The 70892-nt window shown below is 45.0% G+C and overlaps 5 protein-coding genes, 1 long non-coding RNA gene and 1 other non-coding gene across 7 annotated transcripts; 3 read left to right on the top strand and 4 right to left on the bottom strand.

Moving 5' to 3' along the window:
* Positions 1-22885: 22885 nt before the first annotated feature.
* LOC124662500 lies at positions 22886-28851 on the top strand. Its single transcript, XM_047200329.1, has 6 exons — positions 22886-23028; positions 23356-23755; positions 24749-25096; positions 25195-26002; positions 26095-26386; positions 28220-28851. The coding sequence occupies exons 5-6, from the start codon at positions 26341-26343 to the stop codon at positions 28849-28851; spliced, it is 678 nt and encodes a 225-aa protein (XP_047056285.1). The 5' UTR covers positions 22886-23028; positions 23356-23755; positions 24749-25096; positions 25195-26002; positions 26095-26340.
* A 1-nt stretch (position 28852) lies between these two features.
* LOC124662499 (increased DNA methylation 1-like) lies at positions 28853-32165 on the top strand. Its single transcript, XM_047200328.1, has 6 exons — positions 28853-30092; positions 30189-30262; positions 30415-30665; positions 30758-30844; positions 31384-31483; positions 31605-32165. The coding sequence occupies exons 1-6, from the start codon at positions 28994-28996 to the stop codon at positions 32163-32165; spliced, it is 2172 nt and encodes a 723-aa protein (XP_047056284.1). The 5' UTR covers positions 28853-28993.
* Positions 32166-35617: 3452 nt separating this feature from the next.
* On the bottom strand, positions 35618-42540 carry LOC124665761. Its single transcript, XR_006990679.1, has 4 exons — positions 42387-42540; positions 36084-36329; positions 35772-36021; positions 35618-35702 (listed from the first exon to the last, which is right to left on the bottom strand). It is a non-coding gene; the product is annotated as an uncharacterized LOC124665761 (long non-coding RNA).
* On the top strand, positions 36073-41702 carry LOC124665760 (potassium transporter 5-like). The gene is made up of 9 exons (XM_047203141.1): positions 36073-36257; positions 36647-36869; positions 38221-38469; positions 38793-38843; positions 38938-39198; positions 39348-39400; positions 39651-39765; positions 39856-40110; positions 40329-41702. The coding sequence occupies exons 1-9, from the start codon at positions 36093-36095 to the stop codon at positions 41306-41308; spliced, it is 2352 nt and encodes a 783-aa protein (XP_047059097.1). The 5' UTR covers positions 36073-36092; the 3' UTR covers positions 41309-41702.
* Positions 42541-43795: 1255 nt separating the features above from the next.
* LOC124662498 (DNA (cytosine-5)-methyltransferase CMT1-like) lies at positions 43796-47448 on the bottom strand. Its single transcript, XM_047200327.1, has 16 exons — positions 47349-47448; positions 46874-47082; positions 46721-46786; positions 46406-46630; positions 46219-46277; positions 46079-46145; positions 45674-46003; positions 45525-45593; positions 45366-45452; positions 45177-45264; positions 44860-44978; positions 44677-44781; positions 44552-44595; positions 44412-44481; positions 44218-44321; positions 43796-44098 (listed from the first exon to the last, which is right to left on the bottom strand). Exons 1-16 carry the CDS (start codon positions 47446-47448, stop codon positions 43900-43902), a joined length of 1941 nt encoding a protein of 646 aa, XP_047056283.1. The 3' UTR covers positions 43796-43899.
* Positions 47449-55932: 8484 nt separating this feature from the next.
* Positions 55933-56037, bottom strand: LOC124668729. Its single transcript, XR_006991822.1, has one exon. It is a non-coding gene; the product is annotated as a small nucleolar RNA R71 (small nucleolar RNA).
* Positions 56038-61085: 5048 nt separating this feature from the next.
* Positions 61086-62066, bottom strand: LOC124659805. The gene has a single exon (XM_047197611.1). The coding sequence runs from the start codon at positions 62009-62011 to the stop codon at positions 61340-61342; it is 672 nt and encodes a 223-aa protein (XP_047053567.1). The 5' UTR covers positions 62012-62066; the 3' UTR covers positions 61086-61339.
* Between the last annotated feature and the right edge of the window lie 8826 nt (positions 62067-70892).

Here is a 70892-nt window from a genome sequence, read left to right as displayed (position 1 = left end):
GTATATACAAAGGGCGTCATGGATATTGCAGTGTGGTGCTTGAAGCTGTGGCAGATTATGACCTCTAGATTTGGCATTCTTTCTTTGGCATGGCCGGATCACACAATGGCATCAACGTGTTGCAGCAGTCTCCGGTGTTCAACAGACTAGTGGAAGGGCATGCTCCACCATGCAACTATGAGATCAATGGCCACCAATATACCAAAGGCTATTATCTAGCCGATGGTATATATCCAGAATGGGCCACTTTTGTCAAAACAATCTCGAATTCACCAGGTCAGAAGAATTCCCACTTTGCTACACGACAGGAGGCTTGCAGGAAGGATGTCGAGCGGGCATTTGGTGTGCTTCAAGCTCAATTTGCAATTGTTCGGTACCCTGCTCTAAGCTGGTCTCATGACCAAATGTGGGAGATGATGCAGGCTTGTATGATCATGCACAACATGATCATCGATGATCGCAAGAATCAGACCAGGTCACATGTTGGTCCCTATGAGTGTGAAGTCCCTCTTGCGGAGGTTGATCATGAGTTGTCTGCATATTTTTGCTGATTTCCTAGCCATGCATGCAGAGATCCGTGACAACAATGTTCACGATCAACTTAAAGCTGATCTCGTTGAGCATTTGTGGACGATCAAAGGAAATGCCACGGCACATTGATCTAGCGCTATTTATTTGTTGTTTTATTATTCATTGTATTTTAATTTAAAAACAATCTTCGCAAACATATTTATTTATATACTATATTTAATAAATGATTGTGTTTTCAAAAACCCTTATTTAATGTTTGGGGGCGGCGTTTTGGGGACGCGACTGGGGAGCGATGTCCCCCAAACGCGGCACGAACAAAACACGTCCCCCAAACGCTCGATCCGGCGCGGTTTGGGGGACGCGACTAGAGATACTCTAATCCCTGAAATCGACACCCTGACCAAAGCGAGGCGGTGTGCGGGTCCTGGTCATTCACTGATAAACCTCGATCCGCCTATCCGACCATCCACGTGGAAGGGGGTGGATCATTACCAAGATGTCCAACTAGGCCATTTGCGTTGGTTCATAGAGTCGTTAACATGTGCACAGTCACCTTCGGGAGTTGTCCGATATCACTTAAGTGAAAGATCTAGACCGTCTAATGAATACAACATCAAACTTTACGATGCAACATTTTCTATGTATGGTTTTAGCACCGCTTGCAACATTTTATTTCCTATGAGTAGTACAAGTTGCGAAGAAGTGTCGCAACATGTCGAACACGGCCATGTAGCAAATAAATCAACATATGCAATAAATGCATTTTTTGGAAATCCGAGAAAATGGTGACCCCAACAAATGCAACATGGCAAACTAGGGTGCATATGCGAACATCATTGACAACAAACGCATAACACACTTGCAATGTTTTTTACCCACGAAACGTTGCCCTAGAGTCATTGCAAACTTACAACTATATGCATGCAACAAATGAACGTGTGCTTACCACATGTTTAAATATCGCGCGCAACACCAAAAGGACTTGGCTGATGTGCCTCTCCCATCAACAATGGGGGCTTGGAATCTCCATCAATTCAAACTTGTCGACCATGAGAGCATCTCCAGTCGCGTCCCCCAAAGTGATTTGGGGCGCGCCGGACAGAAAAAACGTTCCCAGCTACGTCCCCCAAAGCCGTTTTTTGTCCGGCACGGCCCGATACGGTGTCCGGTGCCCCGAGCCCGTCCCCGCTACACAGGGGACGCTCCGGGGACGCCGGACACACTGAAAAGCGAGGTGAGTGATACGTCTCCAACGTATCTATAATTTCTTATGTTCCATGTTTGTTTTATGACAATACCTACATGTTTTATACACATTATATGTCATTATTATGCATTTTCCGGAACTAACCTATTGACGAGATGCCGAAGGGCCGGTTCTTTGTTTTCTCGCTATTTTTGGTTTCAGAAATCCTAGTAAGGAAATATTCTCGGAATCGGACGAAATCAATGCCCAGCATCCTATTTTTCCACGAAGCTTCCAGAACACCCGAGAGCCGCCAGAGGGGAGCCCTGGGGGGACCACACATGTGGCCGGCGCGGCCTAGGCCCTGGCCGCGCTGCCCTGTTGTGTGGTGGCTCCGTACCCCCTCCGACTCCGCCTCTTCGCCTATTTAAAGGTCCCAGACCTAAAACTTCGATACGAAAAAGCCACGGTACGAGAAACCTTCCAGAGCCGCCGCCATCGCGAAGCTAAGATCTGGGGGACAGGAGTCTCTGTTCCGGCACGCCGCCGGGACGGAGAAGTGCCCCCGGAAGGCTTCTCCATCGACATCACCGCCATCTTCATCAACGCTGCTGTCTCCCATGAGGAGGGAGTAGTTCTCCATCGAGGCTAAGGGCTATACCGGTAGCTACGTGGTTAATCTCTCTCCTATGTACTTCAATACAATGATCTCATGAGCTGCCTTACATGATTGAGATTCATATGAGCTTTGTATCACTATTAGTCTATGTGCTACTCTTGTGATGTTATTAAAGTAGTCTATTCCTCCTTCACGGTGTAATGGTGACAGTGTGTGCATCGTGTAGTACTCGGCGTAGGCTATGATCATAATCTCTTGTAGGTTATGGAGTTAATTATTACTATGATAGTATTGATGTGATTTATTCCCCCTTCGTAGTGTAAAGGTGACAGTGTGTATGCTATGTTAGTACTCGGTTTAAATTGCAAAGATCTATTATGCTCTAAAGGTTATTTAAATATGAATGTCGAATGTTGTGGAGCTTGTTAACTCCGGCATTGAGGTGCTCTTGTAGCCCTACACAACGAATGGTGTTCATTATCAAACAAGAGTATATGTATCACAAAGGAAGAGAACTTATTTATTATGTGATCAATGTTGAGAGTGTCCACTAGTGAAAGTATGATCCCTAGGCCTTGTTTCCAAATACTGCAATCATCGCTTGTTTCTTGTTTCTCGCATCTTTACTTCTGCAATATTACTACCATCAACTGCACGCCGGCAAGCACTTTTCTGGCGCCGTTACTACTGCTCATATTCATTCATACCACTTGTATTTCACTATCTCTTCGCCGAACTAGTGCACCTATACATACGACAAGTGTATTAGGTGTGTTGGGGACACAAGAGACTTCTTGTATCGTGATTGCGGGGTTGCTTGAGAGGGATATCTTTGACCTCTTCCTCCCCGAGTTCGATAAACCTTGGGTGATCCACTTAAGGGAAACTTGCTTGCTTGTTCTACAAACCTCTGCTCTTGGAGGCCCAACATCGTCTACAAGAATAGAAGCACCCGTAGACATCAAGCACTTTTCACGGCGCCGTTGCCGGGGAGGAAAGGTAAGAGGCACTCATACTCCGGTCCCAGGTAACTAAGTACTTTTTTGTTGCCGTTGTGTGTGTGCTCGAAGCTATTTCCTTTAGATCCTGCAATTGCATCTTTTTATTTCTTGTTTACACTAGTAAGGCATAATGGAAAACAACAAAAATATGAGAGATCTTTATGAACTTTATCTTGAATTAGGACATGATGTGTTTGAAGAGAGAATTAAAAAAACCCATGGAACTTTATATGCATGCTAATGGGAATGTTATTAATATGAATGCTTTGAACACCATTGTTGCTAGTGCTATGGAAAATTCTAAGCTTGGGGAAGCTGGTTTTGATGAGTATGACATTTTTAGTCCCCCAAGCATTGAGGAGAAAATTTTCTTTGATGATACTTTGCCTCCTATTTATGATGATTATAATGATAGTGGTCTTTTGGTGCCACCTACTATGGAGGATAAAGTTTATTATGATTATACTATGCCTCCTTGATACGTCTCAAACGTATCTATAATTTCTTATGTTCCATGCTAGTTTTATGACAATACCTACATGTTTTGTTAACACTTTATATCGTTTTGATGCATTTTCCGGAACTAACCTATTGACGAGATGCCGAAGGGCCGATTCTTTGTTTTCTGCTTGTTTTTGGTTTCAGAAATCCTAGTAAGGAAATATTCTCGGAATCGGACGAAATCAATGCCCGACATCCTATTTTTCCACGAAGCTTCCGGAACACCCAAGAGCCGGCGAGAGGAGGGCCACATGGCCACCGGATGACGGGGTGGCGCGGCCGGGGCACTGGGCCGCGCCCCCTATTGTGTCACCGCCTCGTCGGCCCTCCCGACTCCGCCTCTTCGCCTATTTAAGCCTCCTCGACCTAAAACCTCGATACGGAAAAGCCACGGTACGAGAAACCTTCCCGAGCCGCCGCCATCGCGAAGCCAAGATGCGGGGGACGGGAGTCTCCGTTCCGGCACGCCGCCGGGACGGGGAAGTGCCCCCGGAAGGCTTCTCCATCAACACCACCGCCATCTTCATCAACGCTGCTTGTCTCCCATGAGGAGGGAGTAGTTCTCCATCGAGGCTAAGGGCTTTACCGGTAGCTATGTGGTTAATCTCTCTCCTATGTACTTCAATACAATGATCTCATGAGCTGCCTTACATGATTGAGATTCATATGAGTTTTGTATCACTATTAGTCTATGTGCTACTCTTGTGATGTTATTAAAGTAGTCTATTCCTCCTTCACGGTGTAATGGTGACGAGTGTGTGCATCGTGTAGTACTTGGCGTAGGTTATGATCATAATCTCTTATAGGTTATGGAGTTAATTATTACTATGATAGTATTGATGTGATTTATTCCCCCTTCATAGTGTAAAGGTGACAGTGTGTATGCTATGTTAGTACTCGGTTTAAATTGCAAAGATCTATTATGCTCTAAGGTTATTTAAATATGAACATCGAATGTTGTGGAGCTTGTTAACTCCGGCATTGAGGTGCTCTTGTAGCCCTACACAACGAATGGTGTTCATTATCAAACAAGAGTATATGTAGCACAAAGGAAGAGAACTTATTTATTTATGTGATCAATGTTGAGAGTGTCCACTAGTGAAAGTATGATCCCTAGGCCTTGTTTTCAAATACTGCAATCATCGCTTGTTTACTGTTTTACTGCATCTTTACTCCCGGCAATATTACTACCATCAACTGCACGCCAGCAAGCACTTTTCTGGCGTCGTTACTACTGCTCATATTCATTCATACTACTTGTATTTCACTATCTCTTCGCCGAACTAGTGCACCTATACATCTGACAAGTGTATTAGGTGTGTTGGGGACACAAGAGACTTCTTGTATCGTGATTGCAGGGTTGCTTGAGAGGGATATCTTTGTCCTCTTCCTCCCTGAGTTCGATAAACCTTGGGTGATCCACTTAAGGGAAACTTGCTGCTGTCCTACAAACCTCTGCTCTTGGAGGCCCAATAGTGTCTACAAGAATAGAAGCATCCGTAGACATCAAGCACTTTTCTGGCGCCGTTGCCGGGGAGGAAAGGTAAAAGGCACTCATACTCCGGTCCCAGGTAACTAAGTACTTTTCTGTTGCCGTTGTGTGTGTGCTCGAAGCTATTTCCTTTAGATCCTGCAATTGCATCTTTTTGTTTCTTGTTTACACTAGTTGGGCATAATGGAAAACAACAAAAATATGAGAGATCTTTATGAACTTTATCTTGAATTAGGACATGGTGTGTTTGAAGAGAGAATTAAAAAACCAATGGAACTTTATATGCATGCTAATGGGAATGTTATTAATATGAATGCTTTGAACACCATTGTTGCTAATGCTATGGAAAATTCTAAGCTTGGGGAGGTCGGTTTTGATGAAAATGATCTCTTTAGCCCTCCGGGTATTGAGGAGAAAGTTTATGTTGATTATGATATGCCTCCTATTTATGATGATTATAATGATAGTGGTCTTTTGGTGCCGCCTACTATGGAGGATAAAGCTTATTATGATTATACTATACCTCCTATATTTGATGATGAGAATAATAATGATAGCTACTTTGTTGAATTTGCTCCCACTATTACTAATAAAATTGATTATGCTTATGTGGAGAGTAATGATACTTTTATACATGTGAATAAGAATACTTTATGTGATAGTTACATTGTTGAGTTTGTTCATGAGGCCACTGGAAATTATTATGAGAGAGGAAAATATGGTTGTAGAAATTTTCATGTTACTAAAACACCTCTCTATATGATGAAATTTTTGAAGTTACACTGGTTTTATCTTTCTATGCTTGTTGCATTATGCTTCATGAATTTGTTTATTTACAAGATTCCTTTTTATAGGAAGTGGGTTAGGCTTAAATTTGTTTTGAATTTGCTTCTTGATGCTCTCTTTTGCTTCAACTCTTATTTCTTGGGAGTGCATCATTAAAACTGTTGAGCCCATCTTAATGGCTATAAAGAAAGCACTTCTTGGGAGATAACCCATGTTTTTATTTTACTATAGTACTTTTGTTGTATATTTGTGTCTTGGAAGTTGTTACTACTGTAGAAACCTCTCCTTATCTTTATTTTATTGCATTGTTGTGCCAAGTAAAGTCTTTGATAGTAATGTTGATACTAGATTTGGATTCTGCGCGAGAACAGATTTCTGTCTGTCACGAATTTCGATATGCCTCTCTGTAGGTAACTCAGAAAAATCTGCCAATTTACGTGCGTGATCCTCAGATATGTACGCAACTTTCATTCAATTTGGGCATTTTCATTTGAGCAAGTCTGGTGCCTCAATAAAATCCGTCTTTACGGACTGTTCGTTTTGACGGATTCTGCCTTTTATTTCGCATTGCCTCTTTTCTTTGTGTTGGATGGATTTCTTTGTTACATTACCTTCCAGTAGCTTTGAGCAATGTCCAGAAGTGTTAAGAATGATTGTGTCACCTCTGAACATGTGAAATTTTGATTATGCACTAACCCTCTAATGAGATTGTTTTGAGTTTGGTGTGGAGGAAGTTTTCAAGGGTCAAGAGAGGAGGATGATACAATATGATCAAGAAGAGTGAAAAGTCTAAGCTTGGGGATGCCCCCGTGGTTCATTCCTGCATATTTCAAGAAGACTCAAGCATCTAAGCTTGGGGATGCCCAAGGCATCCCCTTCTTCATCGATAACTTATCAGGTTTCTTCTCTTGAAACTATATTTTTATTCGGTCACATCTTATGTACTTTACTTGGAGCGTCTATTTGTTTTTGTTTGTTTGAATAAATTCATGCTTGTGTGGGAGAGAGACACGCTCCGTTGTTGCGTATGAACACATGTGTTCTTAGCTTTACTCTTAATGTTCATGGCGAAAGTTGGACTATTTCATTCATTGTTATATGGTTGGAAACGGAAAATGCTGCATGTGGTAAATGGTATAATGTCTTGAATAATGCGATACTTGGTAATTGTTGTGCTCATATAGATCATGTTTAAGCTCTTGCATCATGTACCTTGTACTCATTAATGAATAACTACCTAGAGCTTGTTAAAATTTGGTTTGCATGATTAGTTTCTCTGAGTCTAGATATTTTCTGGTTAAGGTGTTTGAACAACAAGGAGACGATGTAAAGTCTTATAATGCTTACAATATGTTCATATGTGAGCTTTGCTGCACCTTTTATACTTGAGTTTGCTTCAAACAACCTTGCTAGCCTAACCTTGTATTGAGAGGTATTCTTCTCGTGCATCCAAATCCTTGAGCCAAATACTATGCCATTTGTGTCCACCATACCTACCTACTACATGGTATTTCTCCGCCATTCCAAAGTACATTACTTAAGTGCTATCTTTAAAATTCTATTCTTTGTCTTTACAATATATAGCTCATGGGACAAAATAGCCTTAAAAACTATCGTGGTGAAGAATATGTACTTATGTGTCTTATTTCTTAATAAGTTGCTTGTTGAGCGGTAACCATGTTTCAGGGGACGCCATCAACTATTTTACCTTTGTTGAATATCATGTGAGTTGCTATGCATGTTCGTCTTGTACGAAGTAAGGGCGATTTTCATGATCAAATGGTTTGAGTATGCATCTTGTTAGAGAAGAACATTGGGCCGCTAACTAAAGCCATGATTCATGGTGGAAGTTTCGAGTGTGGACAATTAATCCTCAATCTCTTATGAGAATATTAAGCTGTTGTTGAATGCTTATGCATTAAAGAGGAGTCCATTATCTGTTGTCTATGTTGTCCCGGTATGGATATCTAAGTTGAGAATAATCAAAAGCGAGAAATCCAATGCGAGCTTTCTCCTTAGACCTTTGTACAGGCGGCATAGAGGTACCCCTTTGTGACACTTGGTTGAAACATATGCTATGCAATGATAATCCGTGTTAATCCAAGCTAATTAGGACAAGGTGCGAGCACTATTGGTATACTATGCATGAGGCTTGCAACTTATAGGACATCTTATACATAACACATATGCTTTATTACTACCGTTGACAAAATTGTTTCTTGTTTTCAAAATGAAAAGCTCTAGCACAAAAATAGTAATCCATGCTTCCCTCTGCGAAGGGCCATTCTTTTACTTATTGTTGAGTCAGTTTACCTATTCCTTCTATCTTAGAAGCAAACACTTGTGTCAACTGTGCATTGATTCTTACATGCATGTTTACCTATTGCACTTGTTATATTGATTTATGTTGACAACTATCCATGAGATATACATATTACAAGTTGAAAGCAATTGCTGAAACTTAATCATCCTTTGTGTTGCTTCAATGCCTTTACTTTGAACTTATTGCTTTATGAGTTAACTCTTATGCAAGACTTATTGATGCTTGTCTTGAAAGTATTATTCATGAAAAGTCTTTGCTATATGATTCATTTGTTTACTCATTATCTTCATCATTGCTTCGAATCGCTGCATTCATCTCATGTGCTTTACAATAGTATTGATCAAGATTATGATAGCATGTCACTTAAGAAATTATCTTTGTTATCGTTTACCTACTCGAGGGCGAGTAGGAACTAAGCTTGGGGATGCTTGATACGTCTCAAACGTATCTATAATTTCTTATGTTCCATGCTAGTTTTATGACAATACCTACATGTTTTGTTCACACTTTATATCGTTTTGATGCATTTTCCGGAACTAACCTATTGACGAGATGCCGAAGGGCCGAGTTCTTTGTTTTACTGCTGTTTTTGGTTTCAGAAATCCTAGTAAGGAAATATTCTCGGAATCGGACGAAATCAATGCCCGGCATTCTATTTTTCCACGAAGCATCCAGAACACCCGAGAGCCGGCGAGAGGAGGGCCACGGGGCCACCGGATGACGGGGTGGCGCGGCCGGGGCACTGGGCCGCGCCCCCTATTGTGTCACCGCCTCGTCGGCCCTCCGACTCCGCCTCTTCGCCTATTTAAGCCTCCTCGACCTAAAACCTCGATACGGAAAAGCCATGGTACGAGAAACCTTCCGAGCCACCGCCATCGCGAAGCCAAGATGCGGGGGACGGGAGTCTCCGTTCCGGCACGCCGCCGGGACGGGGAAGTGCCCCGGAAGGCTTCTCCATCGACACCACCGCCATCTTCATCAACGCTGCTTGTCTCCCATGAGGAGGGAGTAGTTCTCCATCGAGGCTAAGGGCTGTACCGGTAGCTATGTGGTTAATCTCTCTCCTATGTACTTCAATACAATGATCTCATGAGCTGCCTTACATGATTGAGATTCATATGAGTTTTGTATCACTATTAGTCTATGTGCTACTCTTGTGATGTTATTAAAGTAGTCTATTCCTCCTTCACGGTGTAATGGTGACGAGTGTGTGCATCGTGTAGTACTTGGCGTAGGTTATGATCATAATCTCTTATAGGTTATGGAGTTAATTATTACTATGATAGTATTGATGTGATTTATTCCCCCTTCATAGTGTAAAGGTGACAGTGTGTATGCTATGTTAGTACTCGGTTTAAATTGCAAAGATCTATTATGCTCTAAGGTTATTTAAATATGAACATCGAATGTTGTGGAGCTTGTTAACTCCGGCATTGAGGTGCTCTTGTAGCCCTACACAACGAATGGTGTTCATTATCAAACAAGAGTATATGTAGCACAAAGGAAGAGAACTTATTTATTTATGTGATCAATGTTGAGAGTGTTCACTAGTGAAAGTATGATCCCTAGGCCTTGTTTCCAAATACGCAATCATCGCTTGTTTACTTGTTTTCTCGCATCTTTACTCCCTGCAATATTACTACCATCAACGCACGCCTGACAAGCACTTTTACAGGCGCCGTTACTACTTGCTCATATTCATTCATACTACTTGTATTTCACTATCTCTTCGCCGAACTAGTGCACCTATACATCGACAAGTGTATTAGGTGTGTTGGGGACACAAGAGACTTCTTGTATCGTGATTGCAGGGTTGCTTGAGAGGGATATCTTTGTCCTCTTCCTCCCTGAGTTCGATAAACCTTGGGTGATCCACTTAAGGGAAACTTGCTGCTGTCCTAAAAACCTCTGCTCTTGGAGGCCCAACACTGTCTACAAGAATAGAAACACCCGTAGACATCACTCCTATATTTGATGATGAGAATAATAATGATAGCTACTTTGTTGAATTTGCTCCCACTACAATTAATAAGAATGACTATGCTTATGTTGGGAGTAGTAATTATTTTATGCATGAGACTCATGATAAGAATGCTTTATGTGATAGTTATATTGTTGAGTTTGTTCATGATGCCACTGGAAATTATTATGAGAGAGGAAAATATGGTTGTAGAAGTTTTCATGTTACTAAAACACCTATCTATATGCTGAAATTTTTGAAGTTACACTTGTTTTATCTTTCTATGCTTGTTGCATCATGCTTCATAATTTGTTTATTTACAAGATTCCTATGCATAGGAAGCATGTTAGACTTAAATGTGTTTTGAATTTGCTTCCTGATGCTCTCTTTTGCTTCAACTCCTATTTCTTGAGAGTGCATCATTAAAATTGCTGAGCCCATCTTAATGGCTATAAAGAAAGAACTTTTTGGGAGATAACCCATGTGTTTATTTTACTACAGTACTTTTGTTTTATATTTGAGTCTTGGAAGTTGTTTACTACTGTAGCAACCTCTCCTTATCTTTATTTTATTGCATTGTTGTGCCAAGTAAAGTCTTTGATAGTAAAGTGAATATTAGATTTGGATTCTCTGCGCGAAAGAGATTTCTTGCTCGTCACGAATTTGGGTATGATTCTCTCGTAGGTAACTCAGAAAAATCTGCCAATTTACGTGACTGATCCTCGAATATGTACGCAACTTTCATTCAATTTGAGCATTTTCATCTGAGCAAGTCTGGTGCCTCTTTAAAATTCATCTTTACGGACTGTTACTGTTTTGACAGATTCTGCCTTTTATTTCGCATTGCCTCTTTATTTGTGTTGGATGGATTTCTTTGTTCCATTACCTTCCAGTAGCTTTGAGCAATGTCCAGAATTATTAAGAATGATTGTGTCACCTCTGAATATGTGAATTTTTGGTTATGCACTAACCCTCTAATGAGTTTGTTTCGAGTTTGGTGTGGAGGAAGTTTTCAAGGGTCAAGAGAGGAGGATGATATACTATGATCAAGAAGAGTGAAAAGTCTAAGCTTGGGGATGCCCTCGTGGTTCATCCCTGCATATATTAAGAAGACCCAAGCGTCTAAACTTGGGGATGCCCAAGGCATCCCCTTCTTCATCGACAACTTATCAGGTCATTTCTCTTGAAACTATATTTTTATTCAGTCACATCATATGTACTTTACTTGGAGCGTCTGTGTGCTTTTATTTTTGTTTTGTGTTTGAATAAGATCGGATCCTACCATTCTTTGTTTGGGAGAGAGACACGCTCCGCTGTTTCGTATGAACAAATATGTTCTTAGCTTTATCTTTAATGTTCATTGCGAAAGTTGGACTATTTCATTCATTGTTATATGGTTGGAAACGGAAAATGCCGCATGTGGTAAATGGTTTAATGTCTTGAATAATGTGATACTTGGCAATTGTTGTGCTCATATAGATCATGTTTAAGCTCTTGCATCATGTACCTTGTACTCATTAATGAATAACTACATAGAGCTTGTTAAAATTTGGTTTGCATGATTGATCTCTAGAGTCTAGATATTTTACGGTTAAGGTGTTTGAACAACAAGGAGACAATGTAAAGTCTTATAATAGTTACAATATGTTCATATGTGAGCTTTGCTGCACCTTTCATACTTGAGTTTGCTTCAAACAACCTTGCTAGCCTAGCCTTGTATTGAGAGGAATTCTTCTCGTGCATCCAAATCCTTGAGCCAACCACTATGCCATTTGTGTCCACCATACCTACCTACCACATGGTATTTCTCCGCCATTCCAAAGTACATTACTTGAGTGCTACCTTTAAAATTCTATTCTTTGTCTTTACAATATATAGCTCATGGGACAAAATAGCCTTAAAAACTATTGTGGTGAAGAATATGTACTTATGTGTCTTATTTCTTAATAAGTTGCTTGTTGAGCGGTAACCATGTTTCTGGGGACGCCATCAACTTTTACCTTTGCTGAATATCATGTGAGTTGCTATGCATGTTCGTCTTGTCTGAAGGAAGGGAGATTTTTATGATCAAATGGTTTGAGTATGCATATTGTTAGAGAAGAACATTGGGCCGCTAACTAAAGCCATGATTCATGGTGGAAGTTTCAGTTTGGACAATTAATCCTCAATCTCTTATGAGAATTTTATACGTTGTTGAATGCTTATGCATTAAAGAGGAGTCCATTATACTGTTGTCTATGTTGTCCCGGTATGGATGTCTAAGTTGAGAATAATCAAAAGCGAGAAATCCAATGCGAGCTTTCTCCTTAGACCTTTGTACATGCGGCATAGAGGTACCCCTTTGTGACACTTGGTTGAAACATATGCTATGCAATGATAATCCGTGTTAATCCAAGCTAATTAGGACAAGGTGCGAGCACTATTAATATACTATGCATGAGGCTTGCAACTTATAAGACATCTTATACATAACACATATGCTTTATTAGTACCGTTGACAAAATTGTTTCTTGTTTTCAAAATGAAAAGCTCTAGAACAAATATAGTAATCCATGCTTCCCTCTGCGAAGGGCCATTCTTCTACTTTATTGTTGAGTCAGTTTACCTATTCCTTCTATCTTAGAAGCAAATACTTGTGTCAACTGTGCATTGATTCTCACATGTTTACCTATTGCACTTGTTATATTACTTTGTGTTGACAATTATCCATGAGATATACATGTTGAAGTTGAAAGCAACCGCTGAAACTTATATCTTCCTTTGTGTTGCTTCAATGCCTTTACTTTGAACTTATTGCTTTATGAGTAACTCTTATGCAAGTCTTATTGATGCTTGTCTTGAAAGTATTATTCATGAAAAGTCTTTGTTATATGATTCATTTGTTTACTCATTATCTTCATCATTGCTTCGAATCGCTGCATTCATCTCATATGCTTACAATAGTATTGATCAAGATTATGATAGCATGTCACTTAAGAAATTATCTTTGTTATCGTTTACCTACTCGAGGGCGAGTAGGAACTAAGCTTGGGGATGCTGATACGTCTCCAACGTATCGATAATTTCTTATGTTCCATGTTTGTTTTATGACAATACCTACATGTTTTATACACATTATATGTCATTATTATGCATTTTCCGGAACTAACCTATTGACGAGATGCCGAAGGGCCGGTTCTTTGTTCTGCTGTTTTTGGTTTCAGAAATCCTAGTAAGGAAATATTCTCGGAATCGGACGAAATCAATGCCCAGCATCCTATTTTTCCACGAAGCTTCCAGAACACCCGAGAGCCGCCAGAGGGGAGCCCTGGGGGGCCCACACATGTGGCCGGCGCGGCCCAGGCCCTGGCCGCGCCGCCCTATTGTGTGGTGGCTCCGTACCCCCTCCGACTCCGCCTCTTCGCCTATTTAAAGGTCCCTGACCTAAAACTTCGATACGAAAACGCCACGGTACGAGAAACCTTCCAGAGCTGCCGCCATCGCGAAGCCAAGATCTGGGGGACAGGAGTCTCTATTCCGGCACGCCGCCGGGACGGGGAAGTGCCCCCGGAAGGCTTCTCCATCGACATCACCGCCATCTTCATCAACGCTGTTGTCTCCCATGAGGAGGGAGTAGTTCTCCATCGAGGCTAAGGGCTGTACCGGTAGCTATGTGGTTAATCTCTCTCCTATGTACTTCAATACAATGATCTCATGAGCTGCCTTACATGATTGAGATTCATATGAGCTTTGTATCACTATTAGTCTATGTGCTACTCTTGTGATGTTATTAAAGTAGTCTATTCCTCCTTCACGGTGTAATGGTGACAGTGTGTGCATCGTGTAGTACTTGGCGTAGGCTATGATCATAATCTCTTGTAGGTTATGGAGTTAACTATGATAGTATTGATGTGATTTATTCCCCCTTCGTAGTGTAAAGGTGACAGTGTGTATGCTATGTTAGTACTCGGTTTAAATTGCAAAGATCTATTATGCTCTAAAGGTTACTTAAATATGAATGTCGAATGTTGTGGAGCTTGTTAACTCCGGCATTGAGGTGCTCTTGTAGCCCTACACAACGAATGGTGTTCATTATCAAACAAGAGTATATGTAGCACAAAGGAAGAGAACTTATTTATTATGTGATCAATGTTGAGAGTGTCCACTAGTGAAAGTATGATCCCTAGGCCTTGTTTCCAAATACGCAATCATCGCTTGTTTCTTGTTTTCTTGCATCTTTACTTCCTGCGGTATTACTACCATCAAGCTGCACGCCAGCAAGCACTTTTACGGCGCCGTTACTACTTGCTCATATTCATTCATACCACTTGTATTTCACTATCTCTTCGCCGAACTAGTGTACCTATACATCCGACAAGTGTATTAGGTGTGTTGGGGACACACGAGACTTCTTGTATCGTGATTGCAGGGGTTGCTTGAGAGGGATATCTTTGACCTCTTCCTCCCTGAGTTCGATAAACCTTGGGTGATCCACTTAAGGGAAACTTGCTGCTGTTCTACAAACCTCTGCTCTTGGAGGCCCAACACTGTCTACAAGAATAGAAGCACCCGTAGACATCAGTGAGGCGTGGCGGGACCGGCGCGTCAGCGGCACCGGAAAAATTCGTCCCCCTCTCCCGCCAAATCGCGCCTCTCCCGCCGTGCATTTCTGCCAACCCAACACATTTGACCTATCCCGCCGATTCATTTCTCCCTCCCCCCACCGTCGCTACACTATTCCTTCTGCCGCCACCCTCGCCCCATCCATGGCGCAGCCGACTGCCCCCAAAAATATGGCCAAGAAAGCGGCCAAGAAGCCGTCAGGCAATGAGACGAAAGGGGCAAAGGCGCCCTTCGCGAAGCCATGGAAGGCGCCGGCTCCGAAGAAGAAGCCGGAAGGATGGACCGATGGTCAGTGACATCAAGACTGTCTGCGCCAAAAGATTTCGACGGCGGAGCGGAAAGGACGCAGGGCGGCACAGCTGGAGAAGAAGGCGTTGGCAGCGCGCGCGCACCAGAAAATGCTGGCCGGGTGTATCGCTGCCACCAACGCGAGCCCATGGAGTACGACGGTGCCGGTGTACATTCCGGGAGTGTTGTCCCCGTCGACATCCGAGTTCTACAACGACGGCCCCTCCGCCACTCCCGGGTGCGTGACGCCAAACTTGTCGCTGCACTACCAGGATATGCTATCGCATGGCGGCTTCAACCTGAACGCCCTCTTCTACTCCCCGGCGTATGAGCCAGGACCCGGTCCGGAGGGTGCCCCGTTCAATGGCTGGAGGGGCCCGCTCGAATTCGACGGCGCCGGTGTTGAGGAGGATGAGGAGGAGGAGGGGGGAGGGGGTGGAGGACGACGAGATGACGAGCACAAAGAGGGCGGTGACAAAGAGGACAACGAGGGTGCCGGTGAGGATGCCGATGATCTCGTGGAGGTTGACGCGGACGACGTGAGGAGGAAGAAGAAGAAGAAGAAGGCGTCGGGCACACGAGGCCCCAAGTGGACGGTTCTGGAGGATCTATATCTGTGCGAGTCATGGTCGACGGTGAGCCATGACTCCATCATCGGCGCCAAATACGGGAAGTATTGAGCGAGGATCAAGGCCGAGTTCGATGAGCGCAAGCTGATCAACAATGACTACAACAAAGTGACAATGAAGAGGAGCGAAAAGGCAATATCGACGCGATGGGCCATCATCCAGGCGTCGGTGAACATGTTCCATGGGTACCATCACGACTTAGAGATCAGAGGCAACAACGGCGCCAGCATCAGCCAACTGGTACTCTTTCTTACATAATCTATATCGCCGACGTTTTGTTCGATAAAATGATTGCGCTTCCTTTGGTTAGTTTGACAAGACCATGGATTTGTACCGGAAGAACTCGGAAGGGCATAAGTCGTTCGCGCTGATGCATTGCTATAACAAGCTCAAAAAGAACCCCAAATGGCAGTCGACGCGTGTTTCGTTGTCGAAGGGGAAAGATGCCATTGACTGGATGCGCTGTTGGCAACATCGGCAGGGCGCCCTATCGGCAACAAGGCTGCCTTGGCCGACGCTGCGTCGTCCGAGAAGACGTAGGCGTCGCTCACGTAGTGCCTCGTCGAGGTCTCCTCGACCTTGCTCTCCCGCGATAAAAAGGCCGATGAAAGGTGGGCGGCGCTGCTCAAGAGGCAAGCGGAGAAGATGGAGCTGAAGAAACACAGGGACGACATGTCCCTGCTGAGAGCGTCGACAGAAGGAATGTCTCCCCGGACGCGGGCGGCGCACAACTTCTTCAAAGGTAAAACCCTCGACGACATCGAAGCCAAAATGACGGCGACAGACGCTGCGTCCGAGGCAGCGGCAGCGGCATCAACCCCAACCTCGGAGCAAGAGCCAGCAGACGCGTCTGCGACAACATCCGCTACTACACCTGTGTCGGTCTCTGCCTCGACGTCGGCGACGGAGCATGCACACCGGGCAGATCACAACGAGTTCATCGTGATCGACGGGCCTATGTCGACTCAGGATGCGCTGTAGGCGTCGACGTCGCCCAACCCCAACCCCTTCTTCTAATTCTTTCGTCAGCCTGTAATATGATCGCGCGCTCAGTACTTTGATCGCCGCTACTCTGATCGCGACAACTTCAGCGGGAACGATCTATTTTGAATGCAAATTATTTGAATTCCTCATTGTGGACGGTGTTTAGGGGACGCGACTGGGGAGCGACATCCCTAAACGCGGCATGAAAAAACTCGTCTCCCAAATACTTGATCCGACGCCGTTTCAGAGACGGTTTGAGGGACGCGACTGAAGATGGTCTGAATCCCACATTTTAGAGGCTCGCTTGGGCTAGATCGCGGAGAAAAGAGGAGATGAAGGAGGCAGCGGGTGGGTTAAGGCGTGGGCTTTCGATGGAGTGGTGGAGAGAGAGTGGATTTCAATTGAGTTCTTTTTTGGGCGGGGATAACCAGAAGTTGCCATCGACACCATTGGATGCAAGATCGTGCGACCTAGACCGCGTCTCCCCGTGGGGATAGAATCCTCACGTGCGCGCGATATAATCTTGGCTCTGGAAATTATTAGTCGCCCCCAAAGATATTCTTCACTCATCATAATTCGTTCAAGGCGCTCACGTCGCGAACCAGAGAAGAAAAGAAATCGAACCGAGCTACGTGCGCACGTACGACCGGCCGCCCGTCGCCGTCGCAGATGGCCGTGTCGTGTCGCAGAGTGGAATCAGACGAAAGCGGGCGGCGAGGAAAGTTCCCAGAAGCTGGTGCCTGCCTGCCTGCGGCGGGCGGCAAGCAAAGGCGACGCCGACGTCGACACACACACAGCTGATTGACAGCCCAGTCTCGTCTCTCGTGGCAGGCCACCTTGTTGTTGCTCTTGTGTGGCTCTTTGGTCTAGCGTCTCTCTCGCGCTTGTCTCCTCTGCTTGTTGCGCTCGGCTCCGTCTTGTTTCCGCAGCTTCGCTATCGCTCCTCTCCGGCTCCACTCGATCTGGCTAGTGGTGGTAGTACAGTCCAAAGGACCGTTTCCTTCCTTGTGTGCTTCTTGCACCTAGCGTTGGACGCTCCTGAGGTAGATCTAGCTTGTGAGTTGCGGCTAGCGCGCAAGTGACTGATCCTAGCTACTTGCAACAACGACATCTCCTGATCCATCTGAAACACCAGTTGTAATTATTTTCGTTCGTTTAGGTTAGCTCCGTAGATAGGAATGAGTACAGAGTACATCTGTACATCAGTACATGTCCTCTCTTTTCTGTCCACTCGGGACGGGGTAAATCCAGCGGCCACACCCATTTGGTCCGCGTTGACGGTTACCTCGTTTTTAAATTGTTTATCACCAAACAAACAACATAGTTCACGATCCGATGTAGTTCTCAACTGAACTAAAAACAAATAAATTGATAGGAGTTGACTACAAGTTTTTTTTCCTTAAGGTCACATATGCTTAATCAAATCAGACTGAAGTCAATCATGAGTGTGTGACGATCACGGCAGTATAGGGGAACTCTAAAAACGTTAATGGGCTAGGCTCCATCTCCACCAATTAACCCTTAAATTGCCACCCTTTCTCATGAAGGCTATCACCACACTTATCCACAATGATTATGTTCTGCGTGATTAGACAAGGAGTCATCAACCCCACATGGTTTGAGTGCTCCATATTCCACTAGGGTGCTGAACAATAGCCCATCCAAATTGAAGGACACCTAATTTCCGTTCCACATATTTCCTACAAGCCTCCTGTTCTTTAGCAAATTCTTTTTTTTCCTTCTGTTCTTTACGAGCACAAATTGTCTTCACAATTGTGAACCAGTCTTCATAATATCTTGTCATGCAGCAAACATCAAGAAACGACAATGCACCAATCCACATGACCGTTGTATTGCCTCTGGCAAGCAAAATGGTTGTTCTTCGACTCCCAATACATGCAATCTATGCTTCCAAATATCCCAAGAAACCCGCTGCATCGTTGATCGATAACAGTCGAACAATGTCGGTAACATTTGGCTCTCTCAGGTAAACATCGCCAAACACCGGAATCACGACTTTGCAGAACTTATACGTGTTGTCAAGGCTTGTGGTCTCGCTAATGCGCATGTAGCCATCAATAAGAGCACTGACAACACCATATAGACGCAAGCATGTGAATAGCCGAGTAACTTTTTTTTGTAAGAAGTGAAACTAAGCTTACCGACGACATCGGTATTCCATTCCAAGCACGAGCCGTGGTCCCTCGCGCCATCGAGAGTTTGCATGAAAAAATTTCTTGACATCACAAAGAAGCGCCAGAATATGTGCTCCGAGAAGAGTGAATTAGTACGACAGAAGTAGTCTTTGAAGAGACAGTTATGGCCGACTTCTCGTTTACGCTTGATATTGCCCCCGTGTGTCGTCGTCGAGCCCATGAACAGTGAAATCTATCTATCGTTGTGCTCGTGGATGAGGGCTGTCATGGCAATCATCACTTTGGTATCACCGTCAAAGTTATCGTTTAACGAGGTATCAACGACATTATTGTACAAAAACTCCGATGGAGTGTATGTGATCCATCTAAGTACAACATGAGAAAATGGTCATATAATTGTCACTCAATGTCCACACCTACGTAAATGACCGATAGGCCGAGTTCGTGCCTCAGTTCAGTCGCACAGATGGCCCATAGGCCAAGTTTGTACCACAAATTAAGTCGCGCAAATGGCAGATATGCCGAGTTTTTACCTCAAATTCGATCGTGCAGATGGCCGAACAGGTCTGGACACTCTGTTGGTGGGATGGGTCCGAGCCGATGGACGACGAAGTCGACCTGTTTACGTGGGGACGAGTGCGTGTAAGAACGCCAACAATAGGTCTGGCCTCCGATGAGCAACAACCGAAGCCGACGACAAAGAACGACGCGTGCAACGATGTCAGTGTGGTGTTGCGACGCAGAGGGAGGAAACGATTTTGGTGTGGAGTGACTTGTGTGCCATTGACGGCCTGGGAGAACAAGAGGGGAGCATGCGTAAACGCATGTCCGCGTGATCGCATTCCGAACCAAAATTTAGGTTGAAAATGGATTGGCATGTAAGTCTTAGACTACTCACAATGGGAGTATCATAGCTAGTATCATGCATCACATGCATGCAAAAAGTTGATGTGTCACATCAATAAATGAAGAAACAGATGGTAGTAGTATCAGGGAGTGATGTTTTGGCACATGGGAGCGTATGCTCCCTTTATTTTAAAATGCATGTTAGACACATTTTGAAATGTCAAAAAAATTGAAACAAAAATTTCGCGCGTACATCTTCAAGTGCTATGCGCTCACAAAGTCGTTTCATGAAAAATCGACTTGTCGTGTGGCGTGTGTAAAAAGGACAACATTCGGTGCTAAAACAATGACTTGTCACAAGATAAATTTTCTCTTTTTCACGTAGACTACAAAAACTATCAGTTTTTCGTGAAACTTGACGAACATACATATATTATGTACATGTACAAGTAAAAAAATTATTCAAATTTTTTAACACTTGAAAATATATTTTTATGGTAGAGGGATCATACGCACCTGGGAGCCGAATTGAATTTCTGGTAGTATCATAGGTAGATACTGTATCATAGCACGTAGAACTAAAAAAATTAATGTCAAACCAATCTTGTACACACTTTTGCATTGAGATTCTACAAATCACTAAATATAATTAACCTATGATACTACTACATGATACTAGTACTATGCATTGTGAAGATAGTATCACACACTAGTACCATATGCATGATACTACTATATGATACTCCCCATTGTGACTAGTCTTAATTCATGTCCGTAGGACCGATGGATCAGGTATTTTGCAGTCTTCCAATTCGCGCAAACCAATTCGAACAGTGTCGGTCCGTGTGGATTGGCCCGCTGATGCACCTAGGACAAGCATGACTCATTTTCACATATAAAAACAAATATCTCCGTAGCAGCACACATAGTTGCAGAACTACTTTACTTACTCCAATATAACTAGATTGTCGTTGTAGTTTATTTAGAAAACAAAGGATTGATGTCATTGCAGGTTGACCGAGCCAGCATGGGAATTGACTGGCTTTTGTCGCCGGCGAACAAAAGAAAGTCCTGAGTTTGTGCTCGCGTGCACTCCAGGGTTGGGTGCTGCTCCACCATCTGTCCCCGTCGATGCAGTCCCCAATTCCCTAATCCCGGGTTCCTGTCGCCATTACCTGCCTCGCCTTTTTCTTCTTCTCCACCATTTTTCCTTTTTCTAGCTGTATTCTATATAGACCAGAGACGAGTCCGGATTTTCCAACCAGATAGTAGATACTCCATCAGAGTTAAGCCTGGCATTGACAGATACACTAATTGACTGATGCTGCTCCTTAGCTAAACTAGTACCGCTGCACAAGGACAAGTCGTCCTCCTGCTATCCTATCCTTCTTTTCCCTTGGTATAGTAACTAGTCGTCCTCCTGCTCTGCAGCAGTAGTCCGATGCACGATCGGTCTCATGTTTGAAACCGTAGAAACAATACTAATGGTGAGGTTGAATAGTTCAAGCTGCCTGCAAATGTTCCGACTTTGACAGCTTGGTTGCCCCCTGGCATCCACATGGCCGTATCATCCTTGCCAAATCACTGAACTATTTATCATATGGGCTAGCTGCACAATCAGTTGAACATTAGCTGTTAGACCGAGCCTCGGATAATCCTTGACCGAGTCTTGGCTTTGACAGCACGCTTATATCAAATAATCTACAATTCTACATGCATATGCCACTCAGCTCACTACCTGCTTATCAAGAACAGGAACGCACGCACGAGTACAGCCGACAAGGTACAAGGCTCTACGCGTAGGCATAGCTAGCTGTATATGAGATGGCCGGAGGATTCCATTCATGATTCATGGAGGTATATATGGACGTATGGTCAAATAGAGTCAAACATAGCTGAGACGATGATCTAGCCATCGCTGATCACCTTTAACATGCTTGCGACATATTATTCCCTCTAATCTACTAGCAACCCAGCACCATGATCAGAATCGCCACGTGCATGGCAAAGAAGAACAATTGCACCGAAAGGGGAAACAATGGAATGAGAGGTTGCCTTCGGAAAGGAGGAACGAACAAAGCCGCCCACTTGTAAAGGGCAAGAAGACAACACACACACACACACATATATATGTCCTAATTCAGAATCCCACTACCCAATTGCAGCATAATTCCACTGGGGCCGCCGCTATATGTATATAGAACTAGACATAGCGCATATGTAATTCCCTGGCGCGGTGACGCGCTGATAGACAGGGACCTCCATGAACAAGAAGCATATCCTCATCTTGTATTTTTCTCGACCGAGTTTGGCCGTAATTTACGTGGTCGGGTCCGCTTGTGGAAAGCCAAAGATAGCTCTATTTCATAGAAAAATGGAAGAGCGAGGCCATCTATAGGTTCCTCTGATATGCACTAGTCCTCTTTCAGTGCATGCAAACTTTGGTTATGTGTTAGTGGAGACCCAATGATAGAGCTGGGAATGACAAGTTGCAACCATAATTTGGCAGCACTGATGTAGGTCAAGGGAAAAGGCCAGTACAGGTGTCGTCCTAATGTTCACAACTAAAATCCGGTCATCTAGCCGCAAAAAAAAAAAAAACCCGCAAAAAAAAGAATTCTGATGCCAGGAAAAAAAAAGACATCTATTAAAAGTTTCCATGCGTTGAGAAAAGAATTCTGGCCCAGGGCTCCATTAGCGTGCAGGCTGCTGAAGGAGTTAGGAGATTATAGATGCCACAGCTGACGGCCCAGTAATTACCCAACCGATGGGCTGTCCAAAATTTGTACAGCCTGCTGGGCCGGCCCACGCACCACCTCCGCCTGCGAGCTCCGGCCGCCACGCCGTGTTCGCCGACCTCTCCCTCTTCCGCCGCCGCCTGGACACCGCCTCCTCCGCCGCTCCACGTCCACGCCTCAGCACGAATCCCCTCGTCCCCATGTTGCCTCTCCGCAGGCGGCCGACGCCGCGCTGCCCTCCTCGTCCCGCCACCTGCATCTCCGTCTATCCGTGTCACCTTCCGCCGGACCGCGCCACCACGAATCATTCTTCTATCCCAGACGCCACCGTCGCCTGCCTCTCTTCTGTGCTGGCGCCAGGGCTCGGATGATGTCTTCGTGTCTCGGTAAGGGTCCTTGCCTCGAATATTTGTTTGCTGCGTGCTAGACTGGTAATCAAATCCATCAAACCTATTGCATGGTTCATTCGGTCCTGGTTGATGCTTATGCTAGTACTAGTGCAAACCTGTTATAGCTCAACAGAAAAAGTTAGCCAAACCCATGCGTCCAAAAATTAGGTCAAGTTCTTGCCAGTGAACCGGCAGCCCGTACACAGACTCGATACTTTACGTTTGCTTAAATTGATCATGCAGTTCTCAATTTTGAAACAATTGGTTGCTGCAAGGCAGGTAGTTCTTCGTGTCAGTGTGTAACAAATGTTTCGGTGACTGCAGAGCATCATGTTTTTACTGCGAGGACTGGTTTGTCTGCGAGACTCGTGCAAGCAGATGTTGTGAACACTCTTCGTAAAGCTGATTGGCAGCGAGCATCCATTATGCTATTGAATCTTCAGCAAACCAAGGAAGCATTAACTTCGCAAGATTTTTTTCTACATGTTGGAGTACTGTGCAGAAGCACCTGGTCCTTTGGTAAAATCTACTGCCGGATGCATATTTTACCGAAAGCATGGAGTTTGCTATAGTCATTTTGGGCAGTTCGTTTTTTTCCGGATCTTTTCCCATGTGTATAGTTTGCTATGGAGATGTTGGACATCGTTGAGAAGAAGGCCATGGATGTAAAGGCAATTACAGATCTGTCACTCGAGCACTCACTGAAGGAGGGTATTGCAATGAGGTACGCCATACTTCTCATGTCCTGAGTGCAAGTTTTTGTATTTTTAACTTGTTCTGCTGTTCAATCATGGAAAGAAACATGTGAAACTGCTTTAAGCAGAGCTTTTGTAGCAGTAACAATGCAGTGTACACTTGCACCGTCCAATTCACTGTATCGTCTGTGTAAACTATCCTACTATTCATGTCCAACTTACCGTTTCTTAACGATACTAGCTAGCTAGTAGGCAGTCAAAATTTCAATACCACTGTGTCTTCTTTGTATAAAACGAAGCTTCAACACTAGGCAAGGCCTGTTTTCCAGGTACTCGATAAATGGTTATACTATTTCATCCTTGGCCAAAATGATGAATCAGTTATTTTCTTTCGCGTGCCAGTGTCTCTAAGTTTTTGCATGGTTATGCCCACAAATATTTTCATGCTCACCCATGACATGCAGCCATTGTTTCACTTGTAGACCTTGACTTTGGCCATAATTTGGTTTCTGTACCTGAACTTCAAATTACCATCTAGAAGTAATCCTGATCGCTCACCATTGGCAACCATTGTTTTTATATGACCTGGTAGTGGTCTTCCCTTAGGCAACAGTGTTTTTTTTCCCTTCTGGTTTGCTGGTGACTATCTGATCTTTGTTTTCTGAATTAACAGTTGATTGCGTTAATTTGTAATTTGTATTCCCTTCTAGTCTATAACTGAAACTATCACTGAGATTCTGATGTTTTTATCGGTAACTGTTGCATGTTGATCTTAGTTTCTTTTACTTCTGGTCACATGTTTTTTCCTTTTCTGTAACTCATGTTTAGGGCGTCTCTTAGACATTGTTTTTCCGTTTCATGTTATGTTAAATTTCACATGTTTCTGGGGATAAATCAGCTCGTGCCACATATATGTTACATGCTATGCTGATTGAAATATGTTAAGATGTTCATCTGAACATAGTTTTAGATCGAATATTGCGCCAGCTTGCTTTTGATTTATGTATCTTTCCTGGTTGCAGTTTTGCAGAGAAATTTGTCTGCTAGGTATTATAGTCCAAGCATTATTACTATGAGGAAATTTCGTGAAGGCTTTCTCTACATTAGGTGACCTTGAATCTGCAGTGTATGGTCATATCTTGCAGCGTATGGTAGTCCTTGCTGGAGAAGGCACTGACCATCCGAGAGTGTCTTCCAAAAGGAGATGCCAATCAAAAAGATTAGACATTCCTGTACCTGCTTTCAATGGAGTGGAAGATCTCAAACTTGTATCAGACTATGATCTGCCATCGTCATTTCAAGGAAAGATGGGAACCGTTCCAGGTGGAAACTAAATCATCAAAACATAAGCAAGTCATTTATTTCTGCTGGTCTGTTCTGCATTCCAATTCCATAAGCCCAGTAGTATACTTGTAAACTCTTTTTTAATTATATTTATGAAACTTGTTTAATTTCAGTCTTATTCCAGGTGACAATCTTGCTGACAATTCTGGACTAGGCAGTGGGAGGGTGACAAAGACATTGAGTTTTGCACCAGTTGCAGTAAAGAACATCTTGCGATGGACTTTCAATGATATCTACATATGTGCGTGCAACTTGACAACTGCCAGTTGTCTGAGCAATTATTTCTAGAGGTAACACATATGTATGGTTTTGTTAGCTTAAGGTATATTTTGGTTTGCCATCTTTCTGCTAACTTATGCCTTCACCTAAGCACTTCCGTTAGTATGTTATATTTTAGGAAACTTTGCCAGCAGCCACAGTTATTTTCCAGCGTTTGCCAAAACACACCACCCTATTGTGCCTTTGCCAGGTATCATTGAAATGCTGTGGACTCCTTATAACCCAAAACAGAATGTTTCACTTTTCTCCGTGAAGTTACCAGTTCTGTCTTCGAAGCGTTTTCTTCTCCAGCAAACTCTAGAGACGAAGGGGAGGGTGCCGTGGTATCGAAGACAGATAAGCCGTAGAGGGTACCTCACGGTGGAGAGAGAGAGAGAGAGAGAGAGAGAGAGAGAGAGAGAGAGGTGTTACCCGGCGATCCACTGCGGTTACAGCGAGGTTGATTCTCTGCCCTAAAGGGGCTGTCCCTGGACCGACTTATAAAGGTGCTGGTCCTAGGGTTACAGTAAAGTCCTAACCGACTAAAGGCAGAGTCCTACACCGATACATGATTCGGGTGTACGGTCCAAGTCTGTGGGCTTCATCCGGATTCGGCTTGGGCTTCGTGAAGCCAGTTAGGCCTTTGTCTTGGACCCGGGCGGATGTGCTTTACGGTGGGTTCGCCAGCTTCACTCTTCGTGGGCCATCCTGGTTCATTAATATTTGGCCTTGTTATGACTCTAACCCTAAATTATATCCACAACAGAGGAACCCCCGCATCAACGAGAACCCTAGCGGGCGCCGTCCTCCATCTTGCTCGCCGCGGTTGCCGTTCTTCATCTCGCTGGCCGCGGGTGCCGTCCTCCGCTGCGGCCCCAACACCTTCTCTACGTTGTCTCTGTCCTGCGTCGCCGGCCAGGCCCCAACGGCGACCGGCGTGGCAAGGTGCCGCGCCGGCGCCACCCAGTGAGGAGCCTGGGCCCTGTAGCCTGCGTTCTCGTCCGCACTCACCATGTCGCGCTGGACCATGTCACCAGCGCCCTCCAGTTACATGAAAGGTATCTTCTATCTTGTTAAATATGGTTGTGCACAGTAATTATTTTCTGAAACCCTGAATATAATCATACAGTTATGATATACCTAGTTACCTACACTTGCATAAAAGTAAAATGTTGTATTGTCTGATATTATTTACAGATAATATAATTCTGATGTTAATTACTGTTATTACTTGCCTTGAAAGCTACCATGTCAAACTGGACTGTACCTGCTATATTGTGACTGCTAATCGCTATATTTAGTTACTCTCCATAAAACCTACTAGTACTATATTTATATTCTCGTGCTTTCCCGACTGAAGTGATGAAGAGAAGGGGTATTCAACCTTATGATGATACAGTGGTTGCTCTCTCAGTTGGCCATAGCAAAAGTTTAAAGTTGGGTCTGGCTGAGGACTTGTTGTGAGGAATTTCAGAACGAGTATATTCCTTCTTTAATGCTTTGCTTTCTGGTGCTGACATTATGGTAATGCGTTGATTTCTTTTGAGAAAACACAGAGGACCTTTGCGTTTCTTTTCATTGAATAGATAGAGTTTGTTACAATCCTCCTAATAGGTGGAAATTACAAAATAATGACAGTCGTTGCGCATTTTCCATATCATCCGTGGGGTTAGGAGGGTCGTTGAGGCGAGGCCCTTATGCAGGGGTTTGGGAGTGCATTGCCTGGCCATGAGTTGAGTCTTGACCCACCACTCGAAGAGGGACTCCTCCTGGTCTAGGGGTGTGTAGGTTAGCTGCGGCCACAATAAGATTTCATGCCAAATCTGCCTAGAGGCAGAGCATGTGACCACCAGGTGTGACATCGTTTCAGGAGCCTGACTACATAAGAGGCAGACTGAATGATGCTGCAGCCCGCAGCGGGCAAGACGATCAGCTGTCCAGCAGCGGTCTTGATCTGAGTGCCAGTGGAAGAATTTCACCTGTGGCGGCGCCCAATTTCTCCAGATTAGCTTCCAAGCCTTGCCTGCGATTGAACCCTGGAACGTCCGCAAGATCTTGTTTTTTCAGTTTATTCTGTTTTTTTTTTGCTTAAAAGGAAATAACTGTGGTGGACCTGAGATTCGAGACCACGACCTAATGCTACTTGACCTGATGTTGTTACTGCTGCGTTGCATAAACAGCCGTACTAATATACGCTAGAAATTTCTTTGTTTGGTGCTAGAATTTTTTGAATTCAATTTTCATTTGAATAAACTCGTATGAAAAATTCCCAAGATTTCCAAGATTTCGCGGTAACCGTATTTTCCGGTGTCCTCTGGTAAAAAAATGTCACCGAGAAAAAAAAACCTTGGTCACAAGTACAGTCGGTGACAAGTTTGGAGCGAGGTGAGCTCTGAACGCACTATCTGGAAGCTGGCAAAAAAACGTGTTCTCATTCCCCATACCAGCCATGAACTCAGTAGGTTTTGGAAGCTTTAACACAGGACACCTCATCACCGAGTGCATCTTGTTGCAAATATAACAGTAGTGATCCACCTTCCAATATTTGTTTGCATGTGTGTGTCTATGTTACAGTTCCAGCATCTAACTTTGGATTTATTTTTGTCATTGATACTGTCCCGGCAGAAGGCCGCGGCTAAATCACTTTGCCTGCTATTTTTTCGTTGGCAACTAATAATGTTCTTGCCAATGTTTTTTATGTATCTCTACTGCAAAATAGAGGAGAAAGCATTGATAAATTGTTTATGTTGGTGTGCAATGCTGGATTACAACCAATGCCTTCCGTGTTTCCATTTTAATTCGCTTCCTTAGTTAGCTTCCTTTTATTTAGCTGCCTCGTTAATTTGCAGAAGCAAATGCATTCTGTTAACTTGTTCTTGATCCTGCACCAGAAATCGTATCTGAAGATCCAGCAAGCAGCATGCCTCTATTCCCGGTGCTGGCAAGGTCTGAGAATGGCACCGCTGCCAACCAGTTCCACGTGCTCAACTCTAGCAGCGGCGGCTCTGTCAGACAGGCGAACGACGCCCCGAAGTTGGGCCGTTCGGCGCCGGTGCACGCCATGACCACTTACAGCCCTCCGGCCACCGGCTGGGCTTCAGCGACGGCAGTGGCCCTGCGTCCTCCGTTCGGAGCTGTGACGTCACCGATGCAACAGACGCCCCCGGCGCACCTGCTGCAGCAGCTCATGATCTTAGCGGGGTCTTCTTCGCGGGCGCCGTGGATGCAGAGCTACATGCAGGCAGGCCAGCCACCATCGTTATTCTCCCCTCCAGGAGAGCCTGTGGTATGCTCTGCTTCTCCACAGATACCGGCAGCTAGCTCTGGCGCCGTCCATGGCGCCATCTCCGCTGTACAGAGCGATGCCAGCGGCAGCCACTTCAATCCCATGGACATCGGTGCCGGCCGTGCCATCGCAGCCATACAAAGTGACGCCGGCGGAATTCACAGTAGTCCCTGGGGCACCGGCGCCGGTCGTGGCGCTGTCACAACTGTAAAGCGACGCTGGTGGAAACCACAGTAATTCCAGGGGCAACAGCGCCGGTCGTGGCACCAGCGCCATTGAAAAAAGCGACGCCGGCGGTAATCCCAGGGGCACTGTCGCCGGCTGCGGCAGACTGGCGAGCGCGCGGTCACTCGAGATCGCCCCTGTCAGTACCACTGCCATGCCACAGGCCGTGGGCGATGGAGACACCGCTGCGATGCAAGTTCTGGGCCCTGTGTTGGCCATGCCGACCACCGGAGCTGCTGCCAAAAGGAAGGCTGCAGTTCGATCGCCAAACGGCCGCCTACGGAAGCCACGCGCGCCCATGGTGAGCAGGGGCACTCCTGCGGGGCCTAAGAAGGTCCCCAACAAGAATGCCGTTGCCATCTCCGGCGAACCGGCAGGCACGCAAACTGGTGCCCAAGGCAATGAACTGCCGAAGGCTGTCTCCCCCGCGGCGCCGCTGACCAAAGGCAGGAAGAGGAAGAGCGTGGCCTCCGGCGCCGCACCCTCACTGGCATCAATGGCGCCGAGCAGCGCAGCCACCCAGTGCAGCCTTGTCACCAGGCGAAACAACAGAAGCAGCAGCACGGCGTCCACAGCGCGAGCAAAGAAGCACACCATCCTGACATGGCTGATGGACAGCGGTGTGCTCAAGGAGAAAGAGAAGATGTTCTACATGACGAGGCCGGAGCTTGCTGCTGCAGGCAACAACAGCAACTGCGGCACCGCAAAAGTCGTCACTGGCACGGTCACCCGGGCCGGCATTCACTGCAGCTGCTGCAACACCGCCATGCCGGTCCCAGCTTTCACCTCCCACATCGGCTTCAGTGACGAGACATCGCAGCCGCTAGCGTGGGAGCAGCTCCTGCTCACGTCCGGCAAGCGGCTGCTGTGGTATGTGCAAGAGGCGTGGAAGAAAGAGAGCATGAGGATATTCCCCGCGGAGGAGAAGGCGGTGCTGGAGCAGGACAGGGACAGTAGCGCGCAGGCGAAGAAGAAGCTGATTCTCAACGCCAGTCGATGCAGGAAATACGATCTCGCCGTCGAGGGGGTCAATGGCGGCGGGGACCAGAGTGACGATGCGTGCGGCGTGTGCGCGGACGGCGGGCAACTGCTGTGCTGTGACAGCTGCCCGTCGACGTTCCACCCGGAGTGCCTCGGCGTGCAGGTGCCTGAAGGCTCCTGGGTCTGCCACTACTGCCGGTGCTTTGTGTGTCTCGCCCGCGATGATGGCCATGACGGCGGCCTGTCCACGTGCCAGCAGTGCGCTCGCAAATGTAAGCAATCTATCCGTGGTGGTCGTGATCTTCGCTCGTACATGTTTCTGAAGAAAAACAAAGCTGATGGAAATTACTGCATTCACAACTCTGCAGATCACCAACAATGCTGCCCGTCCCTGTTAGCCGGGCACGAGATCAGCCCCTACTGCAGCAAAACCTGCAACAAGGTGAATGTAACATCTTACAATTATTCAATAACTTTCTTTTACTATACTGAATTCACTGATACTATTTTTAGAACTCCTGATCATGCTACTGCCACAGTGGCAATGACAGTGTGCCTTCTTCTTCTCAATGTCTCTTTGTGTGTTGATTCTAGATGGCTGCGAAGCTGGCTAATATATTGGGAGCTACAAATGCCGCCGGTGGAGAAGGCTTCTCATGGTCCCTACTGAAGATCCACAAGGACTCTACGCCTGGCTCCTCCTCAGATTCTTGCGCCGACATTGCCATACTCGAGTGCAACGGGAAGCTGGCGGTGGCGCTGGGCGTGCTGAACAAGTGCTTCAACCCCATGAAGGACAGGCGGACCGGCATGGACATGCTACACCAAGCTGTGTACAGCCTAGGGTGAGCTGAAATTCTTTCTCTCTGTCAGACAAATCAAGGTTTAGAGCTCTCTTCTGAATTTCAACACTGTTCTTTATGATGTCGTTGGGCAGATCGGAGTTCAAGCGGCTGAGCTACGAAGGATTCTACACCATGGTCCTGGAGAAGGACGCGGAGATCATCTCAGTGGCATTGGTCAGGTACGTATCGCATGGGTCAGAAACTCTGTTTTCATGAAGAACACAAATCTTCATGCTGTTTTGTTCACTGCATTGGATTATTGGATATGAATGGTGACGATATGGTTGAGATGGGCCTGCTGATGTATGGGTCTCTTTCCATCAATCGTTGGGCCTGGGTATATTTGTTGCTGTGGCATGAGAGGAGTCATCTTTTCAACCAACTATGTTCTACCATAAAAAAAAACCATCTTCTCATTTAAAAAAAAAAACTATAAATATGTTTCCCAACTGCGTTTCGTTTCAGTTGTTCAACAACCAAACATATAGAATGGCTAGTAATTATCTTGAGCATTATGTGCTATGTTTTGTAACTTTGGAGGGTGATGGAGTTTAATGTGAGTGGGCAATCGGACAGTGGGATTCAGACTAATCCTAGAGTTTTAAGCTACCAAAGTACAGGCAGCAGATTCAGAGTTACACATGAGAGAGTACTTATTTGTCTAGTACAGTACAGATGAGCACGCTAAGATACGTACATCTCTCAACTAAATTTGCAGGTTTCACGGCAGCAAATTGGCGGAGATGCCATTCGCGGGCACGCTGCCGCACTACCAGAGGCAGGGGATGATGCGCCGCCTTGTCAACGCCGTCGAGCAGGTGTTTTCAGAGACCGATCTGTACAGCCGGAAAGAGAGAGAAATCATTTTCACTTTGGTGGCTCAGAGATCACCTGCAAAGTTCTGTTCTTATCTCTGAACATTTCTCGTGTTGTTGCCAGGTGCTGTCGACGTTGGAGGTGGAGAACCTGCTGATTCCGGCGGTGCCCGAGGTGGTGGACACGTGGAAGCGTTCCTTCGGCTTCGCGCCCGTGGAACCGCGGCTGAGGGAGGAGACCAAACTGCTCAGCATGGTCATCGTCAACGGCACCACTCTCCTACAGAAACCCATCATCAACGCTGCTGCGTCATCCTCCTCGAAGCAGCAAAAACATGCCGAGGACCTGGGCCAGGCGGCACCAGTGGCGCCACCGATGAGCGAGGACGAGCTGGCGTTCCTGGAGATGGTCTGGCCGGTCTGCAGCTTCACCGACCTCGTTACCGGGATCGCCTATTCCCCACGCCCATTCTGTGCAGACCCGCTGGCCGCCGCCGTCAGGGCTCCCGTGGGCAGTGGTTGTAGCCTGGGGAGGAGCTCTGTTGATGGTGGCGCTGGGGGGCGGCCGCGGTCCTGGGGCAGCCAGGCGGCGGGCAGCTCTGGCGGCGGTTGCAGTAGCAGCGTGTCCAAGATCTACGCTGCGGCCGCGCGTGGCGGCAGCCTCCGGCTCGGCATCAACAAGTGATCGATCGTGCCGTACCTGCGCGACGACGACGAGATTTCAGAAGACTCTGTTGCGACTTTGGTTTTTTTAGAGCCGAACTTGCTGTGACTTTGATTCGGTCATTGTGTTCTGTCGGTGACGTGGACCTGCATGCTACACTGCTCTTTGGCGCTGGGTTGGTGTTTCCATATACTGTTCGATCGTGCAACAAAAGGACATGACTTGGTTACTCTGAAACTATGACAATAATCGATGTTTTACATGTACTTCGTATATTAAACGTAGGTAGAGTATATCGAGATCTAATTCAGCTCACAGGAGCATATGAATCTATTGTGAGAAACATTTCAAAATGCCAAAAAAAAAAAACCTGAACTAAAATTTGATGTAGGAGGTGGTGTTTTGGCTCATAGGTGCATATAAATCTATTATGAAAAATGCATAAAAACAAATTGTTAAAAAATTATGAAATAAAATTTCCATGTATATCCAGATATACTATGTTCGCACATAAATTTTCAGGAAAAGGAACATTTTATGTGGCTTGTGTGAAAACTAAAAAGATAAAAATTTGTCCCATGAGTAGTCATGTTGAGGCATGAAAGTTTGTCTTTTTCACCGGACACAAGAAGTGTTCGCTTTTCCAAAAATAAATTGGGTGCGAACATAGAATATGTAAGGCGATGGTGTTTTGGCTCATAGGCATATGAACACCACCTGCTACATAGAAGAGGATGTTGTTTTGGCCAATAGGTTCATATTCAGCTTTTATTTACAACATATGCACCTATTGATCCATAGAGAGTGGATTTGTTGCCACCCGGTGGCACTGCCCCCCGTGTGGCTGCCGTCGGATGACTAGCTGGAGATTCATTCTGCACTGTTAGCAGACCAACACGTTGGAGCTAAAACTTAATGAATCACGTTGAAAATTGAATTAGAACCTAATTATACGTTCATGTGGCAGAGAACAGCAGAGCCATGCAGCGTAAAACCCGGCGCTGGCTTGTGTAAAGTGAAGGAATAAATGAGCCAAACGTCTCTCTTAATTTCCAATGCGCGCACAGTGTTATAGTCAGCGTTGCAGCAGCTCTGCATGCATGCATCTTGGCCTGTGCAGCGCGAGGAGCTCCAGCTGCTGGTTTTTGATCGAGCATGGTGCTGGCCGCCCGCGAAATTGAAGAACTCGAGCACGAAACCACCGCCGGACACGCGGGCAGGCTGCACGTCACCCTTCGCGATCTTGCTGTAGCCCTCCGCGTTGCAGAGGCTCTCATCGTGGTGTTGGCAGCGGTGTCCGTCACTCATGGTGGCGAGCTGGTGGCGGTCAACACCAAAGCGGGCGGAGATGTCGCTATTTATGCCATGATCGATGGAGACACTAAGAGGAGTATATTCATATGCTAACGTCAGTGATGGCCATATCGCCGAAGCCGGCCTCCGCTGACGTGCAAAATGTAGAACTCGCCGCATTTGCCCTCTCGCCGGAGAGGCTCCCGCCGGAGTGTAGGAGCTTGCCGACTGCTGCTGAGAGAAATGCATGCATGAAGCGCTGCTGGTCTTCTCATTGTTGTGCATGCATTTTACATTTAATGCTTGTCTTCTGAAAAAAGGTGGTCAGTTCAGGTCGTGTATTCATCCACTTCAGTAAAATAGATAAAAAAAATGTTGATGGCCACTGTGCGCTCGGCAAAAACATCATGTGGATTAAAAGAGGCAAAAAGGCAACAAAAAAAAATGGTGCATGCATACAGTATACATTGATGGCTGACATGCACTCTGTCTCTTGTCTCTGCATGCGACTTTGACTAAGCAATTCACATCGAGAAAGCCTGCCATCAATCTGACCTTTTCTGCGTCTCACTGACCTAGGCTGCAGACCGTGCAGGTGGATTTGCAGATGGTGTACCTAATAAGAGCTTGAGAAGTGAAGCTAAAATGCATCCAGTCCGAATCTATATGATGGATCGGACGATAGCTAGAGGGGAGGCATTGCCACCGGGTGGCAACACCACATTTACCTTGATCCATAATAGGCGTCAAAGGTTTTAGTTCAAATTAGCTCATATTTAAAGTTTTAAATTAAATTCTGATACTAATTATAGATCAGATGGAGTATTTGGGGACGGAGTGAATACGTAGTATATGGCAAGGGAGTGGTTGCTGCCTGGGAGGCGATGGGTCAACATTCAAGGAGGGCGGTGGCATGCGCAGGAGGATAGGACCGGAACCCAAACAACGGCCATGACATCATACACACGCGACCATCAATCCATCATCATTGTACACATGACGAAACACCACAAACAATGAAACAAACACCACACGTCAAAGAAAGCATCGAGCATTCATTCATGGACCGTGTGTCTTGATGTGTTATCTTCAAAATGAAACAACACCCTGCTTATTCTACTCTGCATATTTTTATTCTGAAGTGGAGATGGAAGTCGAGAAAAAAGGTAATTTGACGGTGACAGAACGCAACAGCAGTAATATAATGGCGTTTACTAGTGTTCCCAGCCTAGTAATCTGCTGCCACGTTGCGGGAACCAGAAGAGACAAAACCTGGAATTTCTACAATCAGCCAAGCCAAGCCGCAATCGATGCGCAAAGTGTCCATCAGACGTACTACTACCTCCGAGAATCCGAGATCACGCGCGCATGGTCAAAAGAGCCTGGCAGCTTTAGCCAGGCAGCTGGCTCCTCCCCTCGGACGCCACCAGCAAGACCGTTCTTCACAAAGATCCTGCCGGCGTGCGCTATGGCGAGCAAGTGTATCCGGTCAAGTCGACGTTTGCAGCAACGCATCAGATTTCAGCGAAAGGGAGTTGAAACCACCGGGCTTGCAGCGGAATCAACAGCTCGCCTAGAACAGCTGCTCGAGTTGGAGACACGGCAACGAGGTCAATACTGTTGGCTGCCACTTTGGGCCATCAGTTATACACACTGTTCAAAGTTGTTGACGCTGATTGGATGGCCACTTGGACGCCTTCGTCGTCGTCGACGCGTGGCTTCTGGTAGAGACAGGCTACGCCCTACATGGGGTAGCCAAGTGAGGTCTAGAACATTAGACATACAGAGTGCAAGACAGAAATTATGTTAGGACAGATGATTTTTTGCTGAAACAAACGTTAGAACAGATAATAAGCAAGACAGAGCTTAATCTGCCCTGGGCAGAGAGAACTGTTACTGGTAGGGTTAAGTGGCAACTGAACTCTTCACCAACTACATGCCTACCTGGTGATCAAAGCTGCATCTATGAAATCTTTTTCTGAGGCATGATAATTACTACATGATACCCTATGAAATTATTTTCTGAGGCATGATAATTACTAGTACATGATACCCAGTAAAGAGCCTATATTCCAACCTTTAAACTATATTCAACATTGAAAAGACACGGGGAAGTGATTTCTTTCCCTTGTCAAGAAGTAAGCAGAAATAAGTTGGAACTGAAATACCATAGGCACTTACACTCACAAGTCCACATGTGACAATAGATGCAACTTTTGAAAAGCCAGCGTGCATTCCCCCTTAGCCACCTTCCTGGCTTATTTGCTGCAGAAATAGTTGGCGTTTACACTCACAGATGACAAGAATCAAGAGATGCTGGTGTAGAAAAGTCACCGTGTCTTCCCCTGTAGCCACCTTCCTTAGTTGTTGCAGATCACAGGATTCCCAATTGCTGCACTGAAAGAGGACTAGCATGCGCAAAGGGGATGATAACAATATTTGACTTCACCAGCATTCAGTGACAAGTCTGTTTGTTGCACGAGGATCCCATCCTCGTTCAGACTCCAGCACCACAATTTCAGATCACTTCGTTGCAAGAAAAGTAGTAACAACATGTTGTCATCCTTGGCCCCACCCCGTATGCCTATAAAAGCAAGTCATTATTAAACAACACAAGAGGTAGGACCGAGTAAGATATCCTCGTACCTCGAGAGGATGGCTGAGCCTCTGAAGACAAACGGCAATGGAGCTGCTGAAGGGGGTGCAGACTCTGGGTTTGCGTTGGAGAAGATGCAGTCACCGCCAAGGAGGCTGCAGAGGTTTGATTCGCTGCACACAGAAGCTGGGATGATTCCAGGCGGCCAAAGCCATGCAGCAAAGGTCTGTTCTTCGGTTCTTCCCCTACTGTTCCTCGATCAGACAGTAGTCTTCATTTCCATGCAAGCACAGAAACTGCATCGACATATTTCATTTCCTGTTAGGTTATGCACTTTCTCATACACCTGAACAATGATTTCTCACAGAAAGAAAAAGTATGCACTTAACATTCCAGACAGTAAAGTTTGTGAAGGAATAAGACTGGTAAATCTAATTAATGTACTATGACATCATCCCATCATCACAGATTTATGTGAAGTAACTAGGCATATCAGCTGCTTTATCATCTTATTAGGCTTGAATAACTAAATAATTCAGCATAATAGCCGCTTTCCTTAAGGTGAAAGGTAGTGTGATCTGACTGTGAATTTGTTCTTTTAACCGTAAAGCAGGTTGGCTGGGCCACCACACTAAGCTTGGCACTTCAGAGCCTAGGTGTGGTTTATGGGGACATGGGAACTTCTCCCCTCTATGTGTTCTCCAGCACCTTTACTGCCGGGATCAAGGACACAGATGACCTCCTTGGTGTGATGTCCCTGATTATCTACACAGTGGCTCTCCTTCCATTGATGAAATATTGTTTCATTGTCCTGAGAGCTAATGACAACGGTGATGGTAAGTAAATAGAGAAAATTCCTTATTTGACACTACCTTAAATTTGCCTTCCTTATTTGACACTGGAATTTTTTTCTTTCCAATTTGACATCTAAAGTTCATTTCTTTCCTTGAATGACACTCTAGTGCATTTTAAGTCCTAATGGTGTTAAATAGCAGCATACAAATACTCTATTGCCCCTGACAAATTATTTGACAAAAAATGTAGTGACATATTTAACCAAGCAACCGGCATTTTGGTACTAAAAACCGCACCTCTCTTAGTGATTATTTGGATACCGAGTATAAGAGTCGTGTTTTCAGAAAACAAGTTTGTAGAGGATTTAACCATGTCGTACACGTAAAAAAAACCATGTCGTAGGCCAGTCTCTCATCCTCGGACGCGGACACTCGCTGGTCCAGCGACCACGTCGAGCACATGTACAGCCGAGCCAGAGATAGATTTCGTATCCACGCGACCACGCCCAACCCTGGCTGTCGCAGCAACATGGCCCGACGCCCCGGCCGCTCCAGACCTGCACCTTTGGTGCCCTCCACAGCCAGGCAATGGCCGCCCTCCACTGTGCCTGTGTCGCCGTTCAGAGCGTTCCCCGCCTGCGCGGTGCCCGTGCTGCCAGACGAAACCATACACGCAACGACTTGCGCAGCCGTGCCTGGGCCGCCACCTGCAACGGCCATTTGATCCATGGCCCCTTTGGATCAAGCGATGCTGCCGCTAGGCTTGTGGAAGAGGACGGGAGCGAGAGGCTCTCCATATGTTTCGATCGGTTCCAGTTCGATTGGGTCAGTTTGGTTTGATCCGTTACAGAGGGGTATTCTAGTCTAAATGGGAAACAAGTGACGGAAGAACCTAACGCCACAAACGGTAGTGTCATTCTAGGAAAGAAATGAAGTTTAGATGTCAAATTGGGAAGAATTTTTTTTTCTAGTGTCAAATAAGGAAGACAAATTTAAGGTAGTGTCAAATAAGGAATTTTCTCAAGTAAATACCTTCCATTCATCTTCTCGGCGAAACTTCTTATATAATAACAGACAAAAAAAACTAAGAAGTAGAGAAAATTATGCTTTGTTAACAGCAGTGTTTCTGATAGAAGAATGTATACACAATTAATGGTTACGAAGGCCCATAGTAAACATGTAGAAATCAAAATAATCATCGTCCCACTGCATTCGTATAGACAGTATCTTATAGAGAGAGGCTAACAATGGTTGAAAGTGGGTTGTGAGTATTAAGCACCTGTTTCTAGATGGAAATCCAAAATATGTGTTAAGTACTTAGAGACCATAGAAGAGATAAAAAATATTTTGTTAACGTGTGAGTGACATGTCTTGTGAATTCACATCCTTGCAGGCGGAACATTTGCACTTTATTCCTTGATATCTCGCTATGCTAGGATTAGCTTGATACCTAATCAGCAGGCTGAAGATGCAACAGTCTCTCACTACAAGTTAGAGTCCCCCTCGAATCGTGTCAAGCGAGCTCATTGGATTAAGGAGAAGATGGAAAGCAGCCCAAACTTTAAGGTCATACTTTTCCTAGTGACAATTCTAGCGACATCAATGGTTATTGGTGACGGTGTGCTAACTCCATGTATTTCAGGTGAGCTTCCTTTCTTTTTTAGCTCATCTTCTCTGAGTATAAGATAACAAGCATGCAAAGCATAGTTAACACACACATTTTATGGACTACTTAAAGATACTTGAAACAAAACGTGTACTATTAAAGACATACTCATGCTAAATAGCTGTCATTTCTGACAAATGTCTCGGACGTATTTGCCATTTAGAATAGCAGTAAAGCAGCTTTATTGTGCTGCTAGACAAATGGAATGTCCAATTTGCCACTATAATAGATTTATAAGGATGATTTATTTCAGCTAGTTAAAATAAGATATTTATTTTGGTATTTTACCTATTTTGCAGTGCTTAGTGCAGTTGGGGGAATCAAAGAATCAGCAAAGTCCTTAACTCAAGGTATAACAATCATTAAGGCACATCTCAGTGTCAAGCAAAGGGTTACATCAAACTTCGCTAGCTAAAGTGATATTTTTATTTGACTCATCAACAGGACAGATAGCTGGCATCGCAATTGTCATTCTGATCGTCCTCTTTGCTGTTCAGCGATTTGGCACAGACAAAGTTGGTTACACATTTGGCCCAGTAATCTTGACATGGTTCATCTTAATTGCTGGTATTGGAATTTATAATTTGATCAAACATGACATCGGAACTCTAAAAGCATTCAATCCTAAATATATCGTGGAATATTTCCAAAGAAATGGGAAGGATGGCTGGATTTCGCTTGGAGGTGTTGTTTTGTGCATTACAGGTATATTGATCTCATGGGTTCATGATAGAACTTCGCACTAGATCTAATATCTATTTGATCACCTTAAGATGTTGATGGACCATTGTTGGAACAGAATAGATGTCCCTTTTCTATTTTTTAAAATGGATATTGTGTCTCTTGTGAAACAGGAACTGAAGCAATGTTTGCAGACCTTGGTCACTTCAATGTGAGAGCAATTCAGGTAATTAAGAAAATCATCCAAATACTTTGTTTTTTCATGTAATTTTATTTCGAATGAGTGCGCACAGAAGGCAGTAACTTGCAGAGACAAACTCTGTGCAGTTATGCTTATAGAAAATAATTAATGTCGAGTTAGATAAAACAGTATCACGAAAAACTACATTCTCAATTAATGATTTGTTCATAATTTTATTCATGCTTTTCACTTAACTTCATTTAGTCAACTAATATAAGATTCTATGGTCCTGCAGATTGGCTTTTCGGTAGTTCTGCTCCCATCAGTACTGCTGGCTTACATGGGGCAAGCTGCGTATCTTCGCATCTACCCTGAAAATGTTGCGGATACATTCTACAAATCAATCCCTGGTAAGATCGTAAAAGAATAAGCTAAGAAATGGCATGGGTTAGCCAGTGAAAGATTACCAATTAACAACAAACTCCTTATTTTTCTGTCAGGTCCATTATATTGGCCAACATTTGTGGTGGCTGTGGCTTCTGCTATAATTGCAAGCCAAGCTATGATATCTGGTGCATTTGCAATCATTGCTCAGTCCCAAATTCTTGGTTGCTTTCCACGGGTTCGTGTCACCCACACTTCAAAAAAGTTTCATGGGCAAGTCTACATTCCGGAGATCAACTACGCGTTAATGATTTTATGCGTAGGTGTGACAGCTATTTTCCAAACTACGGAAAAGATCGGCAATGCATATGGTAAGAAAAGACTCAACTCTAAAAACAAGTAGACAGCCCTTATACTACCAAGATATAAAGACAAGGAATAAATGACTCAATATCTGGAGATCATTCCTACTTAAGACAGAGATATATCATGCTTCTATTACTCTTTTAACAGCTCTTCATGCAATTTCTCTTGGTTCTCCGGTGACCCCTGTATCAGTTTGATATCCATACATTTTCATATTATGCAGGTATTGCTGTCGTCTTTGTGATGTTCATAACAACACTTCTAGTCACACTGGTAATGGCCATGATATGGAAGACAAGTCTTCTGTGGATTGCACTCTTTCCAATAATATTCGGTGGCGCAGAGCTCATGTACTTATCGTCAGCATTCTACAAATTTAAAGAAGGTGGCTACTTGCCACTAGGTTTTGCAGCAATTCTGATGCTTATAATGGGCACATGGCACTATGTTCATGTTCACCGATACAAATATGAGCTCAAGAACAAAGTGTCAAACAACTATGTGGCAGAGTTGGCAACAAGGCGTAGTCTCGCTAGGCTGCCAGGAATAGGTGTTCTGTACTCCGAGCTTGTGCAAGGAATCCCACCCATACTTCCTCATTTGGTAGAAAAAGTACCTTCTATCCATTCAGTTCTGGTGATTATCTCAATAAAGTACTTACCAATCAGCCATATAGAAACAAGTGAGCGGTTCCTCTTCAGATATGTGGAGCCAAGAGAATACAGGGTATTTCGATGTGTAGTGCGCTATGGCTACAACAATAAAGTAGAAGATCCAAGAGAGTTCGAGAGCTTGCTCATTGGGAACTTGAAGCAATTCATCCATGAAGAATCATTGTTCAGCCAAAGTAGTCCTTCCCTTGGAGGAGACGATAATTCAATCGAAGAGTCAGGAAATGCAATGGAGCCTTCTGTTGAAGTTCAAGATGCAAGATTACCGAAAAGTTTTATAGATGGAATCCATGCTGGTCCACCAAACGGGTGCATGGATGAGATAGAGTTGATTCAGAGAGGGATGGATGATGGTGTTGTCCATCTGCTAGGAGAAACTAATGTGGTGGCGGAGCAAAATGCCGGTTTAGTGAAGAAAATAATAGTTGACTACGCCTACAATTTCATTAGAAAGAACTTCAGGCAACCAGAGAAGATCACATGTGTCCCCCATAACAGACTGCTGAGGGTGGGAATGACATATGAGATCTAGAGAGATGCTCAAAAGAATGATCAAGTTGACAACATAATCAGTGTTTTCAGTATCAAGTGCAGAATGCATATGCAGAGGAAGGCGGTGACCACATAACGAGCCTCCCTGACTACTGAATATCAGAGGAGGGACAGACTTTACAAGTACAAGTGAGAACATCCAATGGTTATTTACCACATAATATTTTCATTAGGAAATTCTACCACGTAAGTGTGTATAGCAATAAGTATGCATAGCAGTTAGACTCCTTTGGGCAACTTCTTGCCATCCTTTGGTAAACTAAAAAAAACTTGGTATATACAGTTATCTTTGAGGTACAGTATACACAGTTGTACACAAATATTGTAACCTACTGGCAATATGCCAACGAAGAATAAATTATGACTTTGGGCAATCATCTCAAAGTGTGTATACAAAATGTTACAGCTTGTATGGGGACTGATTTTTTAAATAGCAAGCATTTACTATTTAAACCTACATGATTTTTTTAAGTAGCGTTTGATTCACATGAAAATCAAAGGAATTGTAACATGAGGTTTGAGTGGATGGAAATTTTCCTCCAAAACATAGCGCAATGCAATCCTATAGGAAAAATTCATATGCATTCCTAAGGATTCAATCCTACGAATCAAACGGTGCACATAGGAAAAATTCCTAAGGGTGAAAATCCTACAAAAATCCTATATGATTACTTTGAATCAAACAAGCCCAACACTTCGAACTTTTCTTTTCCTGAGACGAGCCAAAAGATTTACCAAACACGACAAGAAGGGGAAGAACTAATTATGTATATGAGCTATTCTACCAGTATCCTACTACCAACCAGGTGATTGTAACAAATAGTAGGTTGCAGGTGCGAATTCAACAAATGTGCAGAGGCTTGGTTTGAAGCAAGGAATTAGACGACGAAGTTATAACAGACTTGGTTTGAAATCAGGAATCAGAGCCAGCGAGAGACCGATGTAAGCAAGCACCAAGTTATAAATGAGCAGTGGCAGGCAAGGCATTCCATCAAACAGTTCAGAGGCATACAAAACGAAAAGCCAATCCTCTCAGTATAACGAGATCATACTCGTACCTATGCATTCCGCGTCGCTCGATCTACATGTTCAGCTTCCGCTTGCCACCAATCTGCAGCTCCAATCCTGCTAAGCAGCACGGCTCCCAACGATGCCTGTATCACCGTTCGTAGTTCAAGCAGAGAAAGGGGAGCGAATTAAGGACGGCGTATGAGAAGAGAGAGACCACCCGTAGATTAGGAGTGCCGGACCGGACGCGCCAGCGCCACCGCGAGGAATGAGCCACCAAGAGATGACGGCGACGAGCCACGGCCGCACCGATGAGCCACCAGCCGATCGCCTCCGGCTTGCATATCACGTCCGGGTTGGGATTGCCTTAGTTTTGGCTTACCCAACCGCCGGCCCAAGACCGGCCGCGCGGCAACGGCGATGACTGCTTCGACATAGCCCTGTTTGATCGGTTGCCTTGCTTCTGGCCCAGCTAACAAAGAGAGCTGCAAAGTCCATTTTGAATTGAAATTTACCTTCCACTTACTTTGTTCTTATTTGAAATGCCCGCCACGGCTCTCTATCTTATATGTAGTGTTATAAATATTACATGAATTCCTATTTTATGCCTAGTGTCCTAAATATTACTACCTAAATATTACTACATGTATGGATAATAAGCGTAACATAAAAAGTAAGCACATAATATTTAAAATATCTTAAGATCACATCACATAATTCAGTGTAATGAGTATAAAATGCAACGACCGACACATTATTTCTTATATTATATTTATAGTTGAATGCCTGTGCGTTGCCACGAAGCAACAAAGTTAGAAATAGAAATATTGATCTAAATAATATCATAATTCACAACATATGCTACAAGTGCGTCTTCCGATGGTATTGCGACAAATTTCACCTTATATTTGCTATAAACAACTTAGCGGAGGCATGAAAAACAGCGGATGAAGAGGCTCATAGCGTGGTAAAGTAAACCCCAATTCCCCGCAAAACCCCAATCCTGGTCTAATCATTAGAATGTTCACGCTAGGCTTTCAGATTAAGCTGGCCATGTTTGCTTGCATATTCCCCCTCCCTAGAAACAGCCACGCTTCATGGCTGGTTCTCCATCATCCCAGCTTCCCAGTACATGCTTCCTTTTGTATACTACCAGAGCACACATATACTGAAAAAATTAACCGGCCAATGCATTGTAAAACTCCAAGAGAGTTTTGACAGGCAAAATTAAATTATGCATCGAATTCAGTTTAATTCTTGTAGTTACAACAGTTCGGAACAAGAATCGAACTCCTTCTATTGGTTCATCTGTGATTCACTTTGCTCTCTTGAGCTCCTGCTTGACCAAGACATGCAATTATTTGGCAAAACTCACATATCTTCCAGCAGCAAAATTTCCTCAAAAAAGTTTCTGAAGGAATAGACAGGTATGCAATGGGGAGATACATAAGCTTTTAGTTATAAATTGATGAGTTGGAAAAATCAGTGGCCAGAATAAATGACAATGTTTTGACAGCTACCCATGCAAGTATATGACCAAAATCAACACACCCAGTCACAAACTTATTCTGCCTCCACTACTTTGCCTCCAGAAGTTCCTTCAGACAATCTTGCGAGTGTTGCTTGATCCATAGGAATAAAATTCCCTGGCAATTTGAACAGGGGATAGTCGCCATCAAATTCGCCCTGGTACGCCTGTCCAAGGGAATACCCCAGAGCTCGAGCAACAGGGACGGCTACCGCATTGCCAACTTGGATATATCTACATAGAGCATGCACATCACAAATAAATCAACATAATAAAGGAGTCCTAGAGGTTCAGAGCTACTTTGTCCTTACAAAAATCAAACAGTTATGGTGTCAAGTTAAAGATGAACTTACTTCTGTTTTATAGGGCCAGACAACCTGTAATAGTCTGGGAAGCCTTGTAGCCTCGCGTTTTCACGGATGGTCAGAACTCGGTGCTGGGTGGGATGCAAAACAATCTGCAAAATTCCATCCAAGCTCAATCAAAATAAAAGATATTGGCAAGTTATGAAATCATAAAAGCACCAGAAATTTTATTAACAGCTCACTTGGTTATGAGGCTCAGCTCTGGTGACAACAGTTGCAACAGTTTCATCCCACCACAGGCGTCCAAATGGTCTGCAAAGCAACACAACAAGGATTATCAATCGAATTTTACGAATAATACAAACCAATATTCGGTACTTACTTCAGTGACTTTCCCTTGATAAAGGTCATGGCATAGCTAGGCACCTACAAGAGAAGCAATGATGATTAAAACATGGGAAATATGTACATTACAGCTGATAAAAGCACGACAGATATAAGTAGTACCAAAGGCTTCCCAGAAGACAGAAGTACGCGAGGAATATCCGGATCGAACTCAACGGTATTGTTTTCCCCAACCCGGACACCTTTCAAATCACGGAAGTTGGCCCCCTGAAATACAATAATTGCTCACAAATTGTAGGACTGGGTAAAAAGAGAAAGGGCAACACATGTTCAGCCTTAGCTTACCTTTTTTACAGGAATCTGCTGCACTCTTTCATAATCGTCATTGTTTAATTGTAGGGGCTGATGATCAAATAGAAGACCTTCCTTGTGAGTAGCATCTCCAAGTGAGTAATCCTTCATGTCTTAAAATGAATAACAAAACAAGATAACTCAGAATGGCACCAAATAGCTCAGTATAATCAAGAAGTCACAAACTGATAATAAAATGGTGGAAACTATGGCATGATGACATCATTGAACCACCAACATTACTAAAAATATAAGAAAATCATGCAGGTATTAAATTTAAACACTCAACAGGTCATACTAGGTGGGTCTACCTTTACGGTTGAGCCGGATATAATGTTGGAATTCTGTTTTGGGTCTAATACGATGGTCCATCACATCATTAGGTTGATGGTTTCCAACCTGTAGAAAAGAATATAATTTATGAGGACAGAGAAAACAACTGATGTTCAGGCAGCACTCCACAAATAATTGAGTAGGGGAGGAAAACAGCCAGTGCAAACCTTCGGTAAATCGGATATAGCATCTCTAATGACGAGAGCTTCCTTCAAGTGTTTATCTTCAGTTTCATTATAGGCAACTAGACATTGCTGAAAATAGAGCATCATTTCAGTAAGATGTAATAATAACATAAACATGGTGTTAGTAATATGTTCTCATACCGAGAATGCATTTGGCACTACTCCTCGATTAATAACATCATGGGTGGGAAGCGGAAACTTTGGAAGTACCTACATTGCCAGATGAATCTTTCTTAGTAGTAGTGTTACAAGGTACAACAGAGCAAGGAGCATAGGAAAAAGAGAGATACCACTGAAGGAAGCGCTCCCCAGAGAAACACTCGCATCCTGAACTGTGGTAGCCCATAACATCCTGCAACCATCATACCAAGCCTAGCTTGGTAACTCATGGCAACAAGGCGACTCAATGCATAACGCCCGAGAAACCCATCTGCAAATTTCAGAATATCTACAACGTTCTCCATAAGAACATATTTGGGCCTCAGGTAGTTCACAATATCCATAAACACAATCAGTTGTTTGTTTCTTTCATCCATCAGCGGATCTTCATAATTTCTGAATCTGTTCAATCCACTGATGCCTTGGCAAGGAGGACCCCCACAGATGACATCCACACAGCCCTTTTGGAATTAGAAATACATTAATAGGTAGCACAAGAACGAGAACCCAAAAGGAACAAGGAGGGATATACGTACAGGCAAGGGTAAAATGGATTCCCTGTATCCACTCTCAACAAATTCTTTAATACGTTCAGGGGAATCACTGAAATGTTAACTAGGTTAAGGCACTATTGACAAAACAAAATAAAGAGGAACGCAATGAAACAGATACCAACCTAAGGCCATCACTTGGCTCCCAAGTATCACAACTAGGATCATATGTTTTCCACCGTACCTACAAAAATACACAATTGTTCTAAATTATCTAGTGTAAAATTAAACATACAAGAGAGGAATAAAAATAGCCCTGAAATCCAAAAGAATTACAGAAATATGTACTTTGAAAAATCAAGTCTGCAGTACCTTGAACCACAAGCCAGCCTTTCCAGTGCTATTTGGATCACCGTAGCAAATATCAACCAGTTTCTCTACTTCAAATGTACCCTCCGGGAGATTTTCATTTTCATCATCTTCATCATTGTTCGAAGTCCGTGGTAGAGAATTGCTATTGTGGACGTCATATTTCTTACAGAGGGCATCCCAGTGCCGAAGGAGGGAAAGGAAATCCTCAGCCTTCTCATTCCGTACCTACAAAGTAGATGTAAAATCATACAAGTCATCATGGCTGGTTAACAAAACAGGGAATGCAATTCAGTGTCAATTGTAGTTACTAGCTACCTGTGTGAACGTGTGGTTTTGCTTTAGACTGTTGCAAGCATTTGTGTTCATGTCTACAGCCCATTTCTGCAAAAGGTAATAATATTAAGATTGTCAGTTACAGTGCCTTCAGCGGCAGTGAAGGTCTTAAGACATCCTAAGCAGAAAACTTACTGTATTCAGTTTTAAGCCCGACCATGCAGCACCCAGGCATAGCCCAGTTGACATGGCACCACACCCAGAGTAAAGATCCAGCAGTGTTGCTGTTTCCATTTGTTCATCATGTGGTGCCGCAATGTCAGCAATTGGTTTTTTCTTAGAATAGTCAACATCGTCACAAGAAAGATCTGATGCTGCTTCACTGCCCATTGCACCACCATTTTCTACATGAGTTTAACTCGTCAAAATACATCAGGAGATATATCATGGTACACTATATCTATCAATTTTTAGTTTGCCGAATGTACTTCCCGGATGTATCATCAAAGTAATTATTGTATAGAGTCATTTTAAATTATGATCAGACCATCCAAGTATACTGTATATTTTTATTTTAATATAAGTTGCATACAAGAAACAAAAAAGACAAGCTTGACTGAGCACTTATGATGGTTGCAACACAGGGAAAATAATATCTACAGATGATTACCTGGTGGCATGTTCGCAAACGTGGAATATGCTACCGAATAAGACATGTCATAATACAAATCACACTTTGAGATTAGCTGAGCTTTAGCTTCGGGTGTCATCTGTAGTTGTTTAACAAAAAGCAAACATATAAAGATCAGCAGAAACATGACAAGCAGTATGTAGTACACATTCATGAACTTGAAAGAGAAAAAAAAAACAAAGCACTTACATTTGGGCTCACAAAAATGATATTTACTTTAGAGATAATTGACTCAATCATGTTATCATTCTTTTCCTCTGAAAGGAAAACACGCTTACGATCATGCTTATGATCATTAACCTCCAGCAATTTGGGTGAGATGACCTGCAAATTTGTTTTAGGCACATGCGGAATTGCCTTTAGAAAAAATAAGAAGACATGCGTGACACGCATACCGTATCTTCCACACGGAAGAACCAGCGACAAGTGAAGTGTGATCCATGATCGATTCCTTCAAACAACTCTGTGATCCGGCCAATGTAATTGTCCTCACCAGGAGCAGCCTGCAGTCACTCAGAATAACAATAACGTGATTGCCGTAGTTGGGTTAAAATAGAGCTAATCAGCAAGATAAATGCAGGATAGAAAACTAGAATATTTAGGAACTACACCCTAGCTTCATGGTGCATGCAAAGGAAACAATCAATAAGCAGTCTGCAAAGTATCCAAGACATTTCCTGAAGTGCTAAATATCACAGATCAGATTATTCACACATAATATGGAACAGTGCAAACTAACATTTGAACCAAAGATATATAACACAAGAAAAAAGGGTGTTCTATGTTGATAAAATGAAGAAGAAGCTACTTAATTAAAAATCTAAAGGACCCTCTAAATTAAGAATACATGGGCACAGTGTAAGTTAGTAATGCATGAAAAGATTAACAAAATTAACCCACTGGAGTAAAGTAGAAAGCCTGTTGGCATAATGCAAAAGGACAATTTAGTTCACGGTTTACGCACTTAATTTAGCGCGCATTGCATAGTACAGTATTGAATTTGTACAAGGAACCAGAACCTGGCTAGCATGCATGCACCTGAGCATATTCTACTATCACAAACTGAATGGATGGAAGTTAGCAGAAACAAAAAAGGAGGACACCAGCACTTGAGCAATCATATAGCATAACAAAAAAGTGCAACCCGAACTGAATTAATCATCTTCGTACACTACAGTCATGTAGACAACGGCAATCAGTAAATAGGCAGTACAGGTAAAAGCAGGCGATCGTGGTTGACCTTGACATAGACGTCATCGTCAAGATGGAGATTCGCCTCGTCCACACAAACTGTCGTGTAGTGTCGCAGGGCCCCAATTTGCTCCTCGGCATCAGACCTACAGAAACAGAGCTGAAATTAAGCACCGCGCGCACGCAAAGGAGCTCCGGCCCTTTACAGCACAACAACAAGGGCGCGCGGAGATTGCAACAAGTCATGCATATATACCTGTTAGCTTGTGAATCGGAGCCCTGCAATCAATCAAAGGTGCGAGATTTTTTTCAGTGACAATTTGCAAACATGAAAGAACATCTTGTCTAGTTCTCTACCACCTATATACGTACGTGCTGATCAGCGGCTGAGACAGCAGAGTACGTACCTTGGCGGTGTACCTCTCCGGCCACCGTTGCCGTGCCTCGCCATCTGGTATGGGCTCGCCGACGAAGTGGTCCTGGATGGCCTTCCTCTTGGTGCTCGGCCTCGCCACCCTCTTCTTCCTGGCGCCACGCGTCTCCGCGGACCCTTCTCCTCCCGCCTGGACCGCGGCGTCCTCCTCCTCCTCCTCTTCGCCCATCTGTAGATACTCCGCGTCCGGCTCCTCGGCGCAGATGTCGTCGTTGATGGCGCTGCCCGCGTTCCCCGCCGCCGGCGCCACCCCCGCCCCCACAGGCTGATCCGCGTCCTTGACCGCGCTCCCACGGGTAGCAGCTGCCGCCTCACCCTCCGCTTTGCGCTGGCGCTTGCCGCGCGAGCGCGACGCCCCGCGTTCGGGCTCGGCGTCGGCGTCGGCGTCGGCGTCGGCCGGTTTGGACCGCAGCCGCACCGAGCGCTTCGGCTCGGCTTCGGCGTCGGGGTCCACGTCGGCCGCTGTGCGCTGGCGCTTGCCGCGCGAGCGCGACGCCCCGCGTTGGAGCTGAGCGTCGGGGTCTGGGTCCGCGTTGGCGTTGGCCGGTGTGGAGCGCCTCGGCTCGGTCGCCGGGGAGGGCGTCACCGGCGACATGGGCGCGGTGAGGGGTGAGTGAGTGCTGGGGCTAGGGTTTTTGGGGAGGGTTTGGTGGAGACGAGATCGACGGAGGCGGAGAGGGAAAAAGGTGGAGGATTGAGGAGAGCGGCGGGCGCCTCCGCCTTGGATGCTTTGGAACGGGCGGGAACACGCGGAATGGCGAGCGTCTGGGCCCACCTGCAGTGGCTCGCCGTGCGTTCTCTCCGCGACCGGTCAAAGTGGGAAATATCTTTGGTGGGGAGGCTGTCAGGTGGGCCCAGAGCGCAGAAGGTGGTGCTGACGACGGCTGTTTTCAGCAAAACGCCGAAATTTTCTCCTTTGCTTTTCCAGTTGCCGTTCGTCTGTTTGTGTACGGGAAAAGAAAAGAGGATCAGCACTGAATATCAAGCGCGATTCACTCACTGCGGTGGTTTGAATTTTGAAACCGCGGTTGAGGATACCGGATACGTGTGTATACGTGTTTAGAGAAGATGGGGGTATTATTCCCTGAAACTCCCAACGGCTCTTTGAATTTTGTGAACACGTCTAATGCCTATGTGTTTCTGGGTGTGGGCATCCGCTATTCGATATTGCTCTCCTAGGGCACCACTCTTCCCACGCAGGTCTCCGTTGGCTCCCCTCTCACGACTTCCTAGTTATCGGCTGTGACTTGTGAGGGGTCCTTGGATCTCGCGCGAGTGGATCTGCATAGCTCAAGGCCGGGTTAGGGATTATGTAGGTTTCTCTTTTCAGCTGCTCGACAACAGTTCCTCCTTTGATGCGGTGTTCTACTCTATGGCCGGCAATGGATTCAGGCGGTACTTTGTTCAAGCCAGGATGGCATGGCAGCGGCGCCATCCTTGTGGTGGACTTGTGTCCTCCGGCCATGGGCGGGCCCAGAACTTTGTAAATGGGTATTCAAACTAAATAAAAAATACAAAGAAAATTGAAAAAAATGATGAGGCGGCTAGGATTCGAGCACAAGACGTGCATATGCAAGCCAACTACCTCTAGCCATCCTAACAACATACTACTCCTTTCAATTCGTAGACTGGATTCTATACGGTGTCATGATAATAAATAGTTGTATCATATGATTTGAAATTTTTGACAAATATTTTGGGTATTCACCTGCATACCCATGAATACAAACAGGCCCGCCCATGCCTCCGGCTCCACCGTTGCTGAGGAGTGCATGCAGATAGCTTGAAGATGACGAATCTTATGCTGGGTTCGTGGTTGGAGGCTGGTATGCCTAAGTTTCTTCCACCGACATCGTCGTGTGGGAGTGCCATATCTGGAGTTCAATGGCGTGTCTAGGGGTTCCGACCAAGGGGTTTGCCTTTGGTAAGCTACCTTAGAGGTCCATTCAAGCATGATTTATGGTAGCAGTATCACTAGGTGCTCCCGATCCTCAGAGCTAGGTATGGGAAGGTGAGGCATACGTGGTTGTTTTCCCGTCCAACCCACAAAGGTGAGGCTACCATGAGATGGATCTCACCGTGGTCACCCCCTTAAAAATGGCGGTTGTTTTCTCTCTTTCTTTCATATACTTTCCTCTTTACTAACCTCTTTCTGCTCAACATGTGACAACCTGCAGAGAAGACTCTGCAATCTGCAAGACAACACCCGAACATCCGGCCTCAGACCGAGCCTAGCTAGACTTATGGGGCAGTACGTTCAGGCTATCAGTTGGCCACACCCTAAAGCTTCGAATCACAGAAGGAGCCACATCGAGCTTGGGTGAAGACATAGGTGATTTGTCCACTTTCCCTTGAGTGGTCGCTATGATGGTGGTGCCGGAGGCAAGTGACTTGCGCTGGTATTTTCCTCAGGGGTTTCTTCTATCTGGATTGTAATTTTCCTTTTTAGTTGAGGGTCTTTTTTTTGCAAAAGATAGTGTTCTTCTATCTTCTTAGTTCATGTCAGTTTTTACATGGCTTGTAACTTAATCTTTATTCTATAAATGAGACATGTATTTTACCTGCTAAAAGAGGTGAGCATCCGCTAGTGATGGCCACTTATCTATCTACTCATCTCCTTGACTCCTTCGACAGAAAAAAAACCTATATGTTCATTTCCTTGACCCTGGTTCGCCCCAGTAAAAGAAATGAAAGGAACAAACCTGCCACAAATTTTTTGAAGAAATGGCACATAGGTCCTGCTCGACCGAAGCCGTGATTTCCCACACACCCAAACTTTCGCAGTTTCGCTGTCCCGGCCCGCAAAATCCTCGTGTCGTGCCTCTTCGACTCCCACATCCACTTCACCGCCGACGCCTCGTCTACAACCTTTTTTTTAGATAAATGGCACCAAGTGCCCGACTTTAAATTAATAAAGCCTTGACGTTTAGCAAGTTATACAAACCAGAGTTCACCAACCAAACCAACAACATGCAACTTTGCCAAACAGCGATAAAACTACTAAGCCTATACTAGGCAGCGAGGCAGGACGATGATGAAAAGGTCGAGGAGGTAGGCTCATTCCTCCGCTTTCGCCTTCAGTTTCTTGGCCTCATAGATGCGTAGAGCCCCTTAGAGTATCTCTAACAGAGCCCGTAAACGGGCCAAAACAGAAAAATAACCGCCAGTTTACGGGTTCGGGCTGAAATTTGGCGCCGATCAGTGACCGTAAAAGGGCCAAAACCAAAAAACTTTTTTCGGGCCGAGACTGAAAAATCAAAACGGCGTGTATTTGTAGGGGTCGATCGAGCGAACCGAACGCTCGATCCTTATCTAGGGCGCGCTGAAATTTCAACCGCTCGCTCGCTCCTTCCCCGCGCCACCACCACACTCCGCCGCCGCCGCCCCGCCCGATTCACCCGAGCCCCGCATCCCGGAGGTAGCGCAGGTCACCCCGCACCCCGCTCGCTGTTCCTATCTAATAATAACAAGCAAAATGCATATGCTTATCCTATCTAATAATAACAAGCAAAATGCCAAATTAGGGCTAAATCGCGTTTAAAGTCTCCTGTATGGGATATTTTGGTAGAAATTTCACTAAATGGGGTAATATGTGTCACAACTCACAAATGCACAACTACAAAGTAAAAAAAAAGTTGAAATTCACTCTTCATTTTGTGACACCACATCTAGACCAAATATTGTTTTCTTCTTATTCTTTCCCACAATAAATAAAAAAAAGTCTATGGCACCGATCTTGATAAGCTACAATTAGACGAGTGTGGCTTCCATGAGAGAGAGGATCATATTAGGGTTCAACCACTTAGCTATGTCTAGATTTTTTTCCCTCTTATATTAAGCCTATATATGCGTAAACGCATAGTCTTTCTTTTGCTCCGCTAGCTCGAGGATTAACAAATCGAGCCACCCACACAATTGGAAATGTTGCGTGACGGTGTCCCAACACCAAGGCAAGATTGCCCATGATTGATGATTCCTTCAGCAAGGTAGCACCGACAACGTATGTTGAGGGCAAGTCAGATTCCTGAAGGCACAACATGCATTAGCTGCGTGCATGCTCTAGTACTCTCTCGGAGTCGGAAATATGATTAAATTTTCCAATATCTTTGCAAGAACAACACTAAAACAGTAGATAAAGATGAGGGGTTGGATAAGATCGAGCGAGATGCATCCATTATTTGTGTCCGTACCATAAAGTTTGTGCTCTTGCTTTGCTCAGTAGTTGCATACTTTGCGATCTACTTTCTTTAGCTACTGCACACTCCTAACTAACCTTTGATTATGTGTGGTGTCTGACTGCACATTTTGTCCTGGATTAGGTCGCAATAATAGCTATTAGTATGTAGCATTGTGCATAGATGTGGGCATAGCTTTGCCAAAATCTTCATTAAGCTACGGCTGGCATGGGGTTTAACAAATCAGGGATGTTTGTTCATCATTGTCCGGCCCTATACTCTAACCGCTAGCTGCTGAGTGTTCACCAAACGACAGCACTGTGCTGTACTGCTGTCCGACTGAAACATATGGATTAGGGAGAACGTACGCGAAGGAACACTACCTCTCCGGCTCCACGAGACTTTTTTTTTTGAGAGCAACCACATATTTCATTAATCGAAAATCAAATTACATAAAGCAACATATGTGGAAACTAAAAGACAAACCGGGATAAAATGATTATCCTGAATTTGCAGATAAAATCCTAAAAGATCGAGAAATACAAAACGATCCTTAGAGTTTCCTGCAACCACCATAGCCAGCGGCCGCCGTCTAAATCCACCGCCGCCGAGACGAACGCAAGAAGAGACGCCGAGCCTCCACCATTGCAAGATCCAAAAAAGCACCATCGCCAAAGAGGCTTTGTGAGTCGATGAACAGGCCTGCTGCAAGCAGCGAGGCACATGTCGCTGTGGCACGTCGACCGGGGGACGTCCCCGTGTTGTCTTGGACCAAGATACGCCGCCTCCCATCGACGAAGTCGGAGAAGAACGACATATCCACCACCTCCGGACCAACATCTTCGCTCCAGAAGAACCACCTCGCCCCGGCCCCCAGCGTCGTCGTGGACAATGACAAACGCCAGTGACACGTCGAGAAACAGATCTCGCCAGATCTGAAGAACGGTGATAAGCATCATTTATATAGCATTTTTCCTATTACTTTTGTGGAATTTCCTTGTATTTGATAACAATATCTTGTCAAGTCTTGGTGCTATAAAGATAAATATGATCAATTGTACAATTTTACATGCTCTGAAAATATTTTGCAGATCGGTGCGCCAAGGCACATTTTATTTTCTGTTTTGGACAAGTTGTCTATGTGCCAATATATAGAAGGGCCTGAACGTGAAGGACAGAAGATTACAAGGATTGATATGAAGATAAAAGGACCACCTTGTGGAGAAAGAATGAAGAGTGGAGGGGCTGAGTGCAAAGTGTCAAATGGAATCGGGAGTTAAATCCCTAGTCTTTGCATCTAGCACGGCAGGCCTGGCACTTCTCTAACCCTATGCCCACCTCCTGCTCATCTCCGGCCGCCGCCGCGGCCAGGCCAAGCGTGGCGGCGAGCCACCGATCCACCTCCGCGCCGTCCTCTACCACTACACCATCGATCCGCCACAACAACGTTCCTGCATCACCGACCCCGCTGCTCGTCATCAACTTCGGCGTCGACGACGAAGACGGCCACGACCAGAGCAACTCCTTCCCCTGCGTCTCATGCTGCTCTACTACCTCTACTCTCCTGCTGTGATCAAGAGCGACCATAAGAACTCCATCTTCTACTCCTGTGCTGATCCTCGTCACCAACAACCTGAAGCCCACCCTTGGTTGACTCCAGCCGATTCATCTCTGTGCCTTTCTCTATTTTCTGAATTTCCTTTGAACTACTGCTCTGTGACGAACTGATTTGCTTAGTTCGAATATTTGTATTGCTGATGTATGAGTACTAGACGGTGACATGTAGCAATGTGTTCTTATATGTGTATACGTACTAGCTGAAGTTCAGTCTGTGTGCTCTGTGCTGTACTAGTGTAGAAGCATGTTTAGTTCCAGTTAATGTGTGTCTGTACTCGTAATGTTACTCTGTCCATGTATCTCAAACATGCTTCTATCCCTATCTTTGTTTAATGCTAGTGCTTATGTCTCTGAATAATAGTTGATCTGTTTTGTCAATTTGTAAAGCGAAAATACAAAAAAGATGTATCTAGTTTCAGTTTGTAAAACTTGTTCCCTGTCTTAGAATTTCAATTCACTTGCAATTTATATCTTTCGTGCAACCCAGCTTTAGCCGAAACTCGATAATCGTTGCCTAGTCCCTGTGGAAAGAACGACATCACTGTTTGTGAGGCATAATTCCGCTATATTTACAAGTGATCAAATTGGCGCCGTTGCCGGGGACTAGCGTCGAGCTATCGTGTGAGGTTAGAGACTAGGTTTAGTGTAGTTTCTTGTTTGTTTTTCTGTGGCATTTATTTCAGTGTTCTTCTTATATTTTCTCTTTGTTGCTTCGGCTTATTAGGATACTAACCCTCTCACCAAAGGTTGTTGTTTGTGAGTTTGTGTTGGACAGTTAACAAATGGCCTTGCTTCGTGATCTTTGGAATGGGCATAGTCATGGCATTATCACAGGGCCAATATGGCCATCTATTGAGGCAGATTCCTTTGAATTGAAGCCTGGTCTTATTGCATTAGTACAACAGCATCTGTTTAGAGGATTGCCGAGTGAAGACCCTCATGAACACATACAGATTATTCTTGAGTATTCCAACACAGTGAAGTACCATGGAGTATCTCAAGATGCCATTAGATGTAGGTTATTCACTTTCTCTCTTCGAGACGATGCTCGTGCTTGGTACCGCTGTTTACCATCAAGGTTATTCAGTTGGGATCAGATTTCACATGCATTCTTGGGTAGATACTTTCCAATTCACAAGCAGATTGCAGCTAGAGATCAGATTCTCAGTTTTGTTCAGAGACATGGAGAAGGTTTCTATGATGCTTGGGAGAGGTACAAGGATTTAATTAGGAGATGTCCTAATCATGGGCTTCAGAGATGGTTAGAGCTACAAATATTTTACAGAGGGTTGGGTCATGATGCACGTTCTTTTGTTGACATGGCAGCAGGTGGTTCAATTACAAACAAGACCCTTGATGATGCGTTTATGCACATCGAGACTATTGCCTTCCACCAATTTCAGTGGTATGGTGAGAAACCCAGCGTAGACTTGTTGACTTGCTGCTATGAGACTACTACTACACCTACTCAGCCAACTCCTACTCAAAATCTTAAATCAGATTCTTCATGTGACAAAATCGATCTTGCATGGGTCTTGTTTGATGATGATGATGCAATCGTAAGTGATACACACATGGCGGCTCCAATGGACATTAATGAGCAAGATTCAGTTGTTCTCCTGGATGATTCTTTGATGTGTGAGCCTATACTGCGAGTCAGCTGCTTTTGATGTTGAGGATCCACGTTTACTTGATATCGACGACATGTTGCTTGGAAACGGAAATGGAGAAGTTCACATTTGAGTATCTCGGCATCATCGATTCTTCTGCATTTGAGCCTGAGATGGAAATTCTCATGATTGATGATGATGAGGATGCTTCTGATGCCACTTCTGACATTGTTCCTCAAGAAACTTCTACCACTACACATCCCAAGACATATCTAATAAAGGTAGTCCTGGAACTCCTCAAACATCTCAGGTATGATTTTAAATTAGCTAACAAAGCATGCAACACCATTGATATTGCCTATGCAACATGTAGTTCATTGTTGAAATTTGTTCATGAAATATTTTATTGCTATGCTTCCATCATTGGGTATTCCATTGAGGATCTTGAGGGTGTGAGCCCTGTTACCCTTGCAAGTTGTTTGCTTGTGTGCTATTTCAGGTTACCAAATGTACTGAATCAGTTGCAAGATGAACACGTTCGAGTAGACATCCCATGGGACCCTGGTGGATGTATGGCATGGTGATGATGAGCAAAGTTCAAGAGGCATGAGGAGTAGAGCGGAGTGAGCATGAGGAGAAGAAGCAGGTTGTAGAATGATGTGAGTTGTTGCACATATGAGCCCGGTGAGCTGTGCTAATTCCTATCATTATTATTCCTTGCACATTTTCTACATCTCTCGTGTCCACAACAGTTACTTATAAAACATTCTTATTTGGCCAAAAATTCATAGATTGTGAACTGAGTCTGAAATCTGAATTGTAACATATATTCTCCATGACAATACAACACTTGTATGCCTGTCAAGCAAGTTATGCTGTTTACTGCTAATTAGATTTCTACCATTACTTTCTGGTAAATTTGAATGTTCCAGAATGAAACTTGTTGAGAGGATTTTGAAATTTTCTTCTTTGCTTGAGAGCCAACAAACACTGAACCTAGCTGAATATGTTATCCCTGGATATTATATCTGGACTGTGGGAATGTGTTGGTAGCTGTCATTCTGCTAGGAATTCACTAACTAATCCTGAACCAAATTGGGCCCATGTGATCTCTGGATTGGATGTGTGACTTTGGCTAGGGATTCTAACATGTTTTCTTCTAACTAATATTGTTTGCGCTAACTCAACTCCTGTGTTCAGCTGGGTGTTGTGTCCCTGGACAGAGCACTTGGACTGGGAGGTGGAGATTAACTTTCTAACACCTCTGAACTTAGCTGGGTCCATGTGATCCCTGGATCGGATGCCTGGACTATAGGAATGTGGACTAACCCATGCTTGTGACCCTGTAAATACCTATTGATACCTATTTGTTTTGTTTGGTGCTGGATAAATAAAAGGAAAATGGTTGTTACCTGATAAGAGCAAAGAGAAGAAAATTAAATCAGTGCCAAATTTGAGTGTGTTCACTAATAAAAGGAGGAATGGAAATTGTTTTTGAGTGATAATTTCATTTTGCCAGATTTGACTCATTTTCATTCTTTAACTTCTAACTAAAAGTTTTTGCATGTTGATTGCTGGGTTTTCTAGTAAAGTGGTAATTTCAGTTCCTGCCCGACAATAAATTATGCCTTATTCATATCTTACATTCAGTAATGTTTTGAATCCCATTTTCAGTAAACAGCAAAGCTTGGTTGGTAGTCATATCAGTTTCGCTAATGTCATTCTGAATCTTGTTTACTCTCTCAAGTTTGCATACTCAGTTTTCATTTACCTTTTACCTTTACTTGAGGACAAGCAAAGATTTAAGTGTGGGGGTATGATAAGCATCATTTATATAGCATTTTTCCTATTACTTTTGTGGAATTTCCTTGTATTTGATAACAATATCTTGTCAAGTCTTGGTGCTATAAAGATAAATATGATCAATTGTACAATTTTACATGCTCTGAAAATATTTTGCAGATCGGTGCGCTAAGGCACATTTTATTCTCTGTTTTGGACAAGTTGTCTATGTGCCAATATATAGAAGGGCCTGAACGTGAAGGACAGAAGATTACAAGGATTGATATGAAGATAAAAGGACCACCTTGTGGAGAAAGAATGAAGAGTGGAGGGGCTGAGTGCAAAGTGTCAAATGGAATCGGGAGTTAAATCCCTAGTCTTTGCATCTAGCACGGCAGGCCTGGCACTTCTCTAACCCTATCCCCACCTCCTGCTCATCTCCGGCCGCCGCCGCGGCCAGGCCAAGCGTGGCGGCGAGCCACCGATCCACCTCCGCGCCGTCCTCTACCACTACACCATCGATCCGCCACAACAACGTTCCTGCATCACCGACCCCGCTGCTCGTCATCAACTTCGGCGTCGACGACGAAGACGGCCACGACCAGAGCAACTCCTTCCCCTGCGTCTCATGCTGCTCTACTACCTCTACTCTCCTGCTGTGATCAAGAGCGACCATAAGAACTCCAGCTTCTACTCCTGTGCTAATCCTCGTCACCAACAACCTGAAGCCCACCCTTGGTTGACTCCAGCCGATTCATCTCTGTGCCTTTCTCTATTTTCTGAATTTCCTTTGAACTACTGCTCTGTGACGAACTGATTTGCTTAGTTCGAATATTTGTATTGCTGATGTATGAGTACTAGACGGTGACATGTAGCAATGTGTTCTTATATATACGTACTAGCTGAAGTTCAGTCTGTGTGCTCTGTGTTGTACTAGTGTAGAAGCATGTTTAGTTCCAGTTAATGTGTGTCTGTACTCGTAATGTTACTCTGTCCATGTATCTCAAACATGCTTCTATCCTTATCTTTGTTTAATGCTAGTGCTTATGTCTCTGAATAATAGTTGATCTGTTTTGTCAATTTGTAAAGCGAAAATACAAAAAAGATGTATCTAGTTTCAGTTTGTAAAACTTGTTCCCTGTCTTAGAATTTCAATTCACTTGCAATTTATATCTTTCGTGCAACCTAGCTTTAGCCGAAACTCGATAATCGTTGCCTAGTCCCTGTGGAAAGAACGACATCACTGTTTGTGAGGCATAATTCCGCTATATTTACAAGTGATCAAACGGCGAGAAGACCAAGCTGCCGACCTGAAAGATCGACAAGCACACTTTGCCAACAACTCCGAGACGCCGCCGTGAAGCTCCACGAGACTTGGGTGAACGCTATCCACAAAGTTTTCTTTTAGATGTCTCCACAAAGTTTTTTTTTGTGGGATGTATCCACAAATGTTTTAGTTACTGATCGAACACGCCTTTTCAACGGCGAGAATAAGATTTGCAGTTACGACATCGTCAGAATGACGTAAATATGGAAATGATTGTTGAATTATTTTACACAGATTCTTTTTTGACTCGTCTTGGCATTCCAACTTTTGATATCTCTAGGTCTTGTCACCAAAAACCTTTTCCAATTTGACGGAACATTCTCCTACTGGCACTTGAAAAAACTATCTTCAAGATCTTGTATTCTTGCTGTTTAGGTGAATCACTTGATCACTCATATTCATCGTTGTGCATCGACTGTAATTTTAAATTCGGTGTAGCACAATTACATTTGCGGAGATACATCTTATTACAAGTTTAGTATTTATCCTTCAGGGACGTGATTACGAATGTGGGATGAGACGTCGCCATCAATATCTTCTTTAGTAATTTGCCAAAAATGATTGCGCTCACGTTACTGTTTTTAGATTCACAAAATTCTATAAGTATCTTAATATTAAAAAAATACATCGTTGCAATGGAAAGCACTTGAATCCTACGTGTTTTTCTTGCAACAAAAGATTGTTCATTGCACCGCATAAAAAAAGCAAGGAATTGTTTTGGTGGAAAAATTCCTTTGAAATATTGCACAAGATATGAAGATTTTGTACATGACTCAATCCTACGGATCAAACGTCCCACATAGGACTAAATCCAATGCTTTCCAACCATCCAAATTCCTATGAATGTCCTTTGAATCAAACATGTACTTTTTCCAATTTAACGGAATATTCTGCTACTGGCACTTGAAAAAACTACTTTCAACATCTTGTTGTTTAGGTGAATCACTCGATCACTCATATACATCTCTGTCCACTGACTATAATTTTAAATTCGGTCTAGCACATTTACATTTGTGGAGGTACACCTTATTACAAGTTAGGTATTCTCCATCGATTGTAACGTCTAATTCGGGGGGGGGGGCATGATTATGAGTGTGGAATGAGACGTCGTTGTTAGTATCTTCTTTAGTAATTTGCCAAAAAAATGATTGCGCTCACGTTACTGTTTTTAGATTCACAAAATTCTATAAGTACCTAAATATAAAAAAATACACCGTTGCAATGGCAAGCACTTGAATCCTACGTGTTTTTCTTGCAGCACAAGATTGTTGATTGTGCCGCATAAAAAAGAAGGAATTATTTTCACTGGGGATGGAAAATTCCTTTGAAATATTTCACAAGATATGAAGATTTTGTACATGACTCAATCCTGCTGATCAAACGTCCCACATCGGACAAAATCCAAAGCTTCATAACCATCCAAATTCCTATGAATGTCCTCTGAATCAAACATGTACTTTTCACTTAGAAGATATGATGGGGAATAGGATCTCATAATTAGGAGGGAGATACATGGTATGATTAACCACACATGTGAAGGAATATACAATGCAAAGTAGTACTTTTGATTAGTCCCAGCAACTAAAAACCATGAGGGGCTGATTTACATCTTCACATTTAGATACATGTAGGGCCCTAGATACATGCAAAAAAAAAAAGCACATGCCCATGCATGAGCAATTCATGCATGTATTATATTCGTACCCCGCGTCACACGCATGCAGATTGATAGAGGAGCATGCGCCGGTGCGTGCGTGTGCATGAAGCATGATCGCCCACACAAGCAAGGAATGGATTTCCGGCCGCCGGGGGCAATGTCGACGTAGCTTCATCGCTCACGCGACGACGGCTTCCTGGAGGTGGTAGGGGAGCAGCCCGACCATGTTCTGCCGGCGCAGCTGGTCGTAGAATCGGGCGATGAACTCCTCCGCCTCGTCGTCCACGGCCTCGCCGCCCAGCTGGTCCCCGTCCACCTCCTCCGCCGAGAAGTTGGACACCCGCACCGAGAACCCGCCGCCGTCGGCCGCGCTGGGAACCAGCGGCGACATCCGGCCCGGCGTGCATTCCATCTCCTCCCCGGGGGCGAGCTCCTCGTGCATCATCAGACCGCCCGGAGACGACGGCGCAGGTGACGCGGCGGCGTAGTACTCGATCCTGCGCAGTGGCGCGGGCGCGGGGTCGGCGTGCAGGGGCTCTTCCAGCTGGGCCTCTGCGCCGAGGCAGGGGAAGTAGGCGAGCGGGCGGCGCATGGAGAAGGAGCCGGTGTCCGGGCTGTCGCTGCAGGAGAACTCGTACTCGCGGCGATGGCGGAGCGCGTGGCCGTGGTGGTGTCCGTGGTGGTGGGAGAGGAGGTTGGCGACGGTGCGGGCGACGGCCTTGTTGCGGCGCTTCATGAGGAGGTGCATGCCGAGGAGCAGCTTGCGCTTGCTCTTCCTCATCATGAAGAAGACGGCGCGCAGGTAGCTCCACATCCTCTTCCCCACCACCGGCGCCGAGTGTACGTCCATGCTGTCGTCGCGCCGCGCGCCGATGATCCGATCACCTTACCGCAAGCTATGTGTTTCTGCTTGTTCGTGGTAGAGTTGTTGGCGATGGCGATGCGTTGATGCTCCGTTGCCTTGATGGGCGGTGGTGGTATCGGTATATATAAGGTCGATGGTCGGGTGCCGAGTCCGAGAGGGAGAAGGAAGGAAGGAAGCAGGAAGGCTTCGCTTAGCCTGGAAGGCAGGAGAGGGGTGGTGCGTGTGGGTGTTGGACATTTGGATATTATGTTGTGGTTAGGTGGCGGCGTGGCGCCAAGCTTTGGCCGCTTCTTCTTCGCTTTTCTATCTTCCTTTTGCGCTCGCGTGCTCCACTGATCCCTCCTCTCGCCGTCGAACATGGAAGGTGGGAATGGGCGGGCGGCCGTACCGTTGCCGTGGGTTTGGGGCGCAACGGAAAGCAGGGTATCGATCCATGGACGGAAGATCAATGATATCATGCATTACTTGAACTGTTATACTCTTCTCTTCCCACCACCAAAAGTGTCTCAACTTTGTCAAGATTTAGATATAGTTGAGACATTTTTGGTGGGACGGAGGGAGTACATTGATCTCTCACGATCTTAGAGAGACTCTGGCAGATACCAAAAACATGTGGAAACCTGATAATCCCGGCCATTTTTCGTGATGAGGCCGATCGAGCATACCCGATAACGGCCTGGACCGGATAAATAGGAAATTGTTAGTTATCATTAGACTGAGAACTAAGCTAGTCCTCAGCAGACTCCTGCAACATCGGGTTTGCATCGTGATTTGTGCAATTGGGTTGCAAGTTATGTTGCAAGTGTGATATTTTTTTTAGTTGCAACTGAAATTTTGGATTGCAAATGGATTTTTTTTTCAGTTACAAGTGAGGTTACAACTACAAAAAAATACCTCTAAACGTTAAATTTGCTTTGTGATCCGTTGTAATGATGAGTTGTAACATAGGTTGCAACTGAGATTTGATAATGTCATTCTACGGAGAACTAAGTTAGTTCTCAGTAGATCGAGAACTAGTCACACATAGATAAATATATCTAGGGTAACTGGCCCAACTGACCACTATATACCACGGTCAATCGGCGATTTAGGGTGTATAGCCCCGAGTAGTCCTTCATAGTTCCTCACCTCCCTCCGCATCTACGGCGAGTAGTCCACTTAGAAATAGCTGGCGGTTGCGGATCTGGTAGCCGCTCGTGTAGTCCTCCCGTAGTTGAGGAGGCAGAACACGTATGCCAACATCCTCTGAGCAATCATGGGCCCGTTGAGCCCTCTCATACCGGAAGGTGACATCCCCCGTATGGAGCGGCTTCCATGACATCGAGGCCTCATGCCCGCGTAGGAACTTTGCCGCGGTGTGGAGCCATGGTGCTCGCGGCAGGGGCGGGCCTGCGGCGCCCTCTCTATGAGCAACCTGAGCTCTTAACGTAGCGACTCTAGCTAGTACCTCGCCAGGAATGACATGTTTCTCGCGCTCAAGCGATGTGAGTATGCTTTGCAGGTGTTTGTTGAGGCACGAGATGGGACGAGGGCGAATCCCGGGACAATGTATTGCAGCGGCGCGTCGAGGTGGCAAGGGAGGAGCATGACAGGCAGATGGCGATCCTCGAAAGTCTCAACATCAAGCATGGATTCGTCCATCTGCCTTAGCCTTCCGGCCACGGTGTCTATGCTTCGACGGAGAGGACGATGACGCAAATATAGCATCTAGGGTTTAATGGTCTAAGAATCTAGCTAACAATCTAGATTCTGAGACATAAATTCTCGTTCTACTTAATGTTTGTAATGTATATAATGTAAACTAATATGTATGAAGATGAACAAAAGGCGGGACTGCTTTTTTAAAATTACGAGTAGCATTTCTAGTACGATATGTTCTGCCCCAATTTTCTTAAACTCTAAGCGCGTTTCACGGTATCGATCCTGGATATCTGGTAACACATTAGGCAGGGATATGCTAGAGTTGCTCTTATCGGGGGCTCTCTTGCTTCACTCACAATTCCGTAGTTGACTGAGCAATTTCGCAAGAGATTTTTCTTAACACCAATGAATTCTACTAATGCTAGAAGAAAACGATAGGCCTGACGCTCACTCTGTCTTCTTCTCATGGTTATCTTTTTTTCCAACTGGGACTGTCTTCCCATTTTCATTACATCACATAACATAAATATACAGCATCCAACCAGTTTTCACCACAAAGAAAGGCTAAGGAAACAAGGAAACGGGAAAAAGGTTCGACTGGCGCCCAGCTAAAGGAAACAAAAGATGGTAGGAAAACCCGCTGCTCAACCTCAGCATCGAAAGTCAAGCTACGGGGCAAGGCATCCATGACCACAAAACACCCCATGCATATAGGTACAACATCTCACATCTACAGGAAACTGACGTTGCAACAAACAACCAAGCTTCAAGCACCTCCATTCGTGAGCATCAGGACCCCCGGTCTCGCCCTTGGAGTCCCCGGCGCCACCGCATCATCAAAATGAAGAGACGACGCCCGCTGTAGGATTTGATCCGCCCCATTCTTGATCTTCCCTTCGTCTCCGGATCCATATAGCCCTGCCCAATATTATTAGAAAGAGCAAATCGTGGCAATCATTACCAAGGGAGAACGAACAACAACTCCATCAAAAGTTATCTTGTTCCTGACATTTCAGATGCCCCAGCAAATGGTAGCAAGGAGGAGCATGTGGAATCCTCCCATACGGATAAAAACTGTGGAACCAAGCAACACTTTGCCACAGAGAGGTAGGACAGAAAGTAGTTTCCAAAATACCTCCCAAATTCCCCCAAACCTCTTTAGCATTAGCGCACTTAAAGATGATTTGCAGTCTCATGTTGGTTACGGAAAGAACAGAGAGGAGAATCGGCCCATTTACGCTTTTTTAGGTTATCTTCTGTGCATCTTAATTCAGATTTTAGAACTGAACCAATTCACCGGTTGATGATGTGCTTTCCGGACATGGCTACTACATACACATGCTTTTTTTTACGATCTTGTAAAACTTATTCTTAATTAATAGATTGAGGTAAAGTTTTTACCTCTATTTTAAAAAAAAATACTACATACAAATGCACCATACTCTGCTTTCCAACATCCTCGAGCAGTAGTCAGTGTATCCGTGCAGGAAAGGTCCATGTAAGATCATGCAACATGAACATGGTGTTTGGATAACTCTAACATCTACCTACTTGGTAAAACAAGTAACTGAACTTTTTGTAGGTATATCTTCTCTTTCTTAATAGATGACCCCATTTTGCTGGTCTCACAGCGAGCCACATCACCTGAATTCTTATGTCCATTGGATCTACTAGCTGGGTTGATCCATCTACGGTGATCCTAGCGATGAATGAGGCCAGCTCCACGAACGTTTTGCCTTTCGTGTGTACGCCCGCAGCTACGGTTTCCCTTCCCCTCCTTCGTATTTCTCATGGTGGCCGGCAGGAACTCTCCCGCCTCCGCGATTGTCCGGCCCCCTCCCCATCAATGCTCAAGCCGTAAGCCCGCAACCTTACGCCTCCTCACTAATAATCATGAAACTGCCCGATAAATTCCAGCATTCAACAAGTGCAAACTGCTCTATTGAACTCATCCACCGCCACCTCCAGGTTAAAAACCAGGTCATGCGGCCATCCGCACCAAGCACGCCAGCCTGCTCACGTCGCTGCATCTGCCAGCTTCCTGCCCACTACCCATTTTAATCCCCTTTTTTAATCCCTGGTCATATCTTCCCAATTTGGCAGGTTGAGGTCTGGATTGAAATTTTCTGATGGTTTGTCCCTGCGCCCGATTTGTGATTGGATTCTGCCTGCTGCTACCTCCCTCTCGATTTCTATGGATTTATTGGATTCTCAGTCTCCTCTCTGAAGCTAGGGGAAACAGGCCATCGTGACATGTACTGGCTACATACACTGTACACCACCTAATTGTATTGGTACGCAAGCTCTAATCTATTTTCGTAATCCCGTTGTTCTAATGTACTCTGGAATCTCCCCGAAATTAATTGGTTACATTGCAGTTCTTCTCATCTCTTCCAGGACTACTCACATACCACTCACACTGCAAATCGAGCCATCGAGGCATCGATCGATAATCTCGTGCCTATTCATCTTCTCTAAGAAGATTAACCGACGGTAGTGTGTAGTTATTATCCTCTCCTTCCTGTGTCCTGTCGTGGTTTACCTGCTCCGGTCCGATTCAACACCAACAAGGACGAAGCTGCAGACCGGCACTGTATATTTGGATGGTCAAAAACATCCAGCTACGTCCTAGGTATGAGCGGAAATAGCAAGTGCAATGCTCCGAACAGGTACACGGTGCAGCTCCAAAGCTAGGCCTAAGATGAGCAAGTGGCTTCAGGCGCATGTTTCTCTCTTTTCTTTCTTTTCTCTATCGTGTGAGAAAATATTTATTTTTTCTTTTCTTTCTATTCTGTAACTCAGTCATGTCATATGCATATTCATTCACTATGATATTCATCAAATAGTTTTGTCCTGCAGGTATTCGACAAAATGTGATTTTTCGACCAAGCGGTTTTGTCCTTCGAGTGTCTCCATTTTCCTTGAATTGAAGGTCTATCAAAGTTGCTTGGCATTAGCTTATTTTGTTTCCCCTTGTGGTAATTCTCCGTTTTGTTGTAAATTGGCTGCTACTTCCTCCCAAAATTTTACTGACTATCTTACTACATGTGACAATTGTTATTTAGAAAATATGGGGTATGTCCCTGGCTTCATTTCTGAAACCATTGGGTAACAAAGTTCTCAGCAGCAATAATATTGATTTTGTTACCTGATGTTTTTTTCCAACTGCCTTACGTGCCTGTTAAATCTCCCAGTTATTTACCGAAAATAAATAAAAAAGGTGTCCTTCAGTAATCTGAACATGTGTGCTTTTGCTTGATTCCAGGCCGGACCTTTTGTAATATGAATGAACTGGTCACATTTAATCCATCTATTGTCTTTTGTATCTCATAACATTCAAATATTTTATTGTGCCATATGAATTGTTGGAAGGTGAACCATATAGGGTTGTTCATGCTGTTCTACAAGAGATTTCTAAATACCAAACGCATCGTGATTGTATCGTATCAATCAAATCGGAACTGCATTTTGTATGTATGATTTACTATAGTATGATGTAAATTGTTCTAATTTGCTTAATCATTTATGCTATCATGTCATACATCATCTATACAACTGGATGGTTTATCCAAGTATCCAACACATTTTATGATTTGTGTAGCAGTCTATTACAAGTACAATTGTACTTGACATATTGCCGACCGCCTTCTCTACAACAACTATTGTTGTTTTAAAAAAGTTTATTTAATAATATTTCATATTATGCATTTAATTTCGCAGCAACGCGCGGCGTATCATCTAGTACACTAAATGACTAAAATGGCTATACAAAGCTGAAAAGAGTTGAGTCCCTTAACTCTATCCATATGTAACGAGCAATGATCCTGGCCGCCTTTTGCTTCGTCTCAAAAGGATCCTGTCCTGTTTTTTCAAGGCGATCATATGAGCGAGGAAACAGAAAAGCTTGCCGTGCCCTGGATTAGAGATCGGCCGGTCACAGCAATGTTCTCCACGGCAGCCGCCGCCGCCGCCGCGTGTCGCCCGCGCCGTGTTTCCTTAACCCGGGTGTCCGTTTGACAAAACTAGGGGATCAGGATCGCCACCACCCAAAAGTGGTAACCACGAGCAATAATCTCACCGGCCGGGGACTCGCCGGATGATCATCGGTCGTCGCGTCGTTTTCAGAGAGCACAAGGGAAAAGGCACGCACTGATAACAACGTGGAGGCGGAACCACAAGTTGCTCAAACGGTCACACGTCTCCTGGACTTTGATTGGTTTCTTATTCAAAAGGAAGGCTAAAACTTTCCGTGATTTTATTACAACACGGTGTTATAAAGTAAGTGTTGTACTAATTCCTCGGCACGGCTGAAATAAGCGGCCGGCAGGTGTATCAGTAGTGCACTATGGGACATCGCCACATGCTTTCTAATTTGGAAAGAGATTGTACACACGTGCGACCCTGATAAGAATTCATAAAATAAACTTTGAACAAGCAAATGTAAACAGACTGCAAAATTTCATTTAAATTTAAGATTATTTATAAAAGCTTGAATAAAATTTGAACTAAACTAAACTCAAATAAACCCTAGTCTACTCGACCGACGGTTGGGACGCGTGACGGGCGTGCCTCATCGTCGTTCTTCCCGTTTGCCACCGCCACACACGTTCGTATATCCGCCCTTGCTTCGCGCATCTGGTGGTGCAGCATGGCCGCAGGCGACGCTGGAGCTTGCCGGTGGCGCTGAGCTTTCAGCGTCGCCTGCCACTGGCGGCCGCCTCGGCCTTGACACTGACCGTTGAGCTCCAGCAACCTCTACCGCTTGGCCTTCATGAGGAGGGGACCTGCCTCTTCCGTGGCCGCCTGCTCACGCGCGATCTTGAGGGCGTGCTCGAAATTGGCGGCGTGATCTCCTCGAGCGCTTGCTCATTGATCCTCCGGAAGGGTTGCACGTTGAAGGAGGCTAGGACCTCTGCTTGCTCTTGGTCGCCGTTGAACTGCTCCTTCTCGGCCCACTCCGCTGCCTCCTCCGCCACCTCGGCATCCGCGTTTTACGTTGAAGTCCGGCAACTCGAACTCGACGTTGTGCTACGGGGGGGGGGATGCTCATGCCGGTGTGCGGGGAACCAACAGGTTCATTAAATGGCGACCCACCACAGCGCACCTACGGCGTCACATTTACGTCGATATTTCGGTGTGGAGAACCGACGGGTTCATTAATGGCACCCCACCGCAAAGCATTTGAGACGTTGCATTCAAGGATGGAGCTAGCTGTAGAGTTGTTGATATGCCGGTCTCGCCTCTGAAATCTGATGTGACATTAGGACGCTGGTGCTCCCGTTCGGCGCCCTATGGTTAGGGGTCGGCACAGGGTTGTCATACCTCTATTGGGATTTAAAACTGACCAACTATTTTTGGGTGTGCTGGTGTGGACCAAAAATAGCGCCAGACCTTCAAACGGCTCTTGAGTCGCTATGGGACGGGTCGGTGGAAATGCTCTAAATTTATCTAGATTTATGTGTATTTAGACATATTTTAGTGATAGATACATACAAATCTAAATAAATTTGTCCTACTTATATTTTAAAAAGAAGAGAGTACTTCCCAGCAAACCTTTGATTTCCCCTTATGTGACATATTGAAGATTTATGAGGGGAGCATGACCTATAACTACTCACAATACTTTGAAACATGCTATTTTTATTCTATGTCATTGGATTTTAAAATTTCTTAAATATTTCAATTATTTTCTACAGATGGACGTGCGTGTTTTTATTGTCTAGCAACATTGATAGGAGTAGAGACAAGGATCCACATTAGAGCATCTCCAGTCGCGTCCCCCAAACCGTCCCCAAAGGGATTTGGGGCGCGCCGGACAAAAAGCGTTCCGGCCGCGTCCCCCAAAGCCCTTTTTTGTCCGGCGCGCCCGATACGGTGTCCGGCGCCCCGAGCCCGTCCCCGTCCCACGGGGGACGCTCCGGGGACGCCGGACACAACGAAAGCGAGGCCAACCGAGCACGGGGCCGACCGTCGGCGGCACGGGGAAAATTCGTCTCACACTCCCGCCAAATCCCGCCGCTCCCGCCAAATCGCGCCTATACCGCCGCGCACGAGGCCTCCCAAAACATATCCTGCCGCCGATTCATTTCTCCTATCCCGCCGATTTCTTTCTCCCTCCCGCCGTGCACCCGCCGCCGCTACCCTCTCCCCATTCCATGGCGCCGCCGACAGCCCCCAAAAAGATGGCGAAGAAAGCGGCCAAGAAGCCGCCGGGCAATGCGACGATAGGGGCGAAAGCGCTGTTCGCGAAGCCGCGGAAGGCGCCGGCTGCGAAGAAGAAGCCTGAAGGAATGACCGAAGATCAATGGCAGCAAGATTGCTCGCGCCGGAAGCTATCGACGGCGGAGCGGAAAGGACGGAGGGCGGCGGAGCTGGAGAAGAAGGCTCGGCGGCGTGCCGGCACCCGGCACATAATCGCCGGGTGTATCGCCACCACCAACGCGAGCCCATATGGTACGAACGTGCCGGTGTACGTTCCGGAGTCTTCTCTCCGTCGTCATCTGCCTTCTACAACGACGGCCCCTCCGGCACTCCCGGGTGCGTGACGCCTAACTTGTCGCCGCACTACCGGGATGCGGCTGCCGCACGGCGGCTTCAACCCCAACAACCTCTACTCCCCGGCGTACGAGCAACGCGAGCCAGGACCCGGTCCGGACGGCGGCCCTTTCACCGGCCGCAGGGGTCCGCTCGAATACGACGACGCCGGTGCTGAGGAGGACGACGGGGTTGAGGAGGAGGACGACGAGGAAGAGGACGGGGTGCCGGCCCGAGGGGGGGGCGGGAGGGGCGGGCGCCCCGGGCCCCCGGAGCCAAGGGGCCCCAAGTCCCATCTAGTTATTCATATGTTGCGCGGACGGCAGCGCCATTAGAGAGGTAGGAGGAAAATTTTCCGTCGTACTGTACAGTTGACCGGAGGAACAAGACGAAGCGTTAACGAGCGAACTAATCTTGGGCCTTTTTTCCTTTGATTAGATGGGCCTTATTAGTTTGGTCAGTTTCTTTTTTTTCACTTTACCCAGGTAAGGGATTAAACTTTCTTTTCCGCTAAAAAAAGGTACAAGGGATTAAATGGAGTGGGGCCCATGGCTAGACCGACGAATCCAGGGAATCAAGCTTCCGGATTCTCTCAATCTACGCATTTTTCTCTTCAATACAAAAATGACGCATTTCCTTTTTGCCGGGTGTTGATTTCTAATACTTTGTCTGTCCCAAATTAAATGATATA

Source organism: Lolium rigidum, chromosome 6 (genome assembly GCF_022539505.1).
Source record: "Lolium rigidum isolate FL_2022 chromosome 6, APGP_CSIRO_Lrig_0.1, whole genome shotgun sequence".
In the NCBI taxonomy this organism is placed as follows: Eukaryota; Viridiplantae; Streptophyta; class Magnoliopsida; order Poales; family Poaceae; genus Lolium; species Lolium rigidum.
This window is presented reverse-complemented; position numbering and strand designations above follow the sequence as displayed.

Coding starts and splice junctions, on each gene's coding strand:
- LOC124665760 (XM_047203141.1), top strand. CDS start 36,093: ATGGCTGAGCCTCTGAAGACAAACGGCAATGGAGCTGCTGAAGGGGGT. Junction 36,870..38,220: donor AGCTAATGACAACGGTGATG/GTAAGTAAATAG, acceptor ACATCCTTGCAG/GCGGAACATTTGCACTTTAT. Junction 40,111..40,328: donor AAAGATCGGCAATGCATATG/GTAAGAAAAGAC, acceptor CATATTATGCAG/GTATTGCTGTCGTCTTTGTG.
- LOC124659805 (XM_047197611.1), bottom strand. CDS start 62,011: ATGGACGTACACTCGGCGCCGGTGGTGGGGAAGAGGATGTGGAGCTAC.
- LOC124662500 (XM_047200329.1), top strand. CDS start 26,341: ATGTCGCGCTGGACCATGTCACCAGCGCCCTCCAGTTACATGAAAG. Junction 26,387..28,219: donor GCCCTCCAGTTACATGAAAG/GTATCTTCTATC, acceptor ATCCTGCACCAG/AAATCGTATCTGAAGATCCA.
- LOC124662498 (XM_047200327.1), bottom strand. CDS start 47,448: ATGACACCCGAAGCTAAAGCTCAGCTAATCTCAAAGTGTGATTTGTAT. Junction 46,278..46,405: donor AGGCTGGCTTGTGGTTCAAG/GTACTGCAGACT, acceptor GTATTTTTGTAG/GTACGGTGGAAAACATATGA. Junction 44,099..44,217: donor TCTGGCCCTATAAAACAGAA/GTAAGTTCATCT, acceptor TGCTCTATGTAG/ATATATCCAAGTTGGCAATG.
- LOC124662499 (XM_047200328.1), top strand. CDS start 28,994: ATGCCACAGGCCGTGGGCGATGGAGACACCGCTGCGATGCAAGTTCTG. Junction 30,845..31,383: donor ATCTCAGTGGCATTGGTCAG/GTACGTATCGCA, acceptor CTAAATTTGCAG/GTTTCACGGCAGCAAATTGG. Junction 31,484..31,604: donor TTGTCAACGCCGTCGAGCAG/GTGTTTTCAGAG, acceptor TGTTGTTGCCAG/GTGCTGTCGACGTTGGAGGT.